The sequence below is a fragment of the Oncorhynchus gorbuscha genome, linkage group LG12, assembly GCF_021184085.1.
Source record: "Oncorhynchus gorbuscha isolate QuinsamMale2020 ecotype Even-year linkage group LG12, OgorEven_v1.0, whole genome shotgun sequence".
Classification (NCBI taxonomy): Eukaryota; Metazoa; Chordata; class Actinopteri; order Salmoniformes; family Salmonidae; genus Oncorhynchus; species Oncorhynchus gorbuscha.
The window spans coordinates 60,530,490-60,602,578 of record NC_060184.1 but is presented as its reverse complement, the minus strand read 5'-3'; the positions used below and the strand labels follow the sequence as shown (position 1 = coordinate 60,602,578).

The 72,089-nt window shown below is 44.2% G+C and overlaps 1 protein-coding gene across 2 annotated transcripts; it reads right to left on the bottom strand.

Moving 5' to 3' along the window:
- Positions 1-36,550: 36,550 nt before the first annotated feature.
- On the bottom strand, positions 36,551-52,566 carry LOC123991189 (calponin-3-like). 2 transcript variants are annotated; one of them, XM_046292507.1, is made up of 7 exons: positions 52,311-52,566; positions 40,287-40,408; positions 39,652-39,718; positions 39,084-39,221; positions 38,747-38,863; positions 38,254-38,400; positions 36,551-37,931 (listed from the first exon to the last, which is right to left on the bottom strand). In XM_046292507.1, the coding sequence occupies exons 1-7, from the start codon at positions 52,365-52,367 to the stop codon at positions 37,560-37,562; spliced, it is 1,020 nt and encodes a 339-aa protein (XP_046148463.1). In that variant the 5' UTR covers positions 52,368-52,566; the 3' UTR covers positions 36,551-37,559. The 2 variants fall into 2 exon arrangements, with proteins under 2 accessions (XP_046148463.1, XP_046148464.1); XM_046292508.1 differs by lacking the exon at positions 52,311-52,566 and adding an exon at positions 52,171-52,206.
- Between the last annotated feature and the right edge of the window lie 19,523 nt (positions 52,567-72,089).

The following is a 72,089-nucleotide window of genomic DNA, read 5'->3' as shown; positions in this document are numbered from 1 at the left end:
CGCCATCTAACATTCAAAAAAGCATTTCATGAGACATCCCAGATTCACATGGGTGCCTGTTTTGGTTTGAGCAATGGAAGCTCAATGGCACTATTGACACAGAAATGGAGAGAGGCGTGCATGACACATCAAATATCTGGCGGCAGGTGTTGGAGCGCTTAGTTAATGTAACTCGCACACTTGCATCATGTAATTTGGCGTTCAGAGGGCACCTTGAAAACCTGGGGCAGGCCAACAGTGGGAATTTTCTCAGTATATTTGATCTGCTGTCATTTTACACATGATTAAGCTGCTAACGTAAGCGGGATCTATCCGAAAAAGAGCCGCTTGCTGTTTATGTGCATTGCACAGCGTACAATCTTAACCAGGCTCTCAACGACTCTGTCAAAAATGTGCCAGAGATTAAACAGTTTTATGATACTGTTGAACTGTTATACACCTTCTTCGGGCATAGCATGCTTCTGATCTGGTAGACTCACTAAACACACATGCTTCCTTTGTAAATGATTTCTGAGTGTTGGAGTGTACCCCAGGCTATCTGAAAAAAAAGAAAGTGGTGCTGTTTGTTCTGCTTAGTTATAAGGAATTTGAAATTATTTATACTTTTGATACTTAAGCAATTACAATATTTTGATACTATTTAAAACCAAATACTTGTAGACTTTTACTCAAGTTGTATTTTACTGGTGTCACGCCTTGGTCATTGTATTTTGTGTTTTTGTTATATGTTTGGGTAGGCCAGGGTGTGACATGGGTTTATATTTTGTATTCGTATTGGGGTTTGTATTATTTGGGATTGCGGCTGATTAGGGGTGTGTCTAGTTAGGCTTGGCTGCCTGAGGCGATTCTCAATCAGAGTCAGGTGCTTGTCGTTGTCTCTGATTGAGAACCGTATTTAGACAGCCTGACTTTCGCTGTGTATTTTGTGGGTGTTTGTACCTGTCTCTGTGTTGTAGTCACCAGATAGGCTGTATTAGTTTCACATTTTGTTTGTTGTTTTCGTATTTCAGTTATTTCATGTACCGTTTTCATTCATTAAAGTCATGAGTAACCTACACGCTGCATTTCGGTCTGACTCTCTTCTTACAACAGACAAACATCGTTACAGAAACACCCACCACTCACAGACTGAGCAGTGTGTAAACTGGGAGGAGCTAAAGGAGGACGTTATGGACAGCAGAAGCATGGATTATACGACGTGGGAGGAAATCGACAGGTGGGCAGCCGACCCGGAGAGAGTGCAGGAGCCCGCCTGGGATTCCCTACAGCAGTGCGAAGAGGGCTACAGGCTAACGGAGTCTAAAAGGAAAACACGGCGACGCAGAGCGAAAACCGAAAGTAACGGGGGAGAGCGCTGAGAGAGAGTGGCTGAGTCAGGAGTCAGACCTGAGCCTACTGTTAATTGTGAAGAGCAGTTGCAGTGGGAGAGGCTGCACCACTTGGAGATTTGGACATGGGAGGAGGAATTAGACGGTAAAGGACCCTGGGCGCAGCCGGGAGAATATCGCTGTCCCAAGGAAGAAATAGACGCGGTTAAAGCGGAGAGGCGCAGGTATGAAGAGGCAGCACGGCGACGCTGTTGGAAACCGGAAAAACAGACCAAATTTTTTTTGGGGGGGGCTAGAAGGGAGAATAGTTATGCCAGGTAGGAGACCTGCGCAAACTCCCTGTGCTCACCGTTGGGCTAGAGAGACCGGGCAGGCACCGTGTTATGCTATGGAGCGCACAGTGTTTCCAGTGCGGGTGCAGAGCCAGCTGCGGCACATACCAGCCCTTCCTATTGGCCGGGCTAAAGTGGGCATCGAGCCAGGTAAGCTTGGGCAGGCTCGGTGCTCAAGAGCTCCAGTGCGCCTGCACGGTCCGGTCTATCCAGAGCCACCTCTACACACCAGTCCTCCGGTAGCAGCTCCCCGCACCAGGCTTCCTGTGCGTGTCCTCGAGCCAGTACCACCAGTTCCAGCACCACGCACCAGGCCTCCAGTGCGCATCGCCTGTTCAGCGCAGCCAGCGCTTTTCTCCTCTCCTGCGCTGTTGGAGTCTCCCGCCTGTTTAGCACAGCCAGAGCCTTTCTCCTCTCCTGCGCTGCCGGAGTCTCCAGGCTGCCCAGCGCCGCCAGTGCTCCCAGTCGGCCCAGCGCGGCCATTGCTCCCAGTCGGCCCAGCGCGGCCAGTGCTCCCAGTCTGCCCAGCGCGGCCAGTGCTCCCAGTCTGCCCAGTGCGGCCAGTGCTCCCAGTCTGCCCAGCGTGGCCAGTGCTCCCAGTCTGCCTAGCGCGGCCAGTGCTCCCAGTCTGCCCAGCGCGGCCAGTGCTCCCAGTCTGCCCAGCGCGGCCAGTGCTCCCAGTCTGCCCAGCGCGGCCAGTGCTCCCAGTCTGCCCAGCTCCGCCAGTGCTCCCAGTCTGCCCAGCGCCGCCAGTGCTCCCAGTCTGCCCAGCGCCGCCAGTCTGCCCAGCGTCGCCAGTCTGCCAGGATCCGCCAGAAGTGCCAGTCTGCCAGGATCCGCCAGAAGTGCCAGTCTGCCAGGATCCGCCAGAAGTGCCAGTCTGCCAAGATCCGCCAGATCCGCCAGACAACCTGAATCATCCAGTTCCACCAGCCAGCCAGGATTTACCGGAGCCTACTACCTGCCTGAGCTTCCTCTCAGTACTGGGCTTCCTCTCAGTACTGGGCTTCCTCTCAGTACTGGGCTTCCTCTCAGTACCGGGCTTCCCCTCAGTACCGGGCTTCCCCTCAGTACCGGGCTTCCCCTCAGTCCCGGGCTGCCCCTCTGTCCCGAGATGCCCCTCTGTCCCGAGATGCCCCTCTGTCCCGAGATGCTCCCTATGCCCCTCTTGAGGTGCGTCCGGGGAGTCCAGGCGTGAAGGGGAGGAACTAGGACATTAATGGAGTGGGGTCCACGTAGCCAGAACCGCCACCATGGGGGGGGTTCTGTCACGCCTTGGTCATTGTATTTTGTGTTTTTGTTATATGTTTGGGTAGGCCAGGGTGTGACATGGGTTTATATGTTGTATTCGTATTGGGGTTTGTATTATTTGGGATTGCGGCTGATTAGGGGTGTGTCTAGTTAGGCTTGGCTGCCTGAGGCGATTCTCAATCAGAGTCAGGTGCTTGTCGTTGTCTCTGATTGAGAACCGTATTTAGACAGCCTGACTTTCTCTGTGTATTTTGTGGGTGTTTGTACCTGTCTCTGTGTTGTAGTCACCAGATAGGCTGTATTAGTTTCACGTTTCGTTTGTTGTTTTCGTATTTCAGTTATTTCATGTACCGTTTTCATTCATTAAAGTCATGAGTAACCTACACGCTGCATTTCGGTCTGACTCTCTTCTTACAACAGACGAACGTCGTTACAACTGGGTTACTTTTACTTAAGTCATTTTCAATTAAGGTATCTTTACTTTTACTCAAGTAGGACAATTGGGTACTTTTTCTACCACTGATAAGCAATTGTCTTTATCAAGTGTCAAACTCATTCCATGGAGGGCCGAGTGCCTGTGGGTTTCGCTCCTCCCTTGTACTTGATTGAGGAATTAAGGTCACTGATTAGTAAGGACCTCACCTGGTTGTGGGGTCTTAATTTAAAGGAGAAACCAAAAATCCAGCAGCCACTTGGCCCTCCATGGATCAAGTTTGACATTCCTGGTTTATATGGTGTAGGTAGCTAACTCTACCTGGTCCTTCCCTCCACCTAATAATGGCAGAGATGACAGGAATTTGTTCAATTATTCTTAATCGCAATGGTTTTTAGTGAGTATAGGTGAGTATAGTCTATATACAGTATGTAGAGATATAGGTGGGCATACTGCGTATGCCTGCGTATGGTCACTAGAGTAAGGAGCAGAGCGTGCCCAATTTGACTGAGGGCTCAGCGAGTTTCCCAACGGCTGGTGCATCACTGTAGTGTCGGCCTTCTCGCCTGCTCCAATTTCGCTCCAGGAGCACTCACTTCATGAGCTCAGGGCATGCCAAGTAGGCTACTTGTAAATCCAAGTAGGCTACTTGTGTGCCTCTATAGTCCCTTGCAGTAACTACTGTCATGGAGTTTGCAAAATATTTTCTTAAAGAAACTGATCAAACACATGGGGGTAAAATCAAGGTGGTTTTTTTTTTGCATCCCCAATGGCTCTGCAATTGTATTCTCTGCTGATGGCCTGCTCACCAGCCACCATCACATGACTCTGGCCAAACTATGATGATCCTCTTCACCTGTGAGTGAAGAGGAGGAGGAAAGAGAGGTGGGGATCAGATTGTTGTAAATACACATCTACACCCATTCATTCCCCCATTATGACCAGAGGGAATTACCAGAGGGAAGGCCATTAAATGAGAATTTCACCCTGGGGGAATCTGGGATTATTTTAATCCACAGGAGGTTGGAGGCACCTTAATTGGGGAGGAAGGGCTTGTGGTAATGGTTGGAGCGGAATTAGTGGAATGGTTTCAAATACATCATACACATGCAGCGTGGTTTCTTTGATTCATGTTTAATAACAAAAAGATAAACACGAACACTACAAAACAATAAACGTGGAAAACCAAAACCAGCCCTATCTGGTGCAAAACACAGAGACAGGAACAATCACCCACAAACACACAGTGAAACCCAGGCTACCTAAATATGGTTCCCAATCAGAGACAATGACTAACACCTGGCTCTGATTGAGAACCATATCAGGCCAGACATAGAAATAGACAAACAAGACATCCAACATAGAATGCCCACTCAGATCACACCCTGACCAACCAAAACATAGAAACATACAAAGCAAACTATGGTCAGGGTGTGACAATAATTGCCCAGGAGGAAGGCAGATACCAAAGTGCTATTACTGTGTCTACAGCTGTTGATAATTGGCTTACATTTCGAACAATATGATTAATAAAGGAGAGATCCGAGAATTAGTTTAAGAGACAGAACACACAATCCATCTAGGTCTGCCTCAGAGATTTCTTCTCAACGCTACTTTGGAGGTTTGGAAAATAACCAGATAAGGAAACGCTCTCCAGACACTTAGATCATGGTCTTGACTTTCTCACAGTTTTCTCTCATATTTTATCTAAATAATTTACTGAAAGATACTTAAAGAGGCTCATAGTGAGTGAATCCATGGACTTTGGATAGACATGCAAAGAATTGGCCGGCCAGTAACTATATATGGACCAGGGTATCATTAAACTTAGACCACAGATATACCACCTTGGAGTAGTTGAGTGGTTATCATAATTAGCTAGTTGTTATTTTGAGTAGACATAGGCCTACCTTGCTGAACATGACAATTTACTTTATCTTTAAATTCTAATGATATTCAAACTTCCAGTGAGTGAACGTCCTGTGTGGGTTTTGTGCATCGTGCGCTCATGCAACAGAACGACACATGATGTAGAGGCTCATACCTCTGTCATCTACTGTATCATCAGCTCAAGTACTTGTGAAAAAGTTACTGGTCTTGTCCCAAATGGCACCCTATTCCATATATAGTATACTACTTTTGACAAGGGCATACAGGCCTACATAGGGAGCCATCTGGGACACATACAATGTCTTTATCAGATGAGAGGCATCTGGTTTGGAGGGGATCCAGATTATCTGTAGTGTTGCATGGTTATGGCCCTGCTCTGGCCAGCAGACCTTAGAGAGATTGGCACAAATTAAAACAAGGATCTACAAGACCAGGATTGACCAGTATTCAGAGCTTTACACAAGCAATTTGGGAGCTATGAAAGCTGTTTTAATTGGTTAATATATGCCATTTAGCAGATGCTTTTATCCAAAGCGACTTACAGTCATGTGTGCATACATTCTACGTATGGGTGGTCCCGGGGATCGAACCCACTACCCTGGCGTTACAAGCGCGTTACAAGCGCCATGCTCTACCAACCGAATGGCTGTACTTCATGCTTGGTTTTAAAGAGACGGCACAGAAACCAAACTAAGGCAGTCAGATGGAGTCAGTATAAACCATTTGCAAAAAGAAACAGACTGACTACTGTGGTTGGGCACTGTAAAAAAAAACATTTTTTTATTTTGCCTCTCTATCACCGTCTTTCTTGGCTGTTTTCTTTGTTAGTGTTTTCTTAAACTTTGATCATGACTTTGACCCACTTGTTGTCATGTCATTAAGACTCAGAGATGTCCGGCAGTAAGGTTTTTACAGTAAAATCATGACATATGAACTGTGCCTCCTCTGTCTGACTTTGGTATGCTGTATTTTCATATGAGTATTGAGCATTTATTAGGATCTCCATTAGCTGCTGCCAAAAGCTGCATTTTCGAGCCACGATATGGCACAGGATGAAAACACGTGTTTTTTTTGGCAGCAGACTATTTTCTATAATGTAAAAAACTGTACTGAAGTCTAACAAAACAGTTCCCACAATTTCTTTCAGCCAATCGTCTGTCATTTGTGTTAATGTCGTACATGTTGAGTGCCCTTCCTTATAAGTATACTGAAAGTCAGTTGTTAATTTGTTTACTATGAAATAGCATTGTAAATTGTCAAACCCCATTTTTTTCCAAAAGTTTACTAAGGGTCGGTAGCAGGATGATTGGTCGGATGTTTGAACCAGTAAAGGGTGCTTTGCTATTCATAGGTAACGGTATTACTTTTTCTTCCCTCCAGGCCTGAGAGCATACACATTCCTGTAGGTTTAGATTAAAGATATGGCCAATAGGAGTGACAATATAGTCCACTACCATCCTCAATGATTTTCCATTCAATTTGTCGTGCCAGGGGTGGTTTGTCATTATTGACAAACCACACTCACTTTACGGAATTCAGTTACAATGCTTTTCTTTCATTATTTGGTCAGTTATACATGGTTATAAAGTTTCAGTTTGTTGTTGCCATGTCAGGCCTACATTTACTAATCTTGCCTATAAAAGTCATTAAATTACTTGTCAATATCAGAGGGTTTTGTGATGAATGAGCCATCTGATTCAATGCCCAACATTTTATTTACAGTGAATTCGGAAAGTATTCAGACTCCTTGACTTTTTTCACATTTTATTACTTTATTCTAAAATGGATTCAATAATTTCCCCCCCATCAATCTACACACAATACCCCACAATGACAGAGGGAAAATAGGTTTTTAGCCAATGTATTTATTATAAGAAATAGAAATACCATATTTACATAAGTATTCAAACCCTTTGCTATGGGGATTAAAATTGAGCTCAGGTGCATCCTGTTTCTATTGATCATCCTTGAGAGGTTCCTACAACTTGATTGGAGTCCACCTGTAGTAAATTTGGATTGGACATGTGGTCTATATAAGGTCCCACAGTTGACAGTGCGTGTCAGAGCAAATACCGAGCCATGATGTTTAAGGAATTGTCTGTAGAACTCTGAGACAGGATTGTGTTAAGGCACAGATCTGGGGAAGGTTCCCAAAACATTTATGCATAATTGATGGTCCCCAAGACCACAGTAGCCTCCATCATTCTTAAATTAAATAAGTTTGGAACAACAAAGAGTCTTCTTAGAGCTGGCCGCCGGGCCAAACTGAGCAATCAGGGAAGAAGGGCCTTGGTCAGAACCAATGGTTACGCTGACAGAGCTCCAGAGTTCCTCTGTGGAGATGGGAGAAGGACAACTATCCCTGCAACCTTCCAGAAGGACAACCATCCCTGCAGCACTCCACAAATCAAGCCTTTATGGTAGAGTGACCAGACTGAAGCCATTCCTCAGTAAAAGGCACATGACAGTCCGCTTGGAGTTAGCCAAAAGGGACCTAAAGACTCTGACCATGAGAAACAATATTCTGTGGTCTGATGAAACCAAGATTGAACTCTTTGGCCTGAATGGCAAGCTTCATGTCTGTAGGAAACCTGGAACCATCCCTATGGTGAAGTATGGTGGTGTCGGCATCATGCTGTTGGGATGTTTTTCAGCAGCAGGGATTGGGAGACTAGTCAGGATTGAGTCAGGATCGAGGGAACGATGAACAGAACAAAGCACAGAGAGATCCTTGATGAAAACCTGCTCCAGAACGCTCAAGACCTCAAACTGGGGCAAAGGTTCACCTTTCAACATGACAACAACCCTAAGCACACAGCCAAGACAACACAGGAGCTTGAGTGGATTTGCATAGAAGAATGGGAGAAACTCCTCAAAATACAGGTGTGCCAAGCTTGTAGCGGCATACCCAAGAAGACCTGAGGCTGTAATTGCTGCCAAAGGTGCTTCAAACAAAGTGCTGAGTAAAGAGTCCGAATGTGATATTTCAGTTTTTACTTTTTTCAATTTTAGAATACGGCTGTCACGTAACAAAATATGGAAAAATGAAGAGGTCTTTAAACTTTTCGAATGCTCTGTAAGGTGCCTTGTTTTGTGTGTCTTAAACAATATAAGTTCACACTCCATTATCTCTATGTTGATACTCAGAGTCTCTGACTGGGACACTGTGCAGAGATGCCACTCCTTTTCTTGAAGGAGAGACCCCTCCTTACCTCTATGACTCACCCAGGAAACAATGTCCCCTCCCAGCATGCCACTCTTGGCTGTGTGGGTGTGTCGGATTGGTGTCTCTGAATGCAGGACGGATAGGCTCCCCTCCCGTTGGGACAGGTCTGCTTCACCGTTTATTTTATGATTTGTAAATATTTAGTACAAGTTTTTGCGTATTTGTCTCCCTGTATTGTAACATGGACACATATTTTAACCCTCTAGAGGCAATGTCTGAGCACCCGTGGAAATCTAATTAGCATAATACAAAAATCCCAATCGAAATCTGTCTGTTAGAGATATGTTTTTTTTTGCATGGGCTTTGTCTCAGTTAACCGCATTCGCCAATGAGGGGCTTACACATTTGCGGTGGAAGGTGGGCGAGCTACAAAATCGGTCTTCTCATGAAAACGTCTGTAGGTAGCCCGGTACCAGTTTAAAAAACGAATGGAAGTCCAGTATATATAGAAGTAGTTTAGTGCCAAAAAAAGGGGGTTAAATATTAGTTTTAAAAAACAAAACATTCCTGATCTTTCTTATATCTCTCAGACATAAGACAGACACTTTAAACTATCTACCTTTTTAGTTATTTTTTGATTATCTGTTTTTTCATGTATTAATCTGTTATTCAATGTGTTTCTATGGACTAATAGCAGTAAGGCCAAATTAAACGTTTCATCAAATCATTTTTGTATACATTTTTTCTGTATTGTAACATGGACACGATTGTTTAAGGTAACGTCATGACAGATACTCACCATTGCACTAGATCACTCATACTGTCATGGGCATGGCATTATCCAAGTATATGACTATTCTAGAAGATTATACTGTGCTCAATCAGTAACAGATTAAATAATCAATCAGATGATAAACTTCCCAGTATATAAATCACAATCACACATTTATGACTTTAATTGTTGATATGATGGAATGATTTTATGATTTAACTATTCTAATAACCTAATTGTGTTATTGAGTCATGCATTTCTCATATTACAGTTAGTTAGTGAGTCAGTCAGTCAGTCAGTCAGTCAGTCAGTCAGTCAGTCAGTCAGTCAGTCAGTCAGTCAGTCAGTCAGTCAGTCAGTCAGTCCCATGAAGTTGAGTACATGGCATGCCACAGGGTTGCGCAAACTCTGCCAGGTCATTGTCACTGTAGTGAGTGAGAGTATTCCAACTCCCAAAGCCACTGGCACGTATCTGGCATATCTAGCCTGGTCCCAGATCTGTTTGTGCTGTCTTGCCAATTCCTATGAAAACAACCATAGAAGTAAGCAAAACAACACAAACAGATCTGGGACCAGACTATGGTACCTCCACTCTACTCAGGAACAGGTTCAACTCGATGGCTGGGATGTCAGTTGCTGTCATGCAGTTGATTGGACAGTTAAGCCACCTGACATGATGACTGCTCCAGAGACACAGAGTTATTGTTTTAAGTTCAGTGTTGGTGTTGGCATCAACCACATGGAACAAGTATGTAGGGTTAATACTTGCAAACATAATCAACCATTTTAAATTCAAACAAACAGAATTGAATGTCAACACAAAACACATGTTCTCCCAAAGGAGAGCAAAACATTCACACTAAAGAATGTCTAAAAACAAATGTTAACACTTTATGGCCCAGTGCAGTCAAAAATGTGATCAGTGTTATTTCCTGATAGTTGCTGGTTGAAAATACAATCTACACAGGACCTTCTAATGGGCCTGTTAGAATTGTCGGGTGTTTCGGGTTGTCTGGTGACCACTCTTGTGGGAAGGATTTCCACTAAAAGTTGCTGCGGGGAATTGCTTCCATTTAGCCACAAGAACATTAGTGAGGTTGGACACTGATGTTGTGCGATTAGGCCTGTCTCGCAGTCCGTGTTCCAACCCGATGGGGTTGAGGTCAAGGCTCTGTGCATGCCAGCCAAGTTCTTCCACACAGATCTCGACAAACCATTTCTGTATGGACCTTGCTTTGTGCACGGGGGCATTGTCAGGCTGAAACAGGAAAGGGCCTGGCCCAAACTGTTGCCACAAATTTGGAAGCGCAAAATCGTCTAGAATGTCATTGTATGTTGTAGCGTTAGGATTTCTCTTCACTGGTACTAAGGGGCCTAGACTGAACCATGAACAACAGTCACAGATTATTATTCCTCCTCAAACAAACTTTACAGTTGACACTATGCATTCGGGCAGGTGGCGTTCTCATGGCATCCGCCAAACCCAGATTCGTCTGTCAGACTGCCAGATGGTGAAGCATGATTCATCACTCTAGAGAATGTTTCCACTGCTCCAGAGTCAAATGGCAGTGAGCTTTACATCACTCCAGTCGGCATTGCGCATGGTGATCTTAGGCTTGTTTGCGGCTGCTCAGCCATGGAAACCCCTTTCATGAAGTGCCCAACGAACACTTCTTCTGCTGACGTTGCATCCAGGTGCAGTTTGGAACTCGGTTGCAACAGAGGACAGGCAATGTTTTAATCACTATGCGCTTCAGCACTCTGCGGTCCCTTTCTGTGAGCCTACCACTTTCCCACTGAGCCGTTGTTGCTCCTAGACATTTCCACTTCACAATAACAGCACTTGACCGGGACAGCTCTAGCAGGGCAGAAATTTGACAAACTGACTTGTTGGACGTTGAAAGTCACTGAGCTCTTCAGTAAGGCCATTCCACTGCCAGTGTTTGTCTATGGAGATTGCATGGCTGTGTGCTCGATTCTATACACTTGTCAGCAATGGGTGTGCCTGAAGGAGCCGAATCCACTAATTAAAAGGGATGTCCACATGCTTTTGTGTATATACAGTGCATTAGGAAACTATTCAGACCACTTGACATTTTCCACATTTTGTTACGTTACAGCCTTATTCTAAATTGGATTACATTTGTTTTTACATCTACACACAATACCCCCTAACGAAAAAGCAAAAACAGGTTTCTAGATATTTTTGCAAATGTATTACAAATTAACTTAAATATCACATTTACATAAGTCTTCAGACCCTTTTACTGAGTACTTTGTTGAAGCACCTTTGGCAGTGATTACAGGCTCGATTCACCTTGGGTATGACGCAACATGCTTGGCACACCTGTATTTGGGGAGTTTCTCCCAATCTTCTCTGCAGATCCTCTCAAGCTCGGTCAGGTTGGATGGGGAGCATCGCTACACAGCTATTTTCAGGTCTCTCCAGAGATGTTCAATCCTGGTTCATGTACAGGCTCTGGCTAGGCCTCTCAAGGACATTCAGAGACTTGTCCCGAAGTCACTCCTATGTTGCCTTGGCTGTGTTCTTAGAGTCATTGCCCTGTTATAAGGTAAACCTTCACCCCAGTCTGAGATCCTGAGCACTCTGGAGGAGGTTTTCATCAAGGATCTCTCTGTACTTTGCTCCGTTCATCTTTCCCTCGATCCTGACTAGTCTCCCAGGATGGTACGAGGTTTCCTCCAGACGTGATGTTTGGCATTCAGACCAAATAGTTAAATCTTGGTTTCATCAGACCAGAGAATCTTGTTTCTCATGGTCTGAGAGTCTTTAGGTGCCTTTTGGCAAACTCCAAGTGGGCTGTCATTTGCCTTTTATTGAGGAATGGCTTCCGTCTGGCCACTCATAAAAGCCTGATTGGTGGAGTGCTGCAGAGATGGTTGTCCTTCTGGAAGGTTCTCCCATCTCCACAGAGGACCTCTGGAGCTCTATCAGAGTGACCATTGGGTTCTTGGTAACCTCCCTGACCAATCCCCTTCTCCACCGATTGCTCAGTTTCGCCAGGCGGCCTGCTCTAGGAAGAGTCTTGGTGGTCCCAAACTTGTTGTTGATTAAAGAAAAAACATTTTTGGAAAAAGTCAAAGGGTCTAAATAGTTTCTGAATGTATCTGCCAATAATAGCTATTGTATAGTGTATCTCCCACTCAGACCACTCCCAGAAAGTACTGGGAAAATGATCTGCTAAAAAGCTACTTTTGGTCATATTATTGAAAAACTCTTACCGTAAAGTTCTTAATTGTTAACCAGAAATTATTTGATATTGATATAAAATGGCTGCATTGGTCCTGTAAATAAACCATTTCTAAACAGTTCCTAAAGAGTTGACTTACTATTTATTAATCATTGTATCTACATTTGTAATGTCAATAAGCAATATCTTAATAATCATTTAGGCATTCATTATTGAATGTATTAAATATTTAAGGTGTTTGATCATAGTATGTTCACAATTGTTAATAATGTAGGCTAATATTAAATGTACTTATTAACCAGTTATGAAGGAGTCATTGTCAACTCTTTAGATTATAAGGCATTTAATGGTTAATAAATGGTTTGACTCACCATTTATTTACATATTTATCAATGTTAATGAGTGCATTTGTAAATGTGAGAACATGCCCTTACTAATACCTCAGATGATGAATAATATAGATCCTTATTGACCATTTACTCATTATTTATCAATTATTTTGCAGTCCTTAATCTAAAGTGTGGACTAAATGTACTTTAGAAATATTTATAAATTACTTGTTACTTCTCAAAAGCTGGCAACATTAGTGCACAGTATCTGACACTCCACTAATGGCAAAAATGTATCAAGTGTATTGCATGAACTTCTTGCTTGAACAATTTCAGTTACATATTTCATAAGCGTCATAACTGCAGCCATTAACAAAGGCCTGATAAATAACAAGTGATCCTCAACTTCGGCAATTTGCACTGAAACCAAAAGCATATATGCGGCTTCAACGAATATAAATAGCAACCAATGCTGTGCCCTTTTAACAGTCAAACAAATCCATTTAATTATCACGAAGAAAGAAAGAAAATATGTTAAGGCAGGTCCTATGCCAATGTGTTTTCATCGCCGTCAGGGATATGGCTTTAAAATGCACCTCAATCCAGGAATGAAAGGTGTTGAAATACTGCTAGTTTTTTATTAAAATGCCTTTTTTTTGTCAGTATACTAAGCTAGCTAATGCTAAAGCAGCTCATTTGATTCCACAACTCTTCCTGCAGCAACTCTCCCCAGCACTGGGCATCACATGTCCATGGAATCCAATGGACTGCTATAGCATCAGCTAGCCTATCGTGTCCTGGATATTTTAGACGTGTAATGTTTAGTTACGTAGATGAAGGTAGCCAGCCACCAAATGTTACGGTAGCCAGCTTGCTAGCTACGACCGCAACGAAGGATTCTGACGGGACGTCTGTCTGTAGTCATGTCAGAATTGTATATCATATACATATACTATGCCTCTCATAAGAATTCCCCCTACTTATTTTAAGCCATTGGTGGAGCATCAGGTACTGTCTACTTTGGGGGATTAACAAGTAATTTATAAATGCCTATAAAAGATATATAGTGCACATTTAAGATTGGGGGCTGCAAAATACTTGATCAATAATTAGTAAATGGTTTATAAGGATATGTATATTCATGGTGAGTCAAACCATTATTCAACTATTAACAAATGTCTTATACATAATCTCATGTGTTAGCAATAATTAATTTATTACTGGTTTATAAATACATGAGTTGTACATTATTAATCATTTAATTGCTATATTGTAATAACTTTGCCACCATGGCCTATTTATTGCCTTACCTCCCTTATCCTACTTCATTTGCACATACTGTATATATACTTTTTCTACTTTATTATTGTATGTTTGTTTATTCCATGTGTAACTCTGTGTTGTTGTATGTGTCAAACTGCTTTGCTTTATCTTGGCCAGGACGCAGTTTCAAATTAGGACTTGTTCTCAACTAGCCTACCTGGTTAAATAAAGGTGAAATGAATTTTTTTCTTAAATTAAAAATTGTGAAAATACTATGAATTTTCTTATAAATCATTAATACATAATTGTAAATATTGTTAGAATGCTTATTGACATTTACAAATGTAGGAATCATGATTAATAAATGGTCAGTGAACTGGTTTATTAAAGGGACAATCAGCAGTCGCTACATCCATTTTTGGACTTATAAATGAATTCATAATATGTACCCAATGATTCTTGAAGAATATAACTTACAAATGCCTAATGAGCTTAGCTCAACTGTCATACCCCATTTGAACCTAAAATATTATAGATTTCCTCCAATGTTTGTAAACAAAGTAAAAGTAAACAAGCACTCTACAGCCTCAAAATATGGCTAAAATTATCATTTTGATACTGTATCAATGATGGTTAGTCCTTGTATCCATAGCTCTGTCTATGAATTTGAGAGTGGTTACATTTCTCCAGCCACATCCCTAAGCTTTTTACCGAAACAGGGTCAATGAGACCACTTTGTTATTGTTTCTACTGCTGATTGCCGCTTTAGGGGACCTTAAAAATGGTTGCGTTTACTGAGGCAGCTCGATTCGGATATATATATTTTTTTCTACTAAGAACAATTAGTGAAAACAGATCAGAATTGTGTTGCCTGTCTAAACACAGCCTATAACGTGTTACCAAACAAACATTTCAAAGGGTAATTTAATGCACCAGGGGATGCAAACACATGAAGACCCAAAGCCTTCAGTGTGCAACTCTACTGGCAGGAGTGACAGCGAGACGAAGACACACCCAAATACATACGTCAATGTCAAGATCAGAGGATAAGACAAATGAAAGTCAACCACAGACATTCCATTGTTGTTCATTCTGAATTTCTCCCTCATTGCATTCCCATTATGTAATGGCGATTCTGCCTCCTTGTGGCTGACTTGGAAACAGACTGGACCTTGTTGTCCGATGGGTGACCCCGCTTTGAGCACTGCTGGACTTCCAGGCCAAGAACGACACATGTCCACTGATATGGACCCAGTGAACTGGAGCCTTTACCTATGACGCAATAAAGCATAAGAAAATAAACACCTATTAAACACAACAATGGAAGTTACATTATGATGAATGACCAGTTTTGAATATGTCACTTCTGCCATATTATTTTGGCACATGAGCTGTTGGACATATACTCACAGTCAATGCATTCATAAGAGATCAGACACAAGGAAATTAGCCTGAAAAAATATATATCCAGTACCAGTAAAAGGTTTGGACACAGCTACTCATTCAATTTTCTTTATTTTTTAAAACTATTTTCTACATTGTAGAATAATAGAAGACATCAAAACTATGAAATAACACATATGGAATCATGTAGTAATGTCACGCCTTGGTCATAGTATTTTGTGCTTTCGTTATATATTTGGTCAGGCCAGGGTGTGACATGGGTTTAAATGTTGTGTTTCGTATTGGGGTTTTGTAGGCATTGGGATTGCGGCTGAGTAGGGGTGTAGCATAGGTTTGGCTGCCTGAGGCGGTTCTCAATCAAAGTCAGGTGATTCTCGTTGTCTCTGATTGGGAACCATATTTAGGTAGCCGGGGTTTCACTGTGTATTTCGTGGGTGATTGTTCCTGTCTCTGTTAGTGTTCACCAGACAGGCTGTATAGGTTTTCACGTTCTGTTTATTGTTTTGTATATATTTAGTTATTTCATGTATCGTCTTTTCGTCATTAAAGAACATGAGTAACCACCACGCTGCATTTTGGTTCGACTCTCTTTCAACAGACGAACGCCGTTACAAGTAACCAAAAGTGTTTAAACAAATCAAAATATATTTGATATTTGAGATTCTTCAAAATAGCCACCCTTTGCCTTGATGACAGCTTTACACAATCTTGGCATTCTTTCAACCAGCTTCATAAGGTCATCTGGAAGGCATTTCAATTAACAGGTGTGCCTTGATAAAAGTTCATTTGTGGAATTTCTTTCCTTCTAAATGCATTTGAGACAATCAGTTGTGTTGTGACAAGGTAAGGTTGGTATACAGAAGATTGACCTATTTGGTAAAAGACCAAGTCCATATTATGGGAAGAACAGCTCAAATAAGCAAAGATAAATGACAGTCCATCATTACTTTAAGACATGAAGGTCAGTCAATTTGGAAAATAAATGCACTAGTGTTACCAGCCTCTGAAATTGCAGCCCAAATAAGTGCTTCACAGAGTTCAAGTAACAGACACATCTCAACATCAACTGTTCAGAGGAGACAGCGTGAATCAGGCCTTCATGGTCGAATTGCAGCAAAGAAACCACTAAAGGGCACCAATAATGAGAAGAGAATTGCTTGGGCCAAGAAACACGAGCAATGGACATTAGACCAGTGGAAATCTGTCCTTTGGTCTGATAACTACACATTTGGGATTTTTGGTTCCAACAGCTTTGTCTTTGTGAGACGCAGAGCAGGTGAATGGATTATCTCTGCATGTGTGGTTCCCACCATGAAACATGGAGGAGGATGTGTGATGGTGTGGGGGTGCGTTGCTGGTGACACTGACAGTGATTTCGTTAGAATTCAAGGCACACTTAACCAGCATGGCTACCACAGCATTCTGCAGTGATACGCCATCCCATCTGGTTTGTGCTTAGTGGTACTATTATTTGTTTTAAACAGGACAATGATCCAACACACCTCCAGGCTGTGTAAGGGCTATTTGACCAAGAAGGAGAGTGATGGAGTGCTGCATCAGATGACCTGGCCTCCACAATCGCCTGATCTCAAACCAACTGAGATGGTTTGGGATGAGTTGGACCGCAGAGTGAAAGAAAAGCAGCCAACAAGTGCTCAGCATATGTGGGAACTCCTTCAAGACGGTTAGAAAATCATTCCAGGTGAAGCTGGTTAAGAGAATGCCAAGATGAGAGAATGCCAAGAGTGTGCAAAGCTGTCATCAAGGCAAAGAGTTACTTTTAAGAATCTAAAATATATTTTGATTTGTTCATGATTCCATGTGTGTTATTTCATAGTTTTGATGTCTTCACTATTATTCTACAATATAGAAAATAGTAAAAATAAAGAAAAACCTTTGAATTAGTAGGTGTGTCCAAACTTTTGACTAGTACTGTATATATAAAAAATACATATACATACAGTACATACAGTCGTGGCCAAAAGTTGAGAATGACAAATATTAATTTTCACAAAGTCTGCTGCCTCAGTTTGTATGATGGCAATTTGCATATACTCCAGAATGTTATGAAGAGTGATCAGATGAATTGCAATTAATTGCAAAGTCCCTCTTTGCCATGCAAATGAACTGAATCCCCCCCAAATTCCACTGCATTTCAGCCCTGCCACAAAAGGACCTGCTGATATCATGTCAGTGATTCTCTCGTTAACACAGGTGTGAGTGTTGATGATGACAAGGCTGGAGATCACTCTGTCAAGCTGATTGAATTCGAATAACAGACTGAAAGCTTCAAAAGGAGGTTGGTGCTTGGGAATCATTGTTCTTCATCTGTCAACCATGGTTACCTGCAAGGAAATACGTGCCCGTCATCATTGCTTTGCACAAAAAGGGCTTCACAGGCAAGGATATTGCTGCCAGTAAGATTGCACCTAAATCAACCATTTATCGGATCATCAAGAACTTCAAGGAGATCGGTTCAATTGTTGTGAAGAATGTTTCAGGGCGCCCAAGAAAGTCCAGCAAGCGCCATGACCGTCTCCTAAAGTTGATTCAGCTGCGGGATTAGGGCACCACCAGTACAGAGCTTGCTCAGGAATGGCAGCAGGCAGGTGTGAGTGCATCTGCACGTGTAGTGAGGCAAAGACTTTTGGAGGATGGCCTGGTGTCAAGAAGGGCAGCAAAGAAGCCACTTCTCTCCAGGAAAAACATCAGTGACAGACTGATATTCTTCAAAAGGTACAGGGATTGTATTGCTGAGGACTGGGGTAAAGTCATTTTCTCTGATGAATCCCCTTTCCGATTGTTTGGGGTATCCGGAAAAAAGCTTGTCCGGAGAAGACAAGGTGAGCACTACCATCAGTCCTGTGCCATGCCAACAGTAAATCATCCTGAGGCCATTCATGTGTGGGGTTGCTTCTCAGCCAAGGGAGTGGGCTCACTCACAATTTTGTCTAAGGACACAACCATGAATAAAGAATGGTACCAACACATCCTCCGAGAGCAACTTCTCCCAACCATCCAGGAACAGTTTGGTGACGAACAATGCCTTTTCCAGCATGATGGAGCACCTTGCCATAAGGCAAAAGTGATAACTAAGTGTCTCGGGGAAAGAAAACATCTTTATTTTGGGTCCATGGCCAGGAAACTCCCCAGATCTTAATCCCATTGAGAACTTGTGGTCAATCCTCAAGAGGTGGGTGGACAAACAAAAACCCACAAACTCCAAGCATTGATTATGCAAGAATGGGCTGCCGTCAGTCAGGATGTGGCCCAGAAGTTAATTGACAGCATGCCAGGGCAGATTGCAGAGGTCTTGAAAAAGAAGGGTCAACACTGCAAATATTGACTCTTTGTATCAACTTCATGTAATTGTCAATGTAAGCCTTTGACACTTATGAAATGGTTGTAATTATACTTCAGTATTCCATAGTAACATCTGACAAAAATATCTAGACACTGAAGCAGCAAACTTTGTGGAAATTAATATTTGTGTCATTCTCAAAACTTTTGGCCCGGCTGTACATTTAAAAAATGTGACAGGGATAGCACAATAAAGTCAGTGACTTATTTCAATTGTGGTCCCTAAAGTGCATGGAACATTGTGTGTGCTAATTGGAAGCGGATGTGGGTACAGTATACCATCTGCTGGCAGTCAGTTATTTGACAGGAGGAACTGTAACAACACAAGTATAGCTGGTGTCTGACATGTGCAATGGTTTCCCACAAAATCTAATGAATGTGTCTCATAATGCCCCCTCCATACCAGAAGCACAGCCGTTTCTTTTTTGTTTGTTCTATTTGTATATGTTTGTGCTATGTACGGATGTAGTGTCTGTGTGTCATGATGCTCACAGAGATAAGGGACATTCGGTATTTTCCACTGGTGGGTTCAAGGGGCAAGACAGACAGACAGACAGACAGACAGACAGACAGACAGACAGACAGACAGACAGACAGACAGACAGACAGACAGACAGACAGACAGACAGACAGACAGACAGACAGACAGACAGACAGACAGACAGACAGACAGACAGACAGACAGACAGACAGACAGACAGACAGACAGACAGACAGACAGACAGACAGACAGACAGACAGACAGACAGACAGACAGACAGACAGACAGACAGACAGACAGACAGACAGACAGACAGACAGACAGACAGACAGACAGACAGACAGACAGACAGACAGACAGACAGACAGACAGACAGACAGACAGACAGACAGACAGACAGACAGACAGACAGACAGACAGATAGACAGGTCCCATGTAGGGGGATATGGGAATAAGGCAGCATCCTACGTGAAGCTTACTGCATGTCTGCTATTTTCAAGAGGGTTGAAGTGGAACAGACAGGCTGGCCTGTTGATTAGAACTCTCTTCCCAAGGAGAGGTTTTGTGGGTAAATAAACAGGAAATAGGCTACCCTCACTGCTCCCACCCACACACACTCACCCCCCCCCCCCCCCCACTCACACACTCACAATACACTTTTATTTTATTTTTAACTAGAAAAGTATATTTCCTAAAGAAAATGTGCTCTCTAGCTAGCTTGTCTTTAATTATTTATGGTTGTGAAATAAGCTCTTGTAGTAGTGGTATTGACTGCAGTCAGTGGTAGTGGTAGTAGTGGTGACGCTTAATTGTTGGTTTGGTGTTTATAGCTTAAATGGTTGAAGAGCAGTGGTGAATATTATAACAATGTGAAATGGTTATAGTTTTAAAAAAGTATAAAAAGTATCACAAAGCTTTTGACAAGGAATCTAAGTTGGGTCAGTCTGTACATTTCAACATTGGTTTGGTCTTTGTAGCTTAAATAGTTCAAGAGCAGTGGTGAATGCAAAATGGATTCATTATGGAGAGTGAGAGCCTATGGAGAGTTTATACTAGTGGTAGTGACTTTGCTAGCTAATGGCAACATTGCCATCTATAGGAAGTTTGACAACATCACAATGATACAGATGTATCTCGTGATTGGTATAAGTTATTTCTGTTCTGATTTCAGATTTAAATAGCAGCGAGTAGACCAACATTTCACACGCTCTACGTGTTTGTCTAACTTGTTGACAGAGAGGTCAAAATGTCAGTTGAGAGTAAAAGAGCATCAGCTTTGTCGTTTGTTTGGTACAAGTTATTTCTGTTTCCGATTTAAGATTTAAATAGCTGAGAAGTAGACTAAGTAGACTAAGACTGTATACACTCGGTTTGTGTCTAATTTGTTTGGAAAGTGTTCAAAATACCTGATTTGTGCCAATGTCATAGCTTTAAAACGAGAGTTAAGATTTCCCATTGAAGCCGAAGACATTTAAGGAGTATAAATATTATCAAAAGCTGAATCTAAGCAATAAACTTTGAATGGTGTTTCTAGCGTTATCATCTTTGTTCAAGCCTACGGCCATTGACATGCATTGGGATTTGTGCAAATATTGTTGTAGTGGGAAAAGTATGAGTAGTATCAAAAACATTTTTTAAAGCAACCTGAAGACAGTCAGTCTGCGTGTTTTAAAGTTGTTTTGGTGTTGGTAGCTTTTACCATTTCTGCGCTTCAGGTGCCAGCGGAAGGCAAATAAGAACAAGTATGTTGGAATTCTTGTTATTGCTTCCTGAAAGCACACCTAATAATATCTGTTATTAGAGAATGAGAAGAGAATGACGTTAATTTCCATTCATAATCACTCTCATTTGTGAAAGGAATATCATTGTCACACACCGATTGGTTGTCCTGGACAAGAGTCATTGTCACGACTTCTACCGAAGTCGATGCCTCTCCTTGTTCGGGCGATGCTCGGCTGTCGACGTCGCCGGTCTTCTAGCCATCGCCGATACATTTGACAACAAACTCCACTTTTAGGAGCAAACTGAGGCGGATAGACAACAACTCCAACAAACTAGCGGCAGGTATCTTAGAGGTTAGAGAGGCGGGCTATGCGATTCAAATCCTATGTCTGATTAAAAAATCTAGTCAGGAGTGGGCCAGCAATCAGACAGTTTCGCGTAATTTAACAAAACAAAACAGAACATATCTACCCCATTGTAAAGTCAGTGCAAGAGTGCCAATATTTGACCACACTGTACAGAGCTCGCCAACTTGTAGACCTAAAACCTGTAAATGAGTTACCTCTGGTTAGTTCGGCCATTCCTCTGGGGGAAATGAATTGGAAACAAACAGTGTTTTGGGATAAGCCAGAAAATAATGTCTGGGGTTAACACGTTTAGGAGATCTTAAGAGATCTGTTCTATGAGATAATATCAGTCAGTTAACATGACCTGGATTCCATGGGGATTTGCATTTTGCCTGTACATTTTATAATAAATGTTTTTTTCTAACAGGCTTACAGTGCCTTCAGAAAGTATTCACATCCCTTGACGTTTTACACATTTGGTTGTGTTTCAAGGTGGGATTAAAAGTGATTTGATTGACCGTTTTTTCAATGATCTACACCAAATATTCTGTCATGTCAAAGTGGTAGAAAAAATGTATATCTGTACAAAATGTATGAAAAAGAAAACACTAAAATATCTTGATTAGGGTGACGTTTGGTAAGACGCCCCGCCCCACTAACGTCAATGTCTAATTGCTTACAACAACAAAAAGCGAAATTTGGATTAAAAAATTGTAGGCGGATGATGGTCATGTTTAGGGTAAATTGCCCCCGGGGTAAACTTTCAACCATGCAAAAGCACAACAGTTGAAATGGGAATACAATGTCAGATATTTTGTATTTCATGTGCTGCAGGTAGCTTAGTGGTTAAGAGCGTTGGTGCAATAACCGAAAAGTTACTGGTTCAAATCCCTGAGCCAAGTAGGTAAAAAATCTGTCAATGTGCTCTTGAGCAAGGCACTTACCCCTAATTGCTGCTGTAAGTCTGCTAAATGACTAAAATGCTATGCTTCATCTCATAGCATGATTTGGATTGCAGTTCAGTTTATGTTAAAGTAAGTAGTGCAAGTAATCAATGCTGTTCAAGATTCTGCACAGATTATTACAGCAACTGTGAAGATCTCCACAGAGCCGTGACGTTTGCATGCTATCTTGAACATGCACGCTTATTATGATTATATTAGGACATTAAGCCAACCTCAAAATGTGGCCATGGTAAGTGTTGCTCATTTTAAGGTTGAATAAATACTGTTTCATTCACCTTTGGCTATTTACTGTATTACAAAAATATAATTGAACAGTGTTTGGTTGACAACATACAAAATGTCAACATTTAAAGGATGCTTGAATAGCTTCATCTAAGCAACTGGCTTAATCATATTCTTTAACTTGTATTTTTGGTTTAGTTGGAGACGTGAATCCAACATATCATTTGTTAACTTGTCAACAAGTTAATAGGCTATTTACGGTATTGCAAAAGTGATGTTGAATTGTGTTTGGTTGTCTAAGAATAGGACTAAATCAAATCAAACTTTATTTCAAGCGCATTTAAAGTTTGATTTGATTTATTTAAGTCATATTCTTTAACATAGATATTTGGTTGAGATGGAGAAGTGAATCCAATGTATAAATGATTCATTTGAAGACAAATTGGAATTAAAGGCAGGCTAAATCAGTGGCAGAGATGGAACTATCCAAGCAGGCGATACGTACATCTCCTACAAATGTTGATCTTTGACTGTGTTGAAAACCAAGCACAATTCAATATCCAGTTTGGCTACAAATGAATAATTGATATGTTGCATTCACGTCTCCAACTCAAACAAAAGAGAACAGAGAACACATGCGTGTTCGTGACGATCTAAGCTTTTCGAATGGGGTGTCATAATATTAGTGATGGACATTCCGTCTCTTTTCGGTGAGCTGACTCGTTTGGCTCAGCTCACCAAAAAGAACCTGCTCTTTTGGCTCCCAAATGGCTCTTTAAATGTATTTAAAGTCAAACAGTTTGCGATAGTTTGACTATGATTGGTGTTAAAACAATTCTAATTAAATTAAATCATACTCTACCTTAACCACAATGTATTTAAAAATGCTTTGGTTTGTTATGAAAAAGAACGCTATTAAACATTTGCATTTAAAGTATAACTTTTTAATGTATATAAACAAGGTGCATATAAATCTAACCATTCAAAACTAATACAATCTGAACAACATAAATAACAATGTGCAAAACTGCAGCATCTCACTTAAAACATTAAACTGGTCCCTCTTTTCTCTCTCTTCTTTATTGTCATGTTATAACCAGCAGCACACAGCAATGCTGACCATATCTTGCTTTTATGAGAGATTTGAATTCTTCTATCAGTAATTATTTGTCCCATTTCGAGAAGACCCTCTCAGAGGGAACAGATGTGGCCACTATGCAGAGTCTCCCTGTCATGACTTTAGTAAGCTGTGGGTAGACAGAGGCCTTGTTCTTCCACCAGCTCAGAGGATCTGCAGATCTTTGGAGGAAAGGCTCCTCCAAATAGGATCGGACCTCCATTATGGCATCTGCTGAGGGATTTCTTCGTGCTTCATCCCCAGTTGCTCTTTCGTCAAACAGCAGACGTTTGTGGCACTACTGCGGTTCTTCTGCTCCATCTTCCTGTTGCCCTGGTGCCTGAGCCAGCTGACTGCTGGGGCCGTCCCTCCCTGCTGCTGAGGTTATTCTTTGAAGAGCCTCATCAATCGCTTTGGCATCACTGAAGGCTAACTTCTTAAACCTGGGGTCAAGTGCAGCGGTTTCTGATAGCACATGATTATATTCCATTCTGGGGAACTCATCTACTGCTCATATACATATATAATACTGGATTAAATAATGATATAGTAATAACTGTTTACTGTACCTCTCTCCACCTGCTCAAAGGGTTCCAGGAATCTGCACACCTCCTCCACCACCTCCCATTCCTCTTGGGTCAGAGCATCAACAGGTGCATTGACAATGGCCAGGGTAGAGATGATGGCATCATTTGGCTCAAGAAACCGCTTCAACATATAAAATGTTGAATTCCTCCTTGTAGTGCAGTCTTGTTTAGGCCTTAGCTCAGGCATCCCCATCTGGCTTTGTGTAGACTTTAGTTTTTCAGCACCTACTGTGCTCCTGTGGAAATGTTCCACAGCTGCCTTCACGTTGTCCACAGTGGGCTTTATCACCTTCAGAGCATCTCTTACAATCAGGTTGATTGTGTGGGCTAGACATGGATGAAGGGTCCATTTAAATATTTTCATGACTTTGGTTATGTTAGCTGCATTGTCGCTAACACAACAGACCACTTTTCCATCTACTTGCCTTTCTCTGGCCACTCTCAACAGTTCCTCTGCCAAGTTCTCTGAGGTGTGTCTGTCGCTGAACTCAAAGCAGTCCAGGAGACAGCTAGACATCGAAAAATCTTCAATGAAGTGACATGTAACCGACATTTAAGAAGTGGTTATCCCTGATGTCCAGCAGTCAGTGGTAAGGCAAACTGCAGTGGCTTTTTGGACTCTTTCCCGCACTGAAGCCTGTGTGCTTCCGTACATTTGTGGAATAAGTGATTTTGAAAGGGTTTTCCTGCTTGGAATTGTGTACATTGGATTTAGACCATTGCTATAACTTCTAAAACCTCTGTCCTCCACGATCGAAAATGGCTGGAAATCGGTGGCAATCATTTTTGCCAGTGCAATATCAATTTGGCCTTGTTTTTCTACAAGCATATACTTTGGCATAAACTGGTCCATAGAAGAGTGCGTTGCTGTGGGTCGCGGAGTAGGCCTACTTGACTGAGTGGATACATCTCCACCGCGTGGAGGTTCTGGCTCCACCACCATCACTAGCAGGCCTGCTAGTTTCTGGAAGCTCCGCTACAGCTAGCTTCACAGTTGGGTGCACAGTTCGCATATGCCAATGTAGGTTGTGTGTAGAACCAGCTTTAAATTAGATTTTCTTTTGGCAAATTCTACACTGTGCTCTAACATTGTCTACATTATTAAAATGCATCCAAATGCTACTGTGCTTCTGACTCATTTTCCAGCTGTTGTTTTCACAGCTGTCCTTCCTCTCTCTCCTCAGCTGCTAAGTGTGTGACTGTGAGTGAGTTGGCTCGGCCCTCCCTCACGCATCTTTGGTTCATTGGATGACACTGCTTGTGTGATTGACAGGAACAAGAGGTGAGGCTGTTAGTCTGAGCAGACAGTCAGAACGAATCTGTGTGCGCTTGAGCATTTAGGCCTATATTATTTTTTATTTTTTTCGTTCTTTGAATTAGTTAATTATATTCGTTTAAATCTTTTGATTATTCATATCTGAATTTTTAAACGTATTTTTATGAATAGATTCGGCTCTTCTGATATGCGAGCCGGCTCCCAACATTCACCTTCAAGAGGCGGCTCTTAGAGCCGACTCGTTCGCGAACAACCCGTCACTACATAATACCGCAAACTGTTCAGACTTTCCAACCATTTTCATAAGAACAAGCGCTCTGAAGATCATGCCTCATCTTGGAGAAACAACTTTAGAGCTGGCCCCTTACACCACGGCAAGCGGAAAAGCCCCTCCCTACCTTCACGCTATGCTGAAACCAAACACCCCAACCCAAGCGTACTCTTCAAGGAGTATGGTTTGTTGGTAGTTGCTACAGTTTTGGCGCTACAGGTGCCAGCGTAAGGCAAATAGTAATACCTATGTCAGACTTTAGTAGTTCGAATAATAATGTATCAATTCCCACATACCCTAAGGTCACTAACATCACACAAAGTGTGAACCTGATTATGTTTACATTTGATGTGGAATCTAATACTGTGCACAGAGAATATGTAATAGAGGTTATTGAATGAGAATGGAATGGTCTGTATATACACACGGTTATAGTGGAGTTCTGAACGCTTGCGAAAACTAAACTTTGTACCATCTGAATCTAGACTCTCCAATTACTTGCACTTCAGTGTCTACTCCACCAGATGGTTCCACTACTACAGGATACACAGACGCTGATACAATGGTTGTGTGTGTGAGAGAGGGAGAGAGAGAGAGGGGGGGGGAGAGAGAGAGAACCATTTTCCCATTGATATCTATTTTTAACCCAACTACTAGCCAGAGACACATGACATGATGCACTAGCATACAATGACCAACACTAATAACATTAGTAACAGAGATGAGATGTTAGTCTTCAGAATACCAATCAAGTGACTAACTCAATCTCTAGCTCATCTGTTTGGCTGCCCAACGGTAGTGACTCTGACTCCTTAGGCCCTAGTCAGAAGGGCCTCACAAGTTCTCTATTGTCTAATCATCAATCAACCAAGCCCTTCCCACGAGCAATGCTGATTTCTGACTGGGTGAACGAGTGAGTGTCCTTGCCTTAGTGCTCTCTCCTTGCTGCTAGTAACCTCTGCAGCAGCTACAGAGCTGTTGTTTGCTGTGTTTCTCTATTAGATTAGAGCCAGGAATGCTGTCTCCGGGTCAGTTTCAAAACACAGCCTGCTCTTTAACCACTGTGTTTGTTTTCTTTGCCCCACACTACAGTGTAATGCTCCATCATGCGACACCTCTGAGGTCAAGGTTACCAGGCTACCTCATAACCTGGTAACCTCTGCGGTTAGAAAAATGTCTCCTTCATTAAGACCAGGTGCATTACAGTCTCGAAACCTGATCATAGGCAACAGTGACTATAGGGTCTGGTTTCAATGATAGACTCTTTTGGCATAGAGGAGCTACGTCACTGCCTCCATCACTACTTTATCCCCTTGAACAAAATACAAAATAGTAGCTAGCAAGATGGAGTTAGTTTTAATGAGTACATTTCATAAGTGGCTCGTTTGCATCCTATTTTCACAAAAACCTACAGTAAAGGTTTTGGTTTTGAATCATGACGTTCTGGCATGTCTGTCCCAGTGCCTCATGATTTTTTGGGGGAGTCGTCTGTCTCAAGAGGGTCCACCCCAATTTTTCCCCCTTATCAAAGTTGCCAAAAGAGACCTTATAGTATCTGTTGCCCAGGGTCGGGTTTCCGAGACTAAGTGCAGTAGGGAACGTATAATAACCAACCATTTGAATCATTTACAGCTCTGCAAAGTTGTGTGTGTCATCTGGTTCATATACAGACAACAGAAATTAATTTTAAATTAATTTCAGCTCTGGCATTTGGTAAGCTGGAGGTTGGGAGACAGAATGTTGGGAGAAAGACTGCTGGTGCGTGTGTGCATGTGCATGCCTGCATAAAGGTGCGCGTGTGTGTGTGTGTGTGTGTGTGTGTGTGTGTGTGTGTGTGTGTGTGTGTGTGTGTGTGTGTGTGTGTGTGTGTGTGTGTGTGTGTGTGTGTGTGTGTGTGTGTGTGTGTGTGTGTGTGTGTGTGTGTGTGTGTGTGTGTGTGTGTGTTGTGTGTGTGTGTGTGTGTGTGTGTGAGAGCGCGAGAGCGAGCGAGTGGGTGCGTGTGTGTGTGTGAGAGAGCTCAGGATTATGCAACCTAACCTACCAGAACCTTCTGACCAGAACTCATCAGCTGGTGGGGTTGGAGCTGCTGGGGCACTGTGGGCAAATACATGTCCAACAAAAGACATTTGAAAGGAACTGTTTTGCAGGGAACAGAATAGAGCACAGTCTGTGGAAAAGTGTTCAAAGGAAAACACAGGCAAGGGACTTCAGGGAGGGAGTGGGGACTGCATACTGCATAGGGTTCCTGCTGCAGTATTTTGGATATGGTTTGGATATTGATGGCTTTTAACCTGGCCCAGACTCAATCAGTCCTGTGGTGGCCTCATCCAAATGGATGGTTCTAGCACTGCAGAGAAGTCACTCTTACTGACGGCAGCGTAGCCTAGTGGTTAGAGCGTTGGACTAGTAACCGGAAGGTTGCGAGTTCAAACCCTCGAGCTGACAAGGTACAAATCTGTTGTTCTGCCCCTGAACAGGCAGTTAACCCACTGTTCCCAGGCTGTCATTGAAATTAAGAATGTGTTCTTAACTGACTTGCCTGGTTAAATAAAGGTAAAAAAATATATAAATAAATAAATAAAATTGTGCTCTCTCATGAAACCCTCTCAAATTCCTTACTGGTTAGTGATGCCTTACAATCAAAATTAAATTAAATGTATTGGTCACATACACATGTTTAGCAGATGTTATTGTGGGTGTAGCGAAATGCTTGTTCTTTGAGCTCCGACAATGCAGTAATATCTAACAAGTAATATCTAACTGTTTCACAACATATACCCAAAATACATCTAAGTAAGGAATGGATTAAGAATATACACTGCTCAAACAAATTAAGGGAACCCTAAATATTCTTATATTCCTTTTTCTTTACATAGTTGAATGTGCTGACAACAAAATCACACAAAAATGATCAATGGAAATCAAATTTATCAACCCATGGAGGTCTGGATTTGGAGTCACACTCAAAGTGGAAAACCATACTACAGGCTGATCCAACTTTGATGTAATGTCCTTAAAACAAGTCAAAATGAGGCTCAGTAGTGTGTGTGGCCTCCACGTGCCTGTATGACCTCCCTACAACACCTGGGCATGCTCCTGATGAGGTGGCGGATGGTCTCCTGAGGGATCTCCTCCCAGACCTGGACTAAAGCATCCGCCAACTCCTGGACAGTCTGTGGTGCAACGTGGCGTTGGTGGATGGAGCGAGACATGATGTCCCAGATGTGCTCAATTGGATTCAGGTCTGGGGAACGGGCGGGCCAGTCCATAGCATCAATGCCTTCCTCGTGCAGGAACTGCTGACACATTCCAGCCACATGAGGTCTAGCATTGTCTTGCATTAGGAGGAACCCAGGGCCAACCTCACCAGCATATGGTCTCACAAGGGGTCTGATGATCTCATCTCGGTACCTAATGGCAGTCAGACTACCTCTGGTGAGCACATGGAGGGCTGTGCGGCCCCCCAAAGAAATGCCACCCCACACCATGACTGACCCACCGCCAAACCGGTCATGCTGGAGGATGTTGCAGGCAGCAGAACGTTCTCCACGGCATCTCCAGACTCTGTCACGTCTGTCACGTGCTCAGTGTGAACCTGCTTTAATCTGTGAAGAGCACAGGGTGCCAGTGGCGAATTTGCCAATCTGGGTGTTCTCTGGCAAATGCCAAACGTCCTGCATGGTGTTGGGCTGTAAGCACAACCCACACCTGTGGACGTCGGCCCTCATACCACCATCATGGAGTCTGTTTCTGACCGTTTGAGCAGACACATGCACATTTCTGGCCTGCTGGAGGTCATTTTGCAGGGCTCTGACAGTGCTCCTCCTGCTCCTCCTTGCATAAAGGCGGAGGTAGCGGTCCTGCTGCTGGATTGTTGCCCTCCTACGTACTCCTCCACGTCTCCTGATGTTCTGGCCTGTCTCCTGGTAGCGCCTCCATGCTCTGGACACTACGCTGACAGACACAGCAAACCATCTTGCCACAGCTCGCATTGATGTGTCATCCTGGATGAGCTGCACTACCTGACACACTTGTGTGGGTTGTAGACTCCGTCTCATGCTACCACTAGAGTGAAAGCACCGCCAGCATTCAAAAGTGACCAAAACATCAGCCAGGAAGCATAGGAACTGAGAAGTGGTCTATGGTCACCACCTGCAGAACCACTCCTTTATTGAGGGTGTCTTGCTAATTGCCTATAATTTCCACTTGTTGTCTATTCCATTTGCACAACAGCATGTGAAATGTATTGTCCATCAGTGTTGCTTCCTAAGTGGACAGTTTGATTTCACAGAAGTGTGATTGACTTGGAGTTACATTGTGTTGTTTAAGTGTTACCTTTATTTTTTTGAGCAGTGTATATAAACTCAGCAAAAAAAGAAACATCCTCTCAATGTCAACTGCGTTTATTTTTCAGCAAAGTTAACATGTGAAAATATTTGTATGAACATAACAACAATCATCAACTGAGACATAAACTGAACAAGTTCCACAGACATGTGACTAACATAAATGGAATAATGTGTCACTGAACAAAGGGGGGAGTGGGTCAAAATTAAAAGTAACAGTCAGTATCTGGTGTGGCCACCAGCTGCATTAAGTACTGCAGTGCATCTCCTCCTCATGGACTGCACTAGATTTGGCAGTTCCTGTTGTGAACTGTTCCTGGATATTTCTGGGGGGAATGGCCCTAGCCCTCACCCTCAGATCCAATAGGTCCCAGACGTGCTCAATGGGATTGAGATCCGGGATCTTCGCTGGCCATGGCAGAACACTGACATTCCTGTCTTGCAGGAAATCACGCACAGAACGAGCAGTATGGCTGGTGGCATTGTCATGCAGGAGGGTCATGTCAGGATGAGCCTGCAGGAAGGGTACCACATGAGGGAGGAAAATGTCTTCCCTGTAACGCACAGCGCTGAGCGTTGCCTGCAATGACAACATGCACAGTCCGATGATGCTGTGACACACCGCCCTAGACCATGACGGACCCTCCAACTCCAAATCGATCCCGCTCCAGAGTACAGGCCTCGGTGTAATGCTCATTACTTCGACGATAAACGCAAATCCGACCATCACCCCTGGAGAGACAAAACCGCAACTCGTCAGTGAAGAGCACTTTCTGCCAGTCCTGTCTGGTCCAGTGACGGTGGGTTTGTGCCCATAGGCGACGTTATTGCCGGTGATGTCTGGTGAGGACCTGCCTCACAGCAGGCCTACAATCCCTCAGTCCAGCTTTTCTTAGCCTATTGCGGACAGTCTGAGCACTGATGGAGGGATTGTGCGTTCCTGGTGTAACTTGGGCAGTTGTTGTTGCCATCCTGTACCTGTCCCGCAAGTGTGATGTTCGGATGTACCGATCCTGTGCAGGTGTTGTTACATGTGGTCTGCCACTGAGAGGACAATCAGCTGTCCGTCCTGTCTCCCTGTAGCGCTGTCTTAGGCGTGCCACAATATGGACATTGCAATTTATTGCCCAGGTCACATCTGCAGTCCTCATGCCTAATGCACGTTCACGCAGATGAGCAGGGACCCTGGGCATCTTTCTATTGATGCTTTTCAGAGTCAGTAGAAAGGCCTCTTTAGTGTCCTAAGTTTTCATAACTGTGACCTTAATTGCCTACCATCTGTAAGCTGTTAGTGTCTTAATGATCGTTCCACAGCTGCATGTTCAGTAATTGTTTAAGGTTAATTGAAAAAGCATGGGAAACAGTGTTTAAACCCTGTTTCCCAGGGTTTCACCCCCCCCCCCTTTAAGATTTAGATGCACTATTGTAAAGTGACTGTTCCACTGGATGTCATAAGGTGAATGCACCAATTTGTAAGTCGCTCTGGATAAGAGCGTCTGCTAAATGACTTAAATGTAAATGTAAATGTACAATGAAGATTGGATTTTTATGAATTATCTTTGAAAGACAGGGTCCTGAAAAATATAGATATTTTGTTGTTGCTGAGTTTACATATATGTCAGTGGCATTGGACTAAGATACAGTGGCATAGTATAGAATACAGTATATGCATATGAGATGGGTGAGCAATATTTACACACAATTAAAGTGACTCAGTAACTTCCCGCCCTCCTGGATACCTACAGCACCCGATGTCATAGGAAGGCCAAAACGATCATCAAGGACATCAACCACCCGAGCCACTGCCTGTCCACCCCGCTATCATCCAGAAGACGAGGTCAGTACAGGTGCATTAATTCTGGGACAGAAAGACTGAAAAACAGCTTCTATCTCAAGGCCATCAGACTGATAAACAGCCATCACTAGCACATCAGTATCTAGCATTACATATATATAAATTGCACTCCACACTATTCTACGGTATCTTAGTCACTTTTAAATTGTGTTTACATATTACATCACCCATTTCATTTGTATATACTGTATTATATTCTATACTACACCACTGACTGTTAAACAGCCATCTCCAGCACATCAAAGACAGCTAGCTGCCTATAAACATAGTGACACGATATACTCCGCACACCTGGACCCTATTCCCAGTGATTATTAATTTTTCTAAGTGTGTCCTTGGTTTACCATTGTCCTGTCGATTACTATTACAATGTCCGTTGGTTCATGTGAGAACCTGTGCTGTGTGTTTTGGCTTTCGTGCCATTGTAGTTTGCGCAGATGATTACGGGTCTCGTCCCGTGTGTTAATCAATGTGCATGTGTATTTATTCGAGGTACTCCTCACTCTTTTGTTTGGGTTTCAACCCTGTGTTTTGCATAGTGTTTGTTTGGTCTTCGTCCCCGTGCCTTTACACGGCACACTGTAATTTGGGTATAATAAAAAATCATATTACGCATTCCTGCGCCTGTCTCCCGAATACCTCATACCAACATGACACATAGATTAGGGATCACTGGCCACTTCAAGGAAATGAAACACCAGCCACTTTAATAATGTCTCCGTATCTTGACTTACTCATCTCATATGTATAAACTGTACTCAATACTATTCTACGGTATCTTAGTCACTGAGTACATAATAGTCTTCGGGGTCTGGAATGCTTGTTTCAGGCTTTGGTTGTGTAGTTATTAGCTTTCAACCAACTAAAGGAATTCTACCAAAGTACAGGTTATGTTACAAAAGCAGAAACGTTAGTCATGTTTGTGTGGTGAGATAGGATCGAGACTGAAATAGTCTCTGCCTGGTACTCTTTACACTCTAGTCCTACTGTTGAGTTTTATATGTCAGTAGTAGGATTTGCTTCTGGCCCTCACACTAATTGACAGTAAAACAGAGGATGCCTTCTAATTGTATTTCCTCAAATTGAATCTGAGGTATTCAACATCTCACTGGGAGAAATACTGACTCCATTGTTCGCCCATGTTGCTGTCACTAACTCACAGCGTGGTGTTTGGACTATAGAGATACCAGATTCCCTCTGTTCCCCCATGGTTAATGTTGTATTGTCTCACCCAATGTCAACATGCAAGGAAATTAGGTCTAATTGCTAGACTGAGAAACAAGTAATTTACAGATAATGGCGTATGACTCTCATCCAGCATCCAGCTGGTTTAGATTAGCACTAGCCACAGAGGGCTGCGTTAGTGCACCTCTCTTCCCAAATGAAGACACAATTTGGGCTTCACACGCGAGGCTAATTCTTAGCACGCTAGGCAACTGAGAAGCATTATAGATGCTCTACTCCTTCATTAGAGATTGTAAGGAAAAAAGTGGGAGAATTTAGTACAACATTCGTATGTTGATGGCGAAGCAAAGCTTTGGTCTTTCCAACCAGATGCTAACATTGCAGCAGAATGTACTGTGTCTTGGATGTGACCATGAGAAAAAGATCCAGAGAACCTTTTTAGTACAGGCTATGGTGCAATGGTGGTTGACTTTGTACTTGTGCACATTCTCTGAGTCTGAGCAATGCAAACGTTTTGCTAACAGCCATCCAGGGGCATGTGAGGGAGGATAGGGCCTCATCATACTCACTCCAAGACCCAACTCAACCTATGTATATTGTTAGATCTGTTTAGGTCACAACTAATGACAGCAGTGAAGGATGTTGTGTGCACTTTGTACATTGTTTGACATGCTGTCATTCAAAGGTATCCCTTGAATACAGTAGACACATTCATTGTCGGTTCATTGTGCAGTTTATTTGACAGGCAGTCAAGCAATTAAAATATGTTTCTATGTCAGGTACAGCAATTCCTCTTTTTAAAATGTAATCTTACAGGTTCAGGTTCACTGGGCTAGTAAAGGGCTCCTGGCTCCCGCAAAGGGACTTCCACTGGTCTTGGATCAGGGTCCAAGACTCACCAGTAGTGACTGTATCTCATGATGATCACCAGCCCGTCAGCTGCAGAAAATGGCCCTACACACACGCACACACACACATCCCCCTAGCCTCCATGTCCATGTATCTGTCAGGAGCCTGATATATCCTCCCCCTAACCCCTGTTCCCCTCATCCCCTGTTCCCCCCCATCCCAGGCGAGATTCGTTGAGTTACAGCCCGAGGAGCAGCTAGCTGGAGCTCTCAGCTAATAAAGTCCAGACCTCGGAGAGACGCTAGCCCACAGTCTCCTTCTTTTCTATTGTCTTTGGAGGCAACCAACCATCCATCATGTGTCATTAATTCCCTGCGCGGCTCTATCACGTTACACTGTAAAACCAGGCCACTCGAGTAATATGAAATCAATAGAAATATGCACGGTGGTATTATTACCAAAATATTTTTCAAAATATGCATGGTTGATAACCTGAGATGAAGCTAAAAGCAGTTTCAAACCACAGACCCTCCGTCTGAAGCCTGGTCCTCTCAAAGATGTGTTGACTGGTTGGAAGATCTCTGGGCATTGAGAAACGATGAGGCTTCAATGTCAGCCACAATGCTAGATTTCCTCAGCTGCAATGTGAATACACACCACTGTACCTTCTCTGTTACCTATTAAAATCATTGGTAAACTTTCTCAAGTTACTGTAACTGACCAAAAGACACCGCAAATATGGAAATGAACCAAGACCGAAAAGTAGTCTCTTAAACAGTAACAGTCCGTGGGTAATGGTTACCACACATCGTTTATCAAAGACCTTCAGTACACAGGCTTCCTGACATGTTTTTGGCCCTGAGCAGTGTGTGTGTGTGTGTGTGTGTGTGTGTGGGGCTAGGTATCAACACAGTTTGTGTTTGCCTCCCGCCATGCTGCAGGACTGGTCGTTTCGAGTTCTGCCTTGCCTTTAAAGGCCTTCCTACTGCGGTTGCTGCGGTAACCACCTTATTTGGACTGCCTTCTCTAAAATTGAGTCTTGCGTTTTCGTCCTGGATTCCAAAGCTCACACACAAAGCACTGATTATTCCCAAGCAGTGAACTGACTGGGGCTAAAAAAGGAGACAGCTCTTGAATGAATGCCATAGTTTTCTCATGAAGCCCATTGGTTGAGTTGGCGTGTCACTGTCCTTGGTGTTATGTAGCCCAGTATGGACACACAGTCTGTTTGACTAGCTCTTCACATGGCTGGACACACAAGAGGTCAGCTACCAATAACTATGACGCAGTGTATAAGTAGGCATGATTCATAAACTGTGATAGTGTGAATTTGACAATGGAAAGCAAACAAGTGGATTTCAAGAATTATAAGACCTTGAGCGATGTACTTAATATATAATTGTGGACTCAAAGGAGAAACACTTTGTACATTCATTCCCACTAAAAGTTAATGGTGTGGCGTGTAACACATTATGTTAGGTCTGCCTTTACAAAGCCAGTAAACCATATGCTGCAGCTCTTAACATTCCATCCAGATTGAGGCCTTGAGTGAATTACCATACATCGCCTTTTTGCAGACCATGTCCAACACTAACGCTCCACACACACACACCATGTCCATAACAGACAGCCACCCTCAGAACTGACTCACTCAACCATCCCTTTCCCAGAACACAGGAATGCTAGTTCTCAAAACACACTCATCACATTGCTTTCAGTTCAGCCTTTCTTCTGCTTATTCCATTCAGGAGTGGGACAAAAAGAGAGCAGCAAAGCTTAGCTTAATTAAATTCAGTTTACAAATGTCTGTGGATGCTGGCTGAGCTGCTTGTCCTCTGTCATGGTTGTTTATTGGCTTAGATCTCTGGCCAAGCCATTGGAACAGTTAATCAAGCTCTGCTTTACTGTCACAATTGAAAAACAATTCCTGAGAAGCAGCATAAATGCAGTTATTTATTTAGGCCACACAGACTGCAGTTAACATTTTAATGATTCATTTTTCAACAGTATATGACTAAAAATGGTCAGTAATTGATATATGGAGGGGCACATCAGGCAAGTTTCTCTTCAGCCAGTGGGAGTGTCAGTAATGGCATCCTATTCCCTACATAGTGCAATACTTTTGAGTAGAACACTGTTAGCCTGGACAAATCCTATGACTTTATTTTGCAGACTTATTTTAGTTTCACTTTTGAGACGAACTGCTGCACTGTGGGACATCGATTCAGGCAGAGGGCTGCTTTCCAAAAGCCGTCTCAGAGACATCCACTGTGGCTAAAGCCTCAAACAGAATATTGAGAGTAATTTTAGGTCTATATGAATAGTTTTAATATACAACCAAAGCTCAGCAATGTTCCAATTCGTCATCATAAAATGTACAAGACTAGCATGCCTTCCTAATGGAATCAAAAGTCCTGCAAACCAGTTAGTATTAAAGGGCAAATGCCAATCAGAATCACAATGTGGAAAAATCATTCCTGCTTCAGGCATGTCATTTAATTCTGGTTCAATTACATTACCGATTTATATAGAGGAAATTTGATAAAAGATTGGAAGACAGTGCAAATAAAGTTGACAATAGACTATGAAAGCTTGGAGAACCAAGGAATAGGCTTTATTTGGAACATACATTTTTGCTTTAAAAATATAAAAAAAATAATTACATAACAGGACAGGCTGCGTCTGAAATGGAACCCTATATAGTGCACTACTTTAGACCAGAGCCCTGGCTAAAAGTAGTGCACTATATAGGGAATAGGGTGCCTTTTCAGACACCACACTAGTTTATAATGAGAGACATGGCAATAAATACAGTGGGAATGGAGGGTGGCTATAAGAACATGAGACATGGCACAATAAGACTAGCCCTACTGTATGCATCTGGTCTAATGGAATAGCCATTAGAAATTACTCGATTATGCGATTTTAGGAAAATAAATGGTGCAGTGATTTGTATTGAAACATACCAAAAAATTTAAACAGACGAGACGGCCACTGGTTACTCTGAGGCTCACTCAATTGTATTGATGTAAAAAAAGGTAATAATTGTTCCTTTTAGGTTGGCAGAAAGCAAAGCAGTCGGTGAATTCATTCCTTTAAAGGGATGATATGATCAGTAAAAGAAGTCTAAGGGATAAAAAAAAGTAGAATGGTTGCAAATGCTACAAAGTTGGCAAAATTATTCTTTACTTCACAGTGTCCCATACTTCATAATGTAATGGTATAATAATATAGCATCTCCAACACCATCTCAGCACTTTATGCTTTAACGACATCGGTATGGACACTACTGCTCAAATGGAAGGAGAGTTGGGGAGGTGGTGGAGAAGGAACGCACTCGACAATATTTATCTCTTGTGCTTCAATAAAAAAAATGTTAAAGATTAGCGAGGATAGCAAAAGACTTGCTCTGTTTGTCATCAATAAAATACACTGGTTTAATACTGCTCCGTCTAGCGGTCGTGGTGGTGTTAAGGTGGCGCCGGATTAACCTGGTCCCAGATCTGTTTGTGCGGTCTTGCCAACGCCTATGGTCATTGGCAAGACAGCACAAACTAATCTGGGACCAGGCTAGTGCCAGATGGCCCCGGACAGCCCTAATAGTCGATTCCCTGGTCGATGTTGTTGTAGTGGGCCACGTCGCTGTAGTTGTCCTCTTCCTGATAAGCCACTGGGTACTCCTCCCCCTCTCCCTCCTGGAGGAATTCCTCTGCCTGATAGTCACTGTCGCTGATCTCAGAGCAGTTGGTACCCGTGCCTTGGCTCCCGTTGGTATGTATGACGGGCTCAGTGGGCGAGCCGCAGTACTTGGGGTCGTACACCTGGCGTCCCAGCCCGTACGCACTCATGCCTTTCTGGGACGCCACCTTGTTGGTGCCCATCTGCAGGGAGATGGTGGAGTTGTCAACTGGATGCACCTGCTTATTGTCGAAGATGTCCCGACGCGTTCCCGGGCAGGACATACCAGCCTGGATGGGGGGGGGGGGGGGGGGGGCACACTTTAGGAGCTTTCCAGGAAAACAGTTGTTGACTTTGATTGTCTTCAAGACAAATATACGTATCAACCATGTGATTATGGCGATGTGCAATGAAAAGCCATGTGAAGTCTCAGTCATATTGTACACTAGATCCCATTGCTCTCCGTTACATTCCCTTGGCTCTCTTGAAAGTAGCACTTGCTAGCTAGTTCCTTCCATTACATAGGTTCCATCGAAGTAGACCCCTATAAATGCATCAGTGTTCGTTCTACCCATAGACATTCACAGTGTTTATATACATAATTGGTTATACCTGGCTGGCTCCTTTGTTGGTACCCATCTGCAGACTGATGGTGGTCTGGTCATAAGGCTTGTCTGTCTGGGACCTTGGGTCGTAAAGATGTCTTCTGGTCCCATATGCTGTCATACCAGCCTGGCTCGCACACTTGTTGGTCCCCATCTAAAACACACAGGAACATAGCTGAACAGACGTATTACACTTACATTTTAGTCATTTAGCAGACACTCTTATCCAGAGCGACTTCACCTAGTTCGTTTGGGGATTAGAACCAGGTTACTGGCCCTTTTCTCTTAACCGCTAGGCTACCTGCCGCCCTACATCTATTACAAGCGATTGAATAATCAGTTAAATAAGCTACATACAAAACATTCATTAAAATCAGGATGATTTCCATTGGCAAAATATTGAAAGGTATAATAATGAACAAAAAAAACATGTTATTATATAGGTCACATCCAGTAACAGTCCAACAACCTGTGGCTGTTTGAGCATCATCATGTCTTACCTGCAGTCCGATGACGCATTGTCCAGCCTTGATCTTATCGTCATCAAAATGGCGTGTCTGTTTGTCTGCGTATTTCACACCAATGTCACACGATGTGTGCATGCCTTTGGTCTTTGCCTGTGGAAGAAGATACGAATGTGGAAATATACTGATGCTACAAGTCCCTTGGAGAGAAGGAACCCTATCAGAATGTCTTGATAACACTTTACAATAGGTGTCAAAGTCTTTCTCCCAGCAGACACTAACTGTACCATAACATGTCTTGTATGTTTAAAAAAAATCTAAATACTATTCATAATTAAGGAAGTCTTTCTACCCCCCTGGGTATCACACTCACTATGCTAGCAAGGGAGAGCAATGTGCTCTGGACTTGGGTCATGTTGCCGTTCTCAAACAGGTCATTGGCCTCGAAGATGTCATTGGGCTTCATGCCGTAGGCCAGGATGGCTTTGATGAAGTTGCCAAGGTTCTCCAGCTGGGGGAACAAAACACAGGTTACAGATAGAAATAGATTGAATAGAGCTGGCATGATTCCCTATTATTTCTGACAAGACAATATATTTTCTACACGTTACATTTCTATCAGAATGTTCTGTGACATTATATCCTCCTGATGGGCATAGCAGAGATTGAGGGGGGGGCTTTAGTAAGAACATCAGGAAGTAATAACTCCATAAAGAAGGTGTTGTGTGTGTGTGTGTGTGTGTGTGTGTGTGTGTGTGTGTGTGTGAGAGCCAGAGTGAGGAGAGAGAGTCCATTTATTCTCCATGCATGACATATGGCTTGCAGGTCTTAAAACGGTATTAATGAGCTAAACAGCCACCCTTTTGTCTTTGTGCTTTTTATTTTATTACGGAAGACAGTACTCTAAACCACTCCATATATTGAAGTTTAGGTTAGCCTACCTTGTGCCAGTTCAGTTGTGAGTGGTTAATTTTCTTTATCGAGCCAGGTTGCAGTTTGTTTATCAATCTAAGAAAGAGAGAAGGTCAGTCTATCAAATCTGATTGGTCACGTACACATTTTTCAGATGTTATCGCAGGTGTGGTCCTTCTGTAGCTCAGTTGGTAGAGCATGGCGCTTGTAACGCCAGGGTAGTGGGTTCGATTCCCAGGACCACCCATACGTAGAATGTATGCACACATGACTGTAAGTCGCTTTGGATAAAAGCGTCTGCTAAATGGCATATATTATATATAGTGTAGCGAAATGTTTATGCATCTTACACACACATTCAGTTTAAAGTATTCAAGTTCAATGAAAAATAAATATATATATAATCCTTGGGGGGGTAAATATGCTGAGGACAATATCTGCAATATGTTTATTCAACTGGAATATACAAACAGACAAAACACAAATCATCACATCAATCTGTGGATAGACTGGAGTGTGATTGATTACTCATATGTAAAATCCCAGTCAGTCTCCACTCTGCAAACATTAGCTGCAGATCACAGCATAGTGTGGAGGGCGCACACACACAGCAATGTCAACCCTCTGTCACCGTCAGCCCTGCAGTAAACACACAGACACTTACTCTCCCAGGATGACTCCATCCTTTAGGCCCTTCTGGAAGTTCTCGCCGATGGCCATCGCCGTCACCTCCTCGATCCAGAACCGAAGCTCCTCCTCCTTTTGCATGTCATATTTGCCTGCGATCTGAGAAGGTGAAAGCACACAGTGGCTTAGTAAAAGTTGTCAGAACCTAGAGGAACATCTATGTTCAAGCTACAGGGTTGCATGGCGTGTTTCATAATGTCCTTTGACATCGTAATAAAATAAAAATGTTTTTCCCCATCGAGAAGACTAAGAAGTTGTTAGCAAGCTGGGCTTTTACATATGTGCCCCAAATGGCACCCTATTCCCTATTTAGTGCACCACTTTTGATTTGAGCCCTGGTGAAAAGTAGTGCACCATAAAAAGAATAGGGTGTCATTTCAGCAGAGTAAGTACTGAGCTGTGGGGTAAATCAACAGGCTGGGACTGGGGGGGGGCTTAAAGCTCAAATGTTGACCTTCTGTCTGGAATAGCATAAGAGCCCAGACGTTTGGCTTTAAATGTTGTGCCAACCAGACGTGTATTTTTTTATTTAACGAGGTAAGTCAGTTAACCTCTACGGGATCGGTGTCCCCCCACGCGGGATGGTTGAGCTAATAATATAATAATAATAATAAATGCCATTTAGCAGACACTTTTATCCAAAGCGACTTACAGTCATGTGTGCATACATTCTACGTATGGGTGGTCCCGGGAATCGAACCCACTACCCTGGCGTTACAAGCGCCATGCTCTACCAACTGAGCTACAGAGGACCATAATGTAGGCTAATGTGATTAGCATGAGTTTGTAAGTAACAAGAACATTTCCCAGGACAGACATATCTGATATGGGTTGAAAGCTTAAATTCTTGTTAATCTAACTGCACTGTCCAATTTACAGTAGCTATTACAGTGAAAGAATACCATTATATTGTTTGAGTAAAGGGTACAGTTATTTACTTGAACATTTATGAATAAACCAAATTAGGCACATTTGGGCAGTCTCAATACAACATTTGGAATAGAAATGCAATGGTTCATTTGATCAGTCTTTGCACACACACACACTGCTGCCACACACACACTGCTGCCATCTAGTGGCCAAAATCAAATTGCACCTAACCTGGAACAGTACATTGTGACCTTTCTCTTGAATTTCAAAGATGATTGAACAAAAAAAAATCATGTTTTTTTTCTTTGTATTATCGTTTACCAGATCAAATGTGTTATGTTCTCCTACATTCATTTCACATTTCCACAAACAAATAGTATCATGAATATGCATATCCTTACTTCAGGTCCTGAGCTATAGGCAGTTAGATTTGGATATGTCATTTTAGGTGAAAATTGAGAGAAAAAAAAAAGGTTCCGATCCTTAAGAAGGTTTAAAGAACAAATTCTTATTTACAATGATGGCCTAACCCAGACAAACGCTGGGCCAATTGTGCGCCACCTTATGGGACTCCCAATCACGGCCGGTTGTGATACAGCCTGGAATTGAACTAGGGTCTACAGTGACACCACTAGCACTGAGATGCCGTGCATTTGGCTCCTGAGTGGCGCAGCAGTCTAAGTGATTTAGCTAAGTGATTCATGTAATATAGATTGTTGTTAGAACCTTATTGGGTCCAAACAAACAGTAAAGATGTCAACCGTCCTAGTGAGACCCAACATTACGTCAGAAATGCTTTCAGATTCCCACATCGGCTTCAAAGCCGAGAAAAAAAACACAAATTCACGTTGTTCATAAGGGAGCCCATGATGCAACCACGGTTTACTGAGAACTAAAAGAGAAGCTATTTTCGAGACTGACAGACACTAGCACAAACGAAGACACTTAAGGCCATTGGTGTAGTCCGATGTAGTTTTTTCTAGAGCACTTTAATCCTGGTCTATTGCCAGGAAAATAAATGGCAATAATCTATTTATTATTGTCTTGTGTTTTAGTGACAGTCCGTTCTCCCAGGTCAGCGCACTATGATGCTGGGTAGCTAATGTGCACCAGGACACAGCTCAGAGGGGAAGTGATGCTATTGGCATCATGGCATGGACAGTAGCCATCGGAGGAAGAGGAAGTGTGTATGTGAATGTGAAGCCAATTACAATGCAATGCTCCTCTTCTTCTCCCACTGCTTTCTCTCCATTACACACACCACGAGAAGTCAAGGGCTTGGAAACTTTCCAAGCTGGCTCTCTGGATCTGCTAAAAATGGTACATTGAATGAGTTGTAATCTACTGTAAATGACTAAGTACTGTAAATTATCCACAATTAGATTGCGCAATGCCATGGAATGTTTCCAGGTCCTTTTTACAAATGTCACACTACTGAGTATATTTAACTGTGCTTCGCAGCTACAGTCACCCATTAGTTCATATTCCATAGTAAACAAACACTTCAACATTGGCCTATGTCCTATAAACATGGGCTTTTAAAAAGTGCACTGCACAGTTCACACGGGAGTCAGTTAAACAAAACAACCTCATCTCTATACATCTCTATATCTAGTCAAAGAGGAAGAAGACAAAGCATCTTGCCTCCATTCCACTCCACTCCTCACATTATAGTCCATTCTTTGTTTCACCTTTACTCTACAACTGTAGCTTATTCCCAGTGTGCGGATATTAGCTCTTTAGCACCACATGTTAATACTGGGATTCAAGAGCGATGCTATATGTAGGCTATGTAGCAATGTAAACCAGGCATTTGAAAGCTAATAAAGCCATTGGGGTAATGACAGCCTTTTAGCACTACTATGCGAGACTGAAAGCTTGAAGCCCATAAACTTGTAGCCAACTTCTTCCCCCCCTACTCGGCAGAGAAAGGCTTGTTTTCATTTAACTGCAGTTTATCACCCCCCCCCCCCCCCCCCACACACACACACACACACACTAAATCCTGTCAGCTGGAATGTGAAGGCCGTCACCAGAAAGACATGCCCTCTCTGAAGCGGTGTGTGTGTGTGTGTGTGTGAGAGAGAGGGAGAGAGTGAGAAACGAGGCCCTGTTCTCACATAATAACAGGCAAAGGCAAATCTTCAAACGTCCCTCCATCTTGTAAAAAGACCAAAGTGGGGTTCTAGTTGCAAAACATGACTCAATGAGAGGACTGGGATGGAGTGGAAGGGTTATAGAGGAACTTGTCCATCCCTTCTGAACAGCTTGACAGCACACTGTCATTTACAAAAATTCATCAGAGGCTTTTTGTGCCACTGACTGATAGCAGCTGGAAGCCAAACCATCACCCGAGAACACACAGAGCCCTCAGAGAAATCAGGGAGGGGAGAGATTTCTCTTCACTTCTCTCCCAGCACAGCAGTACTAGTCTAGGAACACTGCCAACTCCCCCCGGTTCTCTTATGTGTTGGAGTCGTTAAACGGAAAGCTTCTGAGGAGAAATCTGGAAAGCTACATGGGCTAAACCCCACTGGAATTGAACCCCAGACAAGCCCGTCTTCCACAACCCAACACTGTACTCCAAAGCATTTCCTGATGACGTTGCAGAACCTAGAAAAACATCTGGACGGAGAAGAAGGTTTAAAAGGGAGAAAATGCCCCAGAAGTCCAACACGATCAATTCAATATAGGCTAGATACACCACTGTTGAGGCAATCGTTGTTTAAAATCAATAACATGTGTATCATCCAGTCTGGTATTGTTTCTCTTTGAAATAATTTATAGTGAAAGGGAATTATATAGTCATGAAGTTCCTTACAAAAACCTGTTAGAGGTCGAGAATTTAAGCAGCTTTTCGCAGCTTTGTTAAAAATCACGCAACATTTCAGCGCCCTGCTATTCATGCCAGGAATATAGTATATGCATATGATTAGTATGTGTGGATAGAAAACACTCAGACGTTTCTAAAACTGGTTAAATCACAGCTGTGACTATAACAGAACGTGCGTTTCATCGAAAAGTGCATGAAAATATAATCACTGAAAATGGAAAAAAATATCCATCCGCGACTTCAAGGAATTGTTCAAAGTGAACCGAATTAAAGTAGGCCGAGGTTGCAGTGCCTACAGCTTCCACACGTTGTCTAGAGTCTTGCCATTTGATTCGCAATTGATTCTTGGTCTAACCGAATCAAGGGAACCACTTCCCTCCGGTCTCTGACCGGATGTTTTGGTCGAGCTTTCTTCAGACATGTTTTCGACAAGGACAGCTAAAGAATTTACATCGCCTCCTGATGAATTTTAGCGCTTATTAACGTGTACTAATACCTAAAGTTGCATTACAAAAGTATTTCGAAGTGGTTTGTGAAAGTTTATCGTCGACTTTTTGAATTTTAAAAAATGACGTTACGTTACGAAACGCTATTTTTTTCCGTTTATCACACAGTATTCTTAGATCGATATCTAGGCTATATATGGACCGATTTAATCGAAAAAAGACCCTAAATTATGTTTATGGGACATCCAGGAGTGCCAAGAAAGAAGCTCGTCAAAGGTAATGAATGTTTTATATTTTATTTCAGCGTTTTTGGTTTGCGCCGGCTAACGCAAAATCTGTCGTGTTAGGTGACTGCAGTATTTTGAGGGTGCATGGTATCAGATAATAGCTTCTCGTGCTTTCGCCGAAAAGCATTTTACAAATCTGACTTGGTGGATAGATTCACAACGAGTGTAGCTTTAATTCAGTATATTGTATGTCAATTTTAATGAAAGTTTGAGGTTTATCAACCTCTATAGGTGGCGCTCTTGAACATTTCCGCTGATTGTGGTTCCCACCACAGGACCACGTCCCTATCGATCCCATTTATACAATATCTTAAAGAATTGAGGGCATCTCCAACAGGGAACTTGACAGAGTCTATGACCAGAATGACCCCCACTTGATTAATTATTTGTTCAATCACACACACATGACGAAGTATTGAACAAACAGTCCAGCTGGTATTCATTCATATTTAACCACTATCCGTTAGCTCTGAAAATGCTCCGTAGACCACATAATGTGAAGTGATTGGCCGTGCTATAGAATATGTAGTGAACTAGAAAATGTTTACATGTAGTTTGGAGCCTTAATAAAAACCAAACTTGAGACATGTGGAAAGAGCTAGATGTTAATTAAGCAAGAAACCAACTAACAATAACAAAAAAGTCCAGAGTCAACAAATCGTAGATTAAGCCTTTAACATGTTGTTACAGGCAATAGTGTTAGCACAAATAAGTGCACTAGCTAACATTAGCCTTCATCAAAGTTGAACATGTCAAGGTTGGTGAAACGCACAGTGTCGATCTTGGATGTGAAAGTAAAAAAAGCTGAACAATGGTTTCAGGAAAAGGGCTCAATTTCTGTTCACCCCAAAACAGCATCTCAGGGGTTAACGCAACAGAACAAGGAATTCAGGAATCAGTCTCACTGTGAAAAGAAAATCCAGCCTGAACCATAGCAGGGAGGGAATTGTCTCCCGTCAGCAAATAGCAGGGGAACACTCCATCCCCCAACACTTCTCCCTGCAGCGCTCCCCCCACATTGGTAGTAATGGTATTGTGTTTTACTATTTAAAAAGGGGGGGGGGGGAAACAACCCCACAATAACCAGTCCTCCACCACATATCTGGGTCATTTTCATTTGGCACCAAAGCATAGAAAACAGACTAAAACATGGAGGGGCTACCTGGACTTTTGAGAAGGACTACCTAGACTCATGTTTCATGTTCTGTTTCAAAGCCAGGGAAGCCCGAGATGGGCCTCATTCAGCCATCCCCGGGCTCCTATCCAGGTCTCCCTGCCTGCTCCAGGGGCACTAGAGAAAACACACATTGAGGTAGAGGAGAGCAGAGGAGATGGACAGAGCTTGTATTGTTGTGTGTCTTGTGGTTCCAAGACTGCACGTCTGCAATCTTTTTCCTGCCAAAGATTCAGCAGAGATATACAACCAAATGCTCTGTTTGCTTGAGGAACCAACAACTCGCCCACCCAAAGACTTCAATGGAGGGGAAAAACAAACAAGGCAGATTCAGACCTACATGAATGGCGAGTCTTTGTAGCCCCACTATCTACGATCAACTATTTTAGCAAGCATGTATTAGTGAGTAATCAGATAAATGTGATGGGATCTCCTATCAGACCCAGCTGGAGAAAATATAATATTTACTACTGAAACCCTTTGGGTGAGAAACAAACCTAACATTAAGTTGTTATTGTCTGGGTGGAAATCTTTACTTCCGAAACCTTTGGGCTGAAATGAAAACAAAACGCAACATGAAATTCTCAGGAGGGCTATAGGCTACTTGGTGGTGACCCAACGTCTTCTGACCTCATTAATACGACTCCCTCTTTCACACAGGACCGGATTCAGCTAAAAGCTCTACCCTAACAAGAGCAGTCAAACTAACTTCACCACCCTCCAACTGCTGTAGGAAAGATATGACAGATGTGAGTTCATGTGCTCCCAGGCTCCGGAGGGAATTCCTGCACTATTTTACAAACACTTGAGAAGTCCCAGCCCCCAAAAAAACACCAGTTAGTCAGTCAGTCAAACATTTGGTCAACACTTCAACCTGATTGGCGGTGATCCCTTGGAAAGCACTGCTGGCTTGTTTGATTACAAATAAGTAAAGTGGTGGTTTGACTTTATAAACAATATGGGCTGAGGAAAGTAACTTTGGAACACAGACCGTTCCAAACATTCAGCTTCAGCTTTTTCCTCTAACATAATCAAGCAGGAAAGGACCACAACTATTATTCATTTAAAGTGCGCGTGTGTGTGGTTGAATGACAGTTGCTGGTCATCTTTCGACATTAGCGAGCATTTACATTGGAAACTAAGCTGCTTTCCATTTCCCCTTTCAGAATGCACTGGATATTTATCACAATTAGCCCTCAAATAAAGCATGTGTGTTGGCAGCCACCCTGGAAAATATCAGAAAGCACACACGCATTAGAAGAACGAGAGCTAACGTCACTAATATTTTCCCGGCTGAGCCAGCGTTTGGCTGTACTAGTATCGCTCATCTGATCCTGTCAAGGTTCAAGAGATTACCTTAACTACAAGCTTTTCATACCACCACAATGTGAATTAAAGTACAAATGTAAAACAGGGGCGGTAGGTACAGCTAGGAGACATGGCGCAGTAGCCTAAAACTGTAGCCGGTCTTGAACCACTTTGTGGATCAGATGGACCACAACAGAAACTGTGCTAATTAAGGAATGAGGTGGTCGGGTCTCATTAAGGCATGAGAAACAGATGGTTTGAGCCACAGGATTTTAACTCTGCTTGGAACCACAGCTTAATGAATTTATACTTGTAAAATCCCAGCTTCAGGCAGAGAGACCTCTCAAAATGACACAAATCATAGGAGAGAGAGAGAGAGCACCATAGCTCAGTGAATTAGAGATCTTTCAGATTGGGTTGTTTGTTGCCAGTTTCCAGGTTCCAGTTTCTCACGTTCAGGAAGTGTGGCAATGTGAGACTAGGGGATGTTGGTAATAGAGAGGAATCATTGAGGAATTCTAAGCATCTCTGACATGTGACTTCCAAAGAAGCCCATACAATACGAGTGATTGCATATATAGTTTCCTCCAGTTTCTGCAGTGTGTATTTAATTGGAGCTTGATAAATTCACAATCTGCTGGAGTGTTTGACAAATTCCTGACTTAGTGTGCCAAATGTTGACATAGAAATCTGTCACTTTGAAAGCCAACCAGTGCAAGGCAATGTATGAATGGACTGTGTAGGCTACTCTAACACTGGGTTTGTTGATGATCTCATCGTTCTGCAACACACTTAAATACAGTAGCCTTGATTCCACTGTGTTGTTCACAAGGTTTTGCGATCCTGGTAAATTTCTCCTCAAGGATTGTTGAAAAATATTCATTATCATTGGCCAACAGCAGGCTATGGCTGCATGCTTATCTTTTATCAGAGAGAGAGAAACATTGGCTGCCATCTGGCACCACTGCTATCAATTCAAACCGAGACAGGGCAGATAGAAACTGTACACGAGACACAGTTTCACATAAACATTACACATGGGCCTGAGTAGGCTATGCGCCTTCAGCCTTGACTGTCCTGTTTCCGATGGATAGGCTGATCGATGATGTCATTATTCAGTCATTTCCTACAGGGGGACAACTTCGGTAGCCTAGGCCAATGTTATGAACCAGTGGGATATCAAATCCAATTTTATTGGTCACATACACATGGTTAGCGGATGTTAATGCGAGTGTAACAAAATGCTTGTGCTTCTATTCCTTTTATATTTAACAAGTAATCTAACAAATTCACAATGACTACCTTATACACACACATATGTAAAGAGATGAATAAGAATATGTACATATAAATATATGGATGAGCGATGGCCGTGCGGCATAGGCAAGATGCAGTAGATGGTATAGAATATGGTATATACATATGAGATGAATCATGTAGGATATGTAGACATTAAAGTAGTGTTATTTAAAGTGACTAAAGAAAGGTATTAAAGTGGCCAGAGATTTGAGTCTGTAAGTTGGCAGCAGCCACTCTATGTTAGTGATGGCTGTTCAACAGTCTGATGGCCTTGAGATAAAAGCTGTTTTTCCAGTCTCTCTGTCCCAGCTTTGATGTCCTGTACTGACCTCACCTTCTGGATGATAGCGGTGTGAACAGGCAGTGGCTTGGGTGGTTGTTGTCCTTGATGATCTGTTTGGCCTTCCTATGACATCGGGTGCTGTAGGTGTCCTGGGAGGGCAGGTAGTTTGCCCCCGGTGATGCGTTGTGCAGACCACATTACCCTCTAGAGAGCCTTACGGTTATGGGCAGAGCAGTTGCCGTACCAGGCAGTGATACAGCCCGACAGGATGCTCTCGATTGTGCATCTATAAAAGTATGTGGTTTCGGTTACAAGCCAAATTTCTTCAGCCTCTTGAAAAAACGCTGATGCGCCCTCTTCACTGTGCTGTCTGTGTAGATGAACCATTTCAGTTTGTCCGTGATGTGTACGCCGAGGAACATAAAACTTTCCACCTTCTCCACTACTGTCCCGTCGATGTGGATGAGGGGATGCTCCCTCTGCTGTTTACTGAAGTCCACGATCAGCTCCTTTGTTTTGTTGAGTGAGGTTATTTTCCTGACACCACACTCCGAGAGCCCTCACCTCCTCCCTGTAGGCATTCTCATCATTGTTGGTAATCAAGCCTACCACTGTAGTGTCGTCTGCAAACTTGATGATTGAGTTGGAGGCGTGCATGGCTACACAGTCATGGGTGAACAGAGAGTACAGGAGAGGGCGGAGAACGCACCCTTGTGGGGCCCCAGTGTTGAGGATCAGCTGGGTAGATGTTTCCTACCCTCACCACCTGGGGGTGGCCAGTCAGAAAGTCCAGGACCCAGTTTCACAGGGCGGGGTCGAGACCCAGGGTCTCGAGCTTAATGACCAGTTTGGAGGGTACTATGGTGTTAAATGCTCAGCTGTAGTTAATGAACAGCATTCTTACATAGGTATTTCTCTTGTCCAGATGGGATAGGGCAGTGTGCAGTGTGATGGCGATTGCATAGTCTGTGGACCTATTGAGGCAGTAAGCAAATTGGAGTGGGTCTAGGGTATTAGGTAGGGTGGAGGTGATATGATCCTTGACTAGTCTCTCAAAGCACTTCATGATGACAGAAGTGAGTGCTACAGGGCAATGGTCATTTAGTTCAGTTTACCTTAGCTTTCTTGGGAACAGGAACAATGGTGGCCATTTTGAAGCCTGTGGGGAAGAGCAGACTGGGATAGGGATTGATTGAATATGTTCATAAACACACCAGCCAGCTGGTCTGCGCATGCTTTGAAGACACATCAAGGGATGCCATCTGGGCCGGCAGCCTTGTGAGGGTAAACATGTTTAAATATTTTACTCACGTTGGCCACGGTGAAGGAGAGCTCACAGGCTTTGGTAGCGGGCCATGTCAGTGGCACAGCATTGTCCTCAAAGCGAGCAAAGAAGTTGTTTAATTTGTCTGGGAGCAAGACGTTGATGTCTGCAACAGGGCTGGTTTTCTTTTTGTAACCTGTGATTGACTGTAGACCCTGCCACATAGGTCTCCCGTTTGAGCCGTTGAATTGTGACTCTACTTTGTCTCTATACTGACACTTTGCGTGTTTGATTGCCTTGCGGAGGGAATAGCTACACTGTTTTCGGTCATGTTTTGAGTCACCTAGCCATAATTAAAAACGGTGCTTCGTGCTTTCAGTTTTGCGCGAATGCTGCCATGAATCCACAGTTTCTGGTTAGAGAAGGTATTAATAGTCAGTGGGTACATCCCCACCGATGCACAGACTAATAAATGTGCTCACCTAGTCAGCGTATATGTAAATGTTGTTGCCTGAGGCTACCTGGAACAAATCCCAGTCCACGTGATCAAAGCAATCTTGAAGCTTGGAATCCGATTGGTCAGACCAGTGTTGGATAGATCTGAGCACAGGTGTTTCCTGTTTTAGTTTCTTGTCTGTAGGCTGGGAGGAACATAATGGAGTCATGGTCAGATTTGCCGAAGGGAGGGCGGGCTTTGCATGCATCGTGGAAGTTAGAGTAGCAATGGTCCAGAATGCTACCAGCTCATGTCGCTCATTCGATATGCTGATCGAATTTACTTGGCTCATCGCATTCTACCAACTCTTTGTGGCGGACCGAGCGCCTGCAAGCTGACCACGATCGTCAGTTGAACAGTGTTTCCTCTGACACATAGGTGAGGCTGGCTTCTGAGTTAAGTCAGTGGTTGTTAAGAAGAGCGGCTAGGCGGGTCATGTTTCGGAGGATGCATGACACAACCTTCGCTTCTCCCGAGCCTGTTGGGGAGTTGCAGCGATGAGACAAGATCGTACTTGGATAACATGAAGTTGGGGGTAAAATTCCACTATTTTTATTTTTAAATAACAAATAATTTGATACTAACCTATGTAAGAGTCATAACTTGTAATACATTGACCAAAGAGAGACTGTCAAAGAAAACAGCAGAGATTCTGTTTTTAGAAGTGAGTTCATGGCTAAGTGATTTGAGGAAGTGACTTGCTGTTTGGAGCAGGTTTCTCAAAAATGTGAAATCACAAACAAAAAAAAGTGTCTTTTACATCAAAAATAGAGATTTGGTGGTTACATCTCTCATTTATATGGGCTGCCATTTGGCTGAAACACAATTTCAGGATTGTGGCTTTAAACCATTGCCACATTTAAATGTGGGGGCATAGCCTACCCATTGCCCCTATACTGCAGACTAATGACGTCAGTCTTATCAGTGAGCTGGCTTATTTGGCTCAGGTCAGTTAAAACAGCAGGTGATTTGGCTCCTAAAATGGCTATTCGTTCAGTAATAACCGATCTCTAATGTAAAACCTACAAAGTTGCCTAGCTCTATGTCAGATCTTGACATGAGAGTTCAAATATCCTACAGCTTTACATGACGACATTATTGGGCGCCCTGAAGAAGAAAAAAAACAACGCACTGCATAAATGTGTGGACCAGAAAAAGTCTCACCTTACTATTGTTCCTGCAGTGAGTAATTATAATATTCAGAGAATGTTTGTATAACTTTTCTGCAGTTAATCGTTGTCTGGAGAGAATTTAAAAAAAGGCTCTTTCACAGACGTGATTCGGTTAACTGTTAAAAAAATGTAAAAAAATAAAAAAACGTTCGAACCAACCATCACTAGCGAACTCCTCCCTGTCCCACTGCATTGGGTTTAGTTGGCTTACACTCATGCTACTTCCAGTGATTCTTTTTGAAAACACTTAAGTAAAAACAGTTGGTAGTTTTAAAAAACTGTTTAATTAATGTGTTAAACTTGTTTTTTTCCGTCTAAATTTCTGTAGGGGATAGCCCCATATGAAAATGGCCCTTGTAGCCTATTAATCATAATCAAAGATGATCTGCCATAACAGTGCATCAAACTATTAAACCAAGGACGACTCACATGTTCAACTCTGTAGCCCATTTCAGCTGCAGCAGCAATTGGTTGGTTCAGTTGGTTTATCCATAACGGCAATAATTTACAAACCAAAATGTGGTTATAAAAAAACAAACAAATGATTTACTTTTTAGTTCTTTACTCACTTTGCTTTTCACCTCTGCTGATAACCCGTAGGCTGGTCCCTTATTGAATGAAGTCATATTTGTTTTAGATTTACAACCAAAGTCAATATCCACTGCTACAAAGTAGCAAAAACGATTCCTTTCGGTTACTTTGTATCACACAACGAACAGCGTAGTTCGGCGTCCCGTTCAGTCAGTCCAAAGGAGGAGTTTAAATCCGTGCAAATGTGTGGACTGTGAGTATCGCAGAGGCTGGTCGGACTAAAACTTCTCGCTTCAATACCTCATTTTTGTTTGGAAAAAATTTCGCAAGACCATTGACGGAGCCTTCCGAACCAATCAGAGGAGCGGATTCTACATACCTCTCCCCATTGTTGGAGGCTGCTACTGTAGTGCATTTCTACGGAAAGAATGATGTTAGTGATTTTACCAGGCACAAGCTATCCTATGTTATCTGATTTTACTGTCCATTTGGTTTGACATTTGATATCTAATGATGTTGTTGTGGCTACAAACTTCACTGATTTACACTGAAAAAGAGGGAAATTAAGCACAGCATAGCCTATAATACATCTTTAGGTAAGTAATAGGTTTAATTTCATTGTTTGATGATTTGTAGGCTACTAAAAGAAACCAAACACTGATTTATTTACTTACATTCCCTATAATAAGCATATATTGACAAAACGGATCTTGGTGCCTCTTATTGATTGGATCACTGCAGCCTTACATGCTTGTAAAATAACAAATTATTTCAATCTTGGCTGGCTGCCATGAATTTTATTGGTGCAATAATTTGCCCCAACACACACACACACACACACACACACACACACACACACACACACACACACACACACACACACACACACACACACACACACACACACACACACACACACACACACACACACACACACACACACACACACACACACACACACACACACACACACACACACACACACACACATCTATCTTCCTATGTCACTCAACCTTTGTGGTGTGTATAAAGGGACCCTATTTGAAAGTATGCCATTTGTCTGTTTCAGGTTCTCAGGTAATCCTCTAGAACAGAATTGGTTTCACAAGCTTCAACACTCAACCTGTTCAACTGGTAAAGTAGATGGGCAGAGTTATTTCATTCTGCTTCCATCCTGGTACAGTCACCTTTAAAGGCAGAGTGCAGTCAAAAACATTATTTTCCTGTGTTTTACATATCTCCAAACTATGAGGCTAGAATAATACCTTGAAATTGTGAAAATTATGATAATGCCCTTTTAGTGTAAAAGCTGTTTGAAATTACGGCCTGAAATTACGGTGACATCACTATGCGGTAAATGAGTTAAGGCCAATAAAAAAGAGAGTTCCAAACCTCTCTGCCAGTAACAGCAAATGTTCACCCTCCGATAGGTTCTAAATTCTAGCAACCTATGAAACCAGAGGTTGACCCCTCTCTGAGGATAGGGGTCACCATAAAACAGAATTTAGACAGCATTTAATGCCCTAAGTGACATTCATCAGGCTCAGGCCGATGGCTGTAAATCAGCTATAGGCACTTTAGAGTGATAGAGACGTCTAGTCCATGGTTCAATCTTGCCTTGCAAGTTGTCTTATGTTTTGACCAGGGCCCAGGCACTTGGAGGCAGATGGAGAAAGAACAGAAAGAAGGATGAGCATATACTGAATGTATATGATTTCTGATTTCTGATTTCAAAAGACATGGTCTGTGTGTGTGCTGAGTCATACCTCAGACATGACCTATCTTCTGCTGGGTTTTATAGGTTAGCAGTCCGTGTAGCCCATGCATGTTCCAAGACATATTTTCTATGTTGTCGAGATCCATCTCATCATTAACGTAAGGTCTGCATGTCTTTTACCTACCAGTCTAGAGTGATTTATTTAACTCAGACAAGGTGCGCCCAGCCCTACCTTGTCTAACATCTGGTATAACCTGATGATGACTCTGATAACATGAATTTGCAAATACAGACATGAATGCTCAGTTTTCAAATATATATAGTTTTTATCTAAATGAGACTAACCTGGTCAAATAAAATAAATACATGCTGCAAACATCTTAAAAAGCTCTCTAAGTTCGATCACTTCACCTTGTGTGTGTGTGTTACCAGGACGAATGTGTGTGTGTGTGTTACCAGGATGAGTGTGTGTGTGTTACCAGGACGAGTGTGTGTGTGTGTGTGTGTGTGTGTGTGTGTGTGTGTGTGTGTGTGTGTGTGTGTGTGTGTGTGTGTGTGTGTGTGTGTGTGTGTGTGTGTGTGTGTGTGTGTGTGTGTGTGTGTGTGTGTGTGTGTGTGTGTGTGTGTGTGTGTGTGTAGGGGCTCCTATTCCCATTGGTGTCTTGATGTGGGTTATGATGTGGTCTGTGAGTTAATTAAATGGCAGATGCTGCATGCTGCAAGCCTTTAGGTTTGTGTATAATTCATGGTTTGAGATGTATGGACTCAGGCCATGACAGTGGTTGTGCCCAGTGCATTCTCAGCAGGAACAAGATGTCACACATTCATGACCATATTAGGTTGAATGAGTTTGTGCTCGTATCTGAACTTAAGGATGGACTAAACATACAGAGTTCTGAAAATGTGTCAACTTGCTTAGTCTCAATGTACATTATCCAATTTGAAAGACCATGTGTTGTTGTCAGGACATAAATAAGTACAATTTGGGGTTTGAGACCCTACCAATTGTCTTTTATTTAACCATGAAAAAGTATAGGAAAGCCCTGTACCAAGTCTCTACTGTTATCGACCGAGACAGATTTAGCAACGTGTATATTTGTCACACTGACATTCTAAGATAAGACTTATAAATAGCGGAAACGTCAGCAACAGAATACAGACTTTTCCCTTTCTCTGGGCCAGTAAAACTCAATGTTTCTATTATAGTCTATTCCCATTGTAGTTGAACTGTCACGCCTGCTCCCGGTCTTCCTCCCTGGCGCTCGAGGGTGCCAGGCTTCCAAACATTACGCACTCCTGCCACCATCATTACGCACTCCTGCCACCATCATTATGCACTCCTGCCTTCCCCCATCACGCCCATCAGCAATTATTGGACTCACCTGAATCACTTCTGTCATTACCTCCCCTATATCTGTCTGTGCCCCCACTCTGTTCCCGGCTTCAGCATTGTTTGTCATATGTCCTTGTATTCCCGTTTGCTGACACTGGTCCTGTCTTGTTTCATGTCTGTTACTCCCTGCTTCTCTACTCCAGCATCGGTCCTTACAGAATGCTGAAGCCACCAAACGAAGCATCGGGGAGTGGCTTTCCGGTTGGCGGTGACGTCGGGTTCGGGGACCGCCACCGATGGAACTGGGGGTGCCTAAGCCAGCTTGTCCGGCTGTCACACTCTAGCTGGCTCGAGAGGTTTCTTGCCCCAGCTGGCTCGGAAGGCGCCCTTTCCACGTCAGGCCTCAGCCGGCTCGTCAGGCTGCTCCGCCTCCGCCGGATCATCGGGCTCCCACGCCTCAGCGGGATCGACAGGCCTTCATGCCTCAGCCGGATTGTCAGGCTCCTATGCCTCAGCCGGCTCGCAAGGCTCTCATGCCTCTGCCGGTTCGTCGGGATTTCACGCCCAGCCGGCTAGTCCAGCGCCCCTGCCGGCCCGTCAGGCTCACCCATGTGGGATGCCGGGTCGTGCCCCTAGACGGGAGGGTACTGTCACCCCTGCTCTCGCTCTTTCCCCCCTGGCGCTCGAGGGCGCCAGGCTCCCCAGCACTCCTGCCACCATCATAACGCACAACTGCTTTCCCCCATCACGCAGATCAGCGATTATTGGACACCCCTGAACTCTGTCATTACCTCGCCTATATCTGTCTGTTCCCCCGCTCTGTTCCCCGCTTCAGCATTGATTGTCATATATCCTTGTATAATCGTGTGCTGACACTGTTCCTGTCTTGTTTCATGTCTGTTCCTGATTCTTACAATAACATTAGTGACAGAAGATCCCACCACCCACGGACCAAGCAGCGTGCCCAGGAGGAGCAGGGATCCTGGGCCTGGGAGGAAAGCCAGGAGTGGAGGACATCCTGGACTTGGGACGAAATAATGGCAGGAGACAAAAGCCTGCAATGGAAGTGGGGGGGGGGGGTACTGTCACGCCCTGACCTTAGAGATCCTGCATAGTTTCACATTTGCTTTCTTGTTTTTTGCCGGTTCACATAATAAAGATGATGAACCCAAAGCACGCTGCATTTAGGTCTGATTCTTACAACAACGTTCATGACAACCATGCCAGCCCAGGACCTCCACATCCAGCTTCTTCACCTGCGGGATCATCTGAGACCAACCACCCGGACAACTGATGAAACAAGAGTATTTCTATCTGTAATAAAGCCTGTTTGATAGGCCGATGCCTGGCTCCCCAGTGTACCCCTACCCAGTCATGTGAAATCCATAGATTAGGGCCTGATAAATGATTTTAATTGACGGGTTTCCTTATATTAACTGTAACTCTAAAATTGTAGAAATTGTTGCATGTTGCGTTTAGATTTTTGTTCAGTACAATTCAAATGCTCCAAAGACAACATCAATCTTTGCTTTGAAGCATTTGTTTGTGTCACGCCTTGGTCATTGTATTTTGTGTTTTTGTTATATGTTTGGGTAGGCCAGGGTGTGACATGGGTTTATATGTTGTTTTTCGTATTGGGGTTTGTAGTATTTGGGATCGCGGCTAATTAGGGGTGTTGTATAGGCTTGGCTGCCTGAGGCGATTCTCAATTGGAGTCAGGTGCTTATCGTTGTCTCTGATTGGGAACTGTATTTAGGCAGCCTGACTTTCGCTTTGTATTTTGTGGGTGTTTGTAGCTGTCTCTGTGTAGTAGTCACCAGATAGGCTGTAATTAGTTTCATGTTTCGTTTGTTGTTTTCGTATTTCAGTTATTTCATGTACCGTTTTCATTCATTAAAGTCATGAGTAACCTACACGCTGCATTTCGGTCTGACTCTCTTCTTACAACAGACGAACGTCGTTACAGAAACACCCAACACTCACAGACCGAGCAGTGTGTAAACTGGCAGTATCTAAAGGAGGACGTTATGGACGGTAGAGGCATGAAGTATACGACGTGGGAAGAAATCGGCAGGTGGGCGGCCGACCCAGAGCGAGTGCAGGAGCCCGCCTGGGATTCCCTGCAGCAATGCGAAGAGGGCTATAGACGAATGGAGTCGAAAAGGAAAACACGGCGACGCAGAGCGAATACCGAAAGTAACCCCCAAATATTTATTAGGGGAGAGCGCAGAGAGAGAGTGGCTGAGTCAGGAGTCAGACCTGAGCCTACTCTCCCTGTTAATCGTGAAGAGCAGTTGCAGTGGGAGAGGCTGCACCACTTGGAGAGTTGGACATGGGAGGAGGAATTAGACGGTAAAGGACCCTGGGCGCAGCCGGGAGAATATCGCCGTCCCAAGAAAGAAATAGACGCGTATAAAGCGGAGAGGCGCTGGTATGAGGAGGCAGCACGGCGACCCGGTTGGAAACCGGAAAAACAGCCCCAAAAAATTATTGGGGGGAGGCTAGAAGGGAGAATAGTTATGCCAGGTAGGAGACCTGCGCAAACTCCCTGTGCTCACCGTTGGGCTAGAGAGACCGGGCAGGCACCGTGTTATGCTATGGAGCGCACGGTGTTTCCAGTGCGGGTGCAGAGCCATGTGCGGCACATACCAGCCCTTCCTATTGGCCGGGCTAGAGTGGGCATCGAGCCAGGTAAGCTTGGGCAGGCTCGGTGCTCAAGAGCTCCAGTGCGCCTGCACGGTCCGGTCTATCCAGAGCCACCTCTACACACCAGTCCTCCGGTAGCAGCTCCCCGCACCAGGCTTCCTGTGCGTGTCCTCGAGCCAGTACCACCAGTTCCAGCACCACGCACCAGGCCTCCAGTGCGCCTCGCCTGTTCAGCGCAGCCAGCGCTTTTCTTCTCTCCTGCGCTGTTGGAGTCTCCCGCCTGTTTAGCACAGCCGCGCCTTTCTCCTCACCTGCGCTGCCGGAGTCTCCAGTCTGCCCAGCGCCGCCAGTGCTCCCAGTCGGCCCAGCGCGGCCAGTGCTCCCAGTCGGCCCAGCGCGGCCAGTGCTCCCAGTCTGCCCAGCGCGGCCAGTGCTCCCAGTCTGCCCAGCGCCGCCAGTGCTCCCAGTCTGCCCAGCGCCGCCAGTCTGCCCAGCGCCGCCAGTGCCGCCAGTCAGCCCAGCGCTGCCCGACAACCAGTCTCTTCCAGATCTGCCCGACAACCAGTCTCTTCCAGATCTGCTCGACAACCAGTCTCTTCTAGATCTGCCAGCCAGCCAGGATTTACCGGAGCCTACTACCTGCCTGAGCTTCATCTCAGTACTGGGCTTCCTCTCAGTACTGGGCTTCCTCTCAGTACCGGGCTTCCTCTCAGTACCGGGCTTCCTCTCAGTACCGGGCTTCCCCTCAGTACTGGGCTTCCCCTCAGTACCGGGCTTCCCCTCAGTACTGGGCTTCCCCTCAGTCCCGGGCTGCTTCGGTTCCGAGCTGCCCCTCTGTCCCGAGCTGCCCCTCTGTCCCGAGCTGCCCCTCTGTCCCGAGCTGCCCCTCTGTCCCGAGATGCCCCTCTGTCCCGAGATGCCCCTCTGTCCTGAGATGCCCCTCTGTCCCGAGCTGCTCCTCAGTTATGTGGGGATCTGGGTGAGGACTATTAGGCCATGGTCGGCCGGAGAGGGTGGATTATCCCAGGACGCGAAGGGGAGGAACTAGGACATTAATGGAGTGGGGTCCACGTCCTGAGCCAGAACCGCCACCATGGACAGACGCCCACCCGGACCCTCCCTATGCTCTTGAGGTGCGTCCGGGAGTCCGCTCCTTAGGGGGGGGTTCTGTCACGCCTTGGTCATTGTATTTTGTGTTTTTGTTATATGTTTGGGTAGGCCAGGGTGTGACATGGGTTTATATGTTGTTTTTCGTATTGGGGTTTGTAGTATTTGGGATCGCGGCTAATTAGGGGTGTTGTATAGGCTTGGCTGCCTGAGGCGATTCTCAATTGGAGTCAGGTGCTTATCGTTGTCTCTGATTGGGAACTGTATTTAGGCAGCCTAACTTTCGCTTTGTATTTTGTGGGTGTTTGTACCTGTCTCTGTGTAGTAGTCACCAGATAGGCTGTAATTAGTTTCATGTTTCGTTTGTTGTTTTCGTATTTCAGTTATTTCATGTACCGTTTTCATTCATTAAAGTCATGAGTAATCTACACGCTGCATTTCGGTCTGACTCTCTTCTTACAACAGACGAACTTCGTTACAGTTTGTCTTAAATAAAATGGTCCCTATAATTAAATATCAATGACTATCATTCAAGGAAGTGTTTGGTTGTCCGTTTCAGTCACACTTGATGCAGGCACACAAATGTGCTTTTAATTTGCTCTTCCTGCTGTGCAGGATGGAAAGGTGTCATTCTCTCTTTCTCCCCCTTACCCATCTGTCTATCGCCTCCTTTGAATTCCATGCTGTCACAGTTACTAGCCCTTTCAAGCTTAACATCCTTATCATTTATCGCCCTCCAGGTTCCCTCGGAGAGTTCATCAATGAGCTTGATGCCTTGATAAGCTCCTTTCCTGAGGACGGCTCACCTCTCACAGTTCTGGGCGACTTTAACCTCCCCACGTCTACCTTTGACTCTTTCCTCTCTGCCTCCTTCTTTCCACTCCTCTCCTCTTTTGACCTCACCCTCTCACCTTCCCCCCCTACTCACAAGGCAGGCAATACGCTCGACCTCATCTTTACTAGATGCTGTTCTTCCACTAACCTCATTGCAACTCCCCTCCAAGTCTCCGACCACTGCCTTGTATCCTTTTCCCTCTCGCTCTCATCCAACACCTCCCACACTGCCCCTACTCGGATGGTATCGCGCCGTCCCAACCTTCGCTCTCTCTCCCCCGCTACTCTCTCCTCTTCCATCCTATCATCTCTTCCCTCCGCTCAAACCTTCTCCCACCTATCTCCTGATTCTGCCTCCTCAACCCTCCTCTCCTCCCTCTCTGCATCCCTTGACTCTCTATGTCCCCTATCCTCCAGGCCGGCTCGGTCCTCCCTCCCGCTCCGTGGCTCGATGACTCATTGCGAGCTCACAGAACAGGGCTCCGGGCAGCCGAGCGGAAATGGAGGAAAACTCGCCTCCCTGCGGACCTGGCATCCTTTCACTCCCTCCTCTCTACATTTTCCTCCTCTGTCTCTGCTGCTAAAGCCACTTTCTACCACGCTAAATTCCAAGCTTCTGCCTCCAACCCTAGGAAGCTCTTTGCCACCTTCTCCTCCCTCCTGAATCCTCCGCCCCCTCCCCCCCCTCCTCCCTCTCTGCAGATGACTTCGTCAACCATTTTGAAAAGAAGGTCGACGACATCCGATCCTCGTTTGCTAAGTCAAACGACACCGCTGGTTCTGCTCACACTGCCCTACCCTGTGCTCTGACCTCTTTCCCCTCTCTCTCCAGATGAAATCTCGCGTCTTGTGACGGCCGGCCGCCCAACAACCTGCCCGCTTGACCCTATCCCCTCCTCTCTTCTCCAGACCATTTCCGGAGACCTTCTCCCTTACCTCACCTCGCTCATCAACTCATCCCTGACCGTTGGCTACGTCCCTTCCGTCTTCAAGAGAGCGAGAGTTGCACCCCTTCTGAAAAAACCTACACTCGATCCCTCCGATGTCAACAATTACAGACCAGTATCCCTTCTTTCTTTTCTCTCCAAAACTCTTGAACGTGCCGTCCTTGGCCAGCTCTCCCGCTATCTCTCTCTGAATGACCTTCTTGATCCAAATCAGTCAGGTTTCAAGACTAGTCATTCAACTGAGACTGCTCTCCTCTGTATCACGGAGGCGCTCCGCACTGCTAAAGCTAACTCTCTCTCCTCTGCTCTCATCCTTCTAGATCTATCGGCTGCCTTCGATACTGTGAACCATCAGATCCTCCTCTCCACCCTCTCCGAGTTGGGCATCTCCGGCGCGGCCCACGCTTGGATTGCGTCCTACCTGACAGGTCGCTCCTACCAGGTGGCGTGGCGAGAATCTGTCTCCTCACCACGCGCTCTCACCACTGGTGTCCCCCAGGGCTCTGTTCTTGGCCCTCTCCTATTCTCGCTATACACCAAGTCACTTGGCTCTGTCATAACCTCACATGGTCTCTCTTATCATTGCTATGCAGACGACACACAATTAATCTTCTCCTTTCCCCCTTCTGATGACCAGGTGGCGATTCGCATCTCTGCATGTCTGGCAGACATATCAGTGTGGATGACGGATCACCACCTCAAGCTGAACCTCGGCAAGACGGAGCTGCTCTTCCTCCCGGGGAAGGACTGCCCGTTCCATGATCTCGCCATCACGGTTGACAACTCCATTGTGTCCTCCTCCCAGAGCGCCAAGAACCTTGGCGTGATCCTGGACAACACCCTGTCGTTCTCAACTAACATCAAGGCGGTGGCCCGTTCCTGTAGGTTCATGCTCTACAACATCCGCAGAGTACGACCCTGCCTCACACAGGAAGCGGCGCAGGTCCTAATCCAGGCACTTGTCATCTCCCGTCTGGATTACTGCAACTCGCTGTTGGCTGGGCTCCCTGCCTGTGCCATTAAACCCCTTCAACTCATCCAGAACGCCGCAGCCCGTCTGGTGTTCAACCTTCCCAAGTTCTCTCACGTCACCCCGCTCCTCCGTTCTCTCCACTGGCTTCCAGTTGAAGCTCGCATCCGCTACAAGACCATGGTGCTTGCCTACGGAGCTGTGAGGGGAACGGCACCTCAGTACCTCCAGGCTCTGATCAGGCCCTACACCCAAACAAGGGCACTGCGTTCATCCACCTCTGGCCTGCTCGCCTCCCTACCACTGAGGAAGTACAGCTCCCGCTCAGCCCAGTCAAAACTGTTCGCTGCCCTGGCCCCCCAATGGTGGAACAAACTCCCTCACGACGCCAGGACAGCGGAGTCAATCACCACCTTCCGGAGACACCTGAAACCCCACCTCTTTAAGGAATACCTAGGATAGGTTAAGTAATCCCTCTCACCCCACCCCCCCCCTAAGTTTTAGATGCACTATTGTTAAGTGACTGTCCCACTGGATGTCATAAGGTGATTGCACCAATTTGTAAGTCGCTCTGGATAAGAGCGTCTGCTAAATGACTTAAATGTAAATGTAAATGTATGTACAAGTAAAACACAATGTCAAAGAGTACGGCTGAAATAAAACCTCTCCTTCCACAACTCGGAAGACAGAGCTCGTCCTTTTCATTCCGGCAAGAGTATTAATTAAATGTGCATAAAACTTTTCAAAGATTTCCCTCATAATACCTGATGTTGTTCATTGATAGTACTAAGTGGCATGGTTATAGAAATACTCATATGCTGTCATGCATCTGTCATTATACTGGGTTTCTCTCTCACAATGACAGCTGCTTTATCACTACACAGCAATACAAACAGCTGGTTCCACTGTTCTGTCTTTGACATAATGTTTTGGTGTGCTCTCTCTGTTCCTCTTTATCAGTTTTAATTCAAAACCAGAAAGCTGAGGTTGTGTAATAGCTTGATTAATTCAATGGTAGTTAGCCTACACCAACACCTCACTCGAGTCAGCTATAGCTACATATATTTTGTATTTCTTCACACTGTTCTCTGTACCATAAATGAAAGTGACATTTCATAACACATTCCACATATCCGAAGCATCTTTACATAGTAACTACTGTATGTATAGGTCTCTAAGTCTTTCCTTTGGAGTTGTAGAACAAAATGTCCATCACAGTATATCAATCAGGCAAACTATTAAGCATTTTTTTTCCAGAGCAAAGTGTTCCCATTTGTAACATGAGGAAAAAGTTGTATGAAGTCTGAGAGGGTAGAGGAGCTTCCCACAGAGGGACAGGCTCTCAACTCTGCAGATGCTTACGACGTAGACAATCAGGACCATCTTCAATCCCAGGATATAACTCCTGCATCGCACAGGGGGACGCAGGTCCCTGAGCTGTTACAGCACCTGAAACAAGAGAGAGAGAGAGAGAGAGAGAGAGAGAGAGAGAGAGAGAGAGAGAGATGTGAAATAGAATGGTAAACGCAGCAATCTGGCTGGTTCCATCAGGCTAGGTTATCAAGGTGAGAATGAGTAAGTAAAACAGAGGGATGAGCACAGGTTCAAACACCGTGACACTCCAAGCCACTCACAAGCCCGCAAACATCACCAAGTTGCACCTCCAATCCTTCTCAACTCACTCTTGAGAAACAGAATGTGCTGTACTCTGATGGCTCTGGATATACAGTCAGGAGGGAGGGATGGAGGGAGACTGAGATTTCGAGAAAGAGTAGGGAGATGGAGTAAAACTGAGAAGAGGGGACATAGATCTGGGCCTATAGAGAGCACCTTCATGCCTGAAGGAGTCTGAGAAGAAAGTAAAAATAATAGGAGAGAGAGACAGAGAGAGAAAGAGAGGTTATAGAACTATGGAGACACCATGCCTTGTGGGCTAGAGGAGCGTGAAGGAGTATTGTCTGGGGAGTAGGGGAAGGAGGAGAGGAAGAGAGTGAAAGAGGGGGTAGGGCTAGGAGAGAGTGAGGGAGTAGTCTTTGGGGAGTAGGGGAATTACAGGAAAGCAGACAGACAGACGGCTGTGGAGACACAGGGCCGCAGGGTCTGGAATATACATCATACAGCTCACTCTCTCATAAGGTTGGCTCTCTCAGCACAGACTTAATCTGGGCACACACACACACCAACCAACACTGTAATATCCTCTCCACACACACCGTCATGGAACTCAAGTCATACTGGCACTACAATCATACTGTCATTAACAGGGTTGGGGGGCTGATTCTACTTGAATTATTACTACTGAAACAATCAGGTAACTATTGTTATTTACCAAAAATGTCATAATTCACACAGTAACAGTACTAGAAGTACAATATCTCATATTAATACAGGTGTGATTGATAACCATGCCTGACATCTGCATATGTCATATGACCTCACAGCTCCAGTTCCTAGCATTCAGTTCAGTGTCAGCCAGCAGTAAAGAGCTGAATAGCTGACTCGACACTCTAGCTCAAAAGGTTATATAGCTCAGAGCCATGAGATCTGAGAGTGTTTGCTCTCAGCTAGGCCCTAATTGGGAAAAACACTGTCTCCATCTGTCATCACACAGGTGCAAATTTGAGTGGAAGTAGAGTAAGCCTTTTCACACAAAATAAATCAAAGGCTAGAGGACTCAGTGCCAAATGCTCTCTGTGCCCCCTCCCTTCACCCTTCTGTACTGTACCTAAGATACTGGATTCACTGGTGGTGAATCGATTGAAAAGTTGACCAATATTTGCTGGTGGTTGCAATGAAATTCTATGTTTAACTACTACTCCTGTACACTTGGATTATTGCTGCTTTGTAAGGGAAACCCGCAATGTAGGTCAGCGTTCCATTTGGAAGAAACGAATTGAGTGAAATATTCAGTCAAAAACTTCCACCCCTGTACACTATACTGTTCTGTTCATACATCATGTATTCCTGAAAAAAGTGCAGTAGCCTTTGCTGGGAAAGCTTCTTAGATTGGGCTTTGTTTGGGCATTTCTAGCATTGGAATCACAGTACACCTCACGTAAGAAGAGTGTTGGCTCTCTAAAGCCTTTCTTTTGTAGCGCTGCATTCATAAACCTGACTGGAACATTCCTAGCATGCTTTCCCTGGCACGGAGTGTGTGTTGGCACCGTGGGGTTTATACCATAGGCCGACTGACTATCCCTTCTTCTGTTGTGCTGTGTTCTGGGAACAGGAATGATTCAGCCCCGCTTCAAAACCTTGCTGAGACCTAGAATGAGCAGAACCCGCACATGATGTCCATGACGATCAGCGGTATGACGTCAGACCACATCCGCGCTAGGCACACCTGTCCATTTGTTCAAGGCCCATAATTTGTTCAGTTGACCGACAGACAGACAGACAGAGAAGTACTAATTGCACTTCACATCTGAGTGAGGTGTTCATGATGCATCACAGGTTGAGGAAGAGTGTTCTAGAACGGGAGAGAAGTAGCATACCTGATAACATCATCACAACAAACACTGCACCAGGCACAGGCCTATAGTCAACAACACATTGAGCAATAGAAGGTAAGGCCTCTGTCCGTCTGTCTATCATCAGTTGTAGTCACTTTCTGATTCACTGTCTGGGGTAGATGGGGTGAGTCACCAGACAGCAGACTAGACTGTCTACAGGTGTTCAAAAGTGTTAAAAGAACTACCAATTACTGTCTGACATAAGAAACCAGATCTGGACGTTACGCCCGCTATACTGACTGTACTAAGCTGTCTGTAAGCAGTAGAGGAGTCTAGCTGGTGTCAATTCAAACCAGAGTGAACATACGAGTAACTACCAAAATAAAGGAAACACATGAGTAAATGAAGGAGACAAAGTATATTGAAAGCAGCTGCTTCCACACAGGTGTGGTTCCTGAGTTAAGTAATCAAAACATTAAAATCAAATCACATTAAATTTTATTCGTCACATGCGCCGAATACAACAGGTGTAGTAGACCTTATAACGAAATGCTTACTTATGAGCCCCTAACCAACAATGCAGGTTAAAAAAAATGCAAATAGTCTTGGTAGACATTTGATTATATGTTCAGGAGTCTTATGGCACATTTCACATGCTGATAGAAATTTGGTAAAAAGGATTTAAGTTTCTGTAACGTCGTTCTTCGTTTGTCGAAAGAGAGTCGGACCGAAATGCAGCGTGGTGGTTACTCATGACTTTAATGGAAAAAATGACACATGAAATAACTATACAAAACAACAAACGGAACGTGAAACCTAATTAAAGCCTATCTGGTGAAACTACACAGAGACAGGAACAATCACCCACGAAATACACTGTAATGAATTTCCTCCTCTTCTTCCGAAGAGGAGAGGCGAAGCGGATCAGAGGACCAATACGCGGCGTGGTAAGTGTCCATGGTTCTTTTTAATACGTTAAGGTACACATGAACAACTGTACAAAAAAACAATAAATGTGAAAACTCAAAACAGTCCTATCTGGTGCAATCACAGAGATAGGAACAATCACCCACAAACACACAGTGAAACCCAGGCTACCTAAGTATGATTCTCAATCAGAGACAACTAATGACACCTGCCTCTGATTGAAAACCATACTAGGCCGAAACATAGAAATTCCCAAAACCTAGAAAAACAAACATAGACTGCCCACCCAACTCACGCCCTGACCATACTAACTAAATACAAAACACAGGAAATAAAGGTCAGAACGTGACAGTACCCCCCCCCCATAGGTGCGGACTCCGGCCGCAAAACCTTGACCTATAGGGGAGGGTCTGGGTGGGCGTCTGTCCGGACAGGCGGGAGCACCTGCAGGGAGGAGACAGAGAGACAGCCTGGTGCGTGTAGCTGCCACAGGAGGCAGCGGCGCCGGACAGGCGGGACGCTCCGGCAGCGGCGCCGGACAGGCGGGAGCACTTGCAGGGAGGAGACAGAGAGACAGCCTGGTGTGTGGGGCTGCCACAGGAACCACCAGGCTGGGGAGACCTTCAGGAGGCTTGGTGTTAGGAGGAGCCTGAAAGACCGGGCTGTGGGGGAGCACTGGAGCTCTGGTGCGCAACCTTGGCACCACTTCCCCAGGCTGGACAACTACTCTAGCCCGGACCCTCCAGAGTGCAGGCACAGGTTGAACCGGGCTGTGGGTAAGCACGGGAGATCTAGTGCTTACTACACGCACCTCTCCCTTAGGCTCCACTCCCACAGTTGCCCGGCACGAGCGGAGCGCAGGCAGAGGACGCACTGCACCCTCCCAGCGCCCCAGAGACACAGCACGCAGAGCCGGCGCAGGATAACCTGGACCAAGACTGCGTACCGGCGACCAGACCCGCTGAGCAGGCACCACACGCCCTGGCTCAATGCCCACACTCGCATGGCACTTTCGGGGGGCTGCCCTATAGCGCACCGGGCTATGGGCACGCACTGGCGACACCGTGCGCTTAACACGGTGCCTGACCAGTAATGCGCTGCTTAGCATAAGCACTAGGAGTGAGCTCAGGTCTGCTACCTGGCTTAGTACCACACCTCGTGTGCCCCCCCCAAAAAAACATTTTTGGGGCTGCCTCTCGTACCTGTCGCACTGCCGTGCTGGCTCCTCATATTGCCGCCGCTCAGCTCTCGCTGCCTCCAGTTCTGCTTTGGGGCGGCGATTTTCCCCAGCCTGTGCCCAGGGTCCCTCTCCGTTCAGTATCTCCTCCCATGTCCAGGAGTCCTGTGATGCTGGCCTCTGTTGTTGATGCTGCTGCTGCTGTCGTCGCTGTCCTTTACCACGCCGCTTGGTCCGATTTGGGTGGGTGATTCTGTAATGAATTTCCTCCTCTTCTTCCGAAGAGGAGAGGCGAAACGGATCAGAGGACCAATACGCGGCGTGGTAAGTGTCCATGGTTCTTTTTAATACGTTAAGGTACACATGAACAACTGACTACAAAAAAACAATAAATGTGAAAACTCAAAACAGTCCTATCTGGTGCAATCACAGAGATAGGAACAATCACCCACAAACACACAGTGAAACCCAGGCTACCTAAGTATGATTCTCAATCAGAGACAACTAATGACACCTGCCTCTGATTGAGAACCATACTAGGCCGAAACATAGAAATTCCCAAAACCTAGAAAAACAAACATAGACTGCCCACCCAACTCACGCCCTGACCATACTAACTAAATACAAAACACAGGAAATAAAGGTCAGAACGTGACATACACAGTGAAACCCCGGCTACCTAAATACGGTTCCCAATCAGAGACAACGAGAATCACCTGACATGATTGAGAACCGCCTCAGGCAGCCAAGCCTATACAACACCCCTACTCAGCCGCGATCCCAAATACTACAAACCCCAATAAGAAAATACAATAACCCATGTCACACCCTGGCCTGAACAAATAATAAAGAAAACACAAAATACTAAGACCAAGGCGTGACAGTTTCCCTGCTTTAAAGTCCCCGGCTACTAGGAGCTCCACCTCTGGGTGAGCGTTTTCTTGTTTTCTTATGGCGGAATACAGCTCATTAAATGCTGTCTTAGTGCCAGCCTCTGACTGTGGTGTATGTTAACTGTTACGAAAAACTCTCTAGGTAGATAGTGTGGTCTACAGCTTATCATGAGATACTCTACCTCAGGTGAGCAATTGCTCAAGACTTCCTTAGATATCGTGCACCAGCTGTTATTTATAAAAAGACATCGCCCCTTGTCTTACCAGACGCCGCTGTTATATCCTGCCGGTGCAGCGTATAACCAGCCAGCTGTATGTTGTTAGTGTCATCGTTCAGCCACGACTCCGTGAAGCATAAGATATTACAGTTTTGAATGTCCCGTTGGTAGTTTAATCTTCCGCGTAGGTCATCGATTTTATTCTCCAAAGATTGCACATTTGTTAGCAGAATGGAAGGAAGTGGAGGTTTATTTGATTCCCTACGAATTCTTAGAAGGTAGCCCGCCCTCTGGCCCCTTTTTCTCCACCTCCTCTTCACGCAAATCACGTGGATCTGTGCCTGTTCCCGAGAAAGCAGCATGTCGTTCGCGTTGGGCTCGTCAGACTCGTTAAAGGAAAAAAAAAGGATTCTGCCAGTCCGTGGTGAGTAATCACAGTCCTGATGTCCAGAAGTTACTTTCGGTCATAAGAGACGGTAGCGGTAAGTAAAAGCAAACAACGCAAATAAACTAACAAAAAAACACAATCGGTTGGGGACACGGAAAACGTCAGCCTTCTTCTCCGGCGCCATTTTATTTAAAAAATCCATTGTGTATAAAAATGCCCAGTTGCCCATTACTTTGGTTATCATGGCTAGAAGAAGAGATCTCAGTGACTTTGAAAGAGGGGTCTTAAAGGAGCATAGAGGGTTTAAAGGATGTGTGCATGGGTCTCAGTCACCAGATCTCAACCCAAATGAACACTTATGGGAGATTCTGTAGCGGTGCCTGAGACAGCATTTTCCACCACCATTAACACCAATATTATGGAATTTCCCATGGAAGATGTTGCATCCCTTCAATAGATTTCCAGGAATTTGTAGAATCTATGCGAAGGCACATTGAAGCTGTTCTAGTGGTTCTAGTGGCTTGTGGTGCCTAACACCTTATTAAGACACTTGATGTTGGTATTTCCTTTATTTTGGCAGTTACCTGTATATCTTTGGCCATTTTCGTCATAGAAAGTTCTAAATAACCGTACCTCCTACTTTCAATACTATCAGCCTCTACAAATGCAGTATGGTTCATAATTGAGTGGAGAGAGCGATAGATCTGTGAATGTAAGACCGGAACCTCATTAAGTGCCAGAGAAATATCGACTCATCAAAAGAGTTGGGTTGAGTCAGTTGGTCCGCCACATGCCCCCCCCCCCCCCCCCAGACAGACTAGATGCATTAGACCGCTGACTTGCTGACTGTCTCTCTGATAGATCGGTGGTTTGCACAGCTGCTTGAAGTAAATGTCTGTGAATGCTACTTTTCTATTATTATTATTTTTGACAGCTGGAGTGGAGACGGGTTGGGTTACTGGGGAGGTGGGGAGATGTCACAGAGGCTCTGTTTGAACAGATGGAACTGCTGGTCCCAGTGAAATACAGACCGACAGTGAATAGGGCCCACATTCAATCTATAGATGCCTGAAAGTTTTATATGAAGGAGATAACAAGCAGACAATGTTCTTATTAGCAATTACAGTGTTACCACACAGGTATAAAAGCAACCTAATGTAAAGGGTTACCTTTTATTTTAGGCAGAGCACAAAGATCCCAAAGGAAATTGCTTATCCAGGGCTACCGACAAAGTTTAAACAATAACCATCTGAAACCAACTTATATGGATGCATTTAACATAGACAGTGGCTCATTAATGTGTGGTGCAGTGTCTCGTATACATACATGAGCTAATATCCACACATTGCATTTCGGAGGTGCAGCTTCTTCAATATTCCAGCATGCTGGCCCTGACGTGTTTGGTTAACAATCAATCCAAAAGCCTGAATAGAGTCCATGTCAGTACCATTAAATATAACATGAAAGCAGAGGAAAAGGGAGTGATGGTAGGATCGTATTCCTGGTCGGAATCTTTCAAGAAACAACCGAACAATCCATTCCATTCTGTAACCTTATTTCCTAATAAGGTTAAGATGAACCATATGGTGTTCCACCGCTGGAGCGGAGTGAGCATTCAGGGGGAAAACAAATGTAGAAAGGCTAAGGCTGGCTTTAGCTTAGCCTTGGCAGAAGATACTGTACCTAACAGCTCACACAGGAATGCCAAGTAATGGGAAGGCCACTGAGTGGATCCTTGGTCATGGTCATTTGGTTTGGTTTGGTTACATTTTTGACCTTCAATCAAAGCCATTGCATTATATAAAATCTATAGTCTTCCATCACTATTCTTGGTTCTCCCAATTGTTTTCCAGTCATGGAAAAGTTGAGTGTGTCGAGAGGATCTAATTGACATATGACCTAGTCTGTTGAGAGGTAGGACCTAGGCTAACTGTCACTGTTGTACATGATGCGGGTTAACATTAGCCAGCTAACCGAGTGTTCCTACAGACTGAGCCATGGTTTGTCTGTATGTCATTTCACCTTTAGACCAGGTGAGGTCTTTGTCATATGGGGAATTCAATAAGACACCTCATGTTAAGAAAGGTGTATAACCCTATAAGAACTGCTTCCAAATAAGAATACATTTCCTTGTCTGAAACCGGCCTTGGGAAAACACTACTTACATCAAAATACAGCCCAAATTTTTCTGGAATGCATTATGTAACCAGTTTTTATTCTAGCAAAACAAAAGTATTAATATGCCCCTTTGAGCACACTTCAAACCTCTCACTGTGAAGAAGCTGTCATCTCATTGGATTGTGCTGACACATCTGGGGAAGGAAACAGAGGGGGTGATGGGGTGCGTGTAGGAGTGTGATCTCACAAATGCCCTTTTGTGGCTAACACACGCTTAACAACCTTCCCCTCTCCTTACAGAGCCCCCTACTCCCCCTCTCTTCCCACCTGCCCAGCACTCTGGCCTGACCCCACACTTCACTGTGATTCCTCCCCAGAATGTGTCCTGCCTCCACTGTGAAACCCCCCTGCTTCCTGCCACCACTCCCACACAGACATGCTCATGTTTGGTCAAAACAAATAAACGTCAGCATTTTAGTTATGCTCAAGAATGGATCCTGTTAGTGCTGACACAAAAACTATACGTTGGAAGGAAAGAGGGAGAGTGTTGAACAGAGTTGTAAAACGTTGTATGTACTGTACATCCCTACAGTATGAGGGTAATAAACTCACGCTCGGCACCACACCCCTTTTTTCCCTTCCTCCCTCTCTCCCACCATTCATTCCTGTTGTCCAGAGCGGAGTTGCAGATAGGCTACAGTCAGCTGGCTGTGAGGAACCAGTCAGGTCCTGCCACATCCTGTGAACAAGGCCCTTCTCCCTCTGTCCAGCACCCAGCCCCCACCATTACACAACACACAGAGGGAGAGAGGAGACAGTAGAAGAGAGGAAGAGAGGAGCGGTAGAGAGGGAGGAGAGAGAAAGTTGGAGGTCCAGGTTTTTCTGTTCAGTCCTGTAGAAACCTCCCACCCAACTATACCTATGTTCCCCTTCCCCTTCCTCTTCCCCTCTCTGTCTCTCTGTCTCCGTCACTCCCTCTTCCCCTTTCTGTCTCTTTCTCTCCCTCCCTCGGTCTCTCTCTCTCTCCCTTTCAAGAGGTAGAAATAATAAGCTATGCAGCCATTTTTACAGTACTAGACACTTCATACAT

What these genes read in the sequence shown, in the direction of transcription:
- LOC123991189 (XM_046292507.1), bottom strand. Translation starts at nt 52,367, where the DNA reads ATGACTTCATTCAATAAGGGACCAGCCTACGGGTTATCAGCAGAGGTG. An exon ending in CAGCAGAGGTGAAAAGCAAA is followed by an intron (nt 40,409 to 52,310) that starts GTGAGTAAAGAA and finishes TCACCTTCTCAG; the next exon opens with ATCGCAGGCAAATATGACAT. An exon ending in TGCTCTCCCTTGCTAGCATA is followed by an intron (nt 38,864 to 39,083) that starts GTGAGTGTGATA and finishes CTTCTTCCACAG; the next exon opens with GCAAAGACCAAAGGCATGCA.